Genomic DNA, 69,049 nt, shown 5'->3' on the forward strand with positions numbered 1-69,049 from the left:
TTACTCATCCCAACAATGTGATTTTAAAGATGAGAAAACTGAGGCACAGAGAGTTGGAGTAAAACTCCTGATCTCCAAGACGGGCAGCCTGACCCCTCACATTCATAGCTCGAAATCAGCCATCGTGGGACCATTTACACCATGGAAATCGGCAGATGCCACTAATCAGGGCTTTTAAATTTATTTATTTATTGTTCTGAGAACCAATTTATTAGTACATCATAAGAGTCATCCTAGAGTCTCCATGGACCTCATCTGTGTGGGGAAAGAAGAGCTGTATTAACTGAGAAACAGGCAACACCTGACATACAAAATAATGTATGTATACAAAATAACATATGTATACAAGATAAACAGCTAACGTTTTTAGGGTTTTTCTTTAAGATTTTATCTGAGCACATGTGCATGAGCAGAGGGGGAGGGGCAGAGGGAGAGGGAGAAGATGAGTCCCTGCTGAGCAGGGATCCCAGGATCATGATCTGAGCCAAAGGCAGATGCTTACCGACTGAGCCACCCAGGCTCCTCTCGCTTAATATCCTTAAGAATCCTTTGCTGTGTAGATGGTTATTTCCATTTCACAAGTAAGCAAACTGAGGCACAGAGAATTCAAGTATCTTGTGCAAGATTGGGTAACCACTGGGGGAATCCTTTATTTGTACTCGGGCAGCCCAATCCCACAGCCTGTGCTTTGTGGTTTTTAATGAGCCATTTATTCATACTCAGTCTCTAGCCGGCTTTTAATTTGTCTTTTCAAGAAATATGTCTTGAATCTATCTGCCAGGTGTCAGATAGAGTGTAGGCATGGAGAACAGGAAGGTCCATGTCAGAAGCTGTACACTTCGTGGTTTAAATAAAGCCTGAGTTGGAAGCCTGGTTCTGCCACTTACCAACTCTGTGACCTTGAACAATGACTCAGTCCCTCCAAGTCCCAATCTCTGCGTGTGTAGGAGGAGGATGATCACTGTGTTTAGTTGATAGGGTTATAGTGAGAGATGAATGATGGAGAACATGCCCAGCAGTTGGCATGGTCTCCAGCACACAGGGAGCACTCAATCCAAGGGGGCCGCGGGAATTCTAGACCCCAGGTTTGTGTACAGGTGCCCCAAGGGAATTGGGGTTACAGGCATCAATAGATCATTTCTGAACAGAGAGGTAAGAAAGCAAGAGGGAGTACCCAGTTCTTCCCAAGGGAATCAGGGACGGTTCTGCTGAAGAGGTGACATTTGAATAAGATCTGAAAAGGGTCTTCGAGAGTTTTCCAAGCTGGGAAGGGGAAAGGGGGGGCTTTTCCAGTGAAGGGAAAAGTACATTCCAAGGTATTCTAGTAGGAGTGGGCATCTAACCCAAGGGACATACCAGAATACCCTCACAAGAGGTGTGATCATACCTTCATGTTTGTGAGTGTTTTCTCCTCGTACACTAAACTCTGTACCTGGGTCTTGGGGGGCGTGTTGAGAGAGGGAGCAGAACGAGTGTTTTCAGAGTGTTGGAAAACAGGGTTGAACCAGATGACCTTTGAACTCTGAAATCCTGCTCTTCGACTGATCTTATTGGGGGCTCACCGTACAAGTAAGTAGGACTGTCCGCAGCAGATAGTGAACATGGCCTCTGTCAGTAACTGGCTGGGGTGGGAGCCGCCCTACACACTTGAAGATCCAGCGGCCTTTGCCAGGCGGGCTCCGTGGACCAAAGCCTTGGTTCCCTGCCACTCCACCACCATCCGCCTCATTAAATCCACCTTGACCTCCCCGAAGTTGGGGCTTGACCTTAAGGAAAGGCCCTTAAAAGTCATTAAGTTCGATTCCCTTGATTTTAGTTGGTGCTGCTGAGACGCAGGTTAGAGGAAACGGCCGGCCCAAAGTCACAAGGTGGCCTTGGACAAAAGTGCTGGGCTGCTGGGTCCTTGACCTGGGGAGAGCACACAAAGCTAATGGCCGTACAGCAAGGAGGTCCTTCGGGGCCCTGGGCAGGAGGACAGGCACGCTTGAGTCCGCCTTTGGCTCCTTCATCAGTTTGCCCACTGTGTGAGCCTGGCAGAATCCCTTCGCCCCCAAGCCTTAGTTTCTTCATCTGTAAAATGGGATGCAGCCTAATAGACCTAAAACGAGGATTTTTTTTTTTTAAAGAACAGATACAGCACAGCTGCTGTAGTCTGCTGATTCATTCATGCTCACTCTCTTCCTCCCTTCAGAGCACTCTTTTCAACAAAGGTGGAAAGCCAGAAGAGAAGAGGGCTTAGGAGCATGGGCGGTGAGGGGCAGATCTGTCATTACCAGCTGTGTGGCGTGGGGCAGGTCACTTCACGTCTCTGAATCTCCATCTTTTCATCTAGAAAACACAGGAAATGAAAGTATGTTCCTCCTAGGGCTATTTGAAGAATAAGGTCTGCTTCACCTTGGGAGGGAGGGGAGGGAGATGGAAAACAAGAAGGAAGAGTGTCACAAACGAGCATCTCCATCAGTGTCCCTGTCCCGCATCATGTTGCCTTTTCACCTTCCCCTCGTCACACTGAATTTTTTCCCATCTCTTGAACGTGCCCTGTTTTCTCTTAGCTTCAGGCCCGTTCACATGCCCTCCTTCTGCCTGGAACAGCCCACCCGCCCCTCTGTCATTCCGTAGCTGCTGAGCCTGGCTCCTCATTCATGGCACATCATAGATTTCCTTCCCGGGAACATTTCCTGAGGTCTCTGCCTCATTAGGGACCTCAGCGGTGCCCCCACAGCACCCTGCACTTCTCCTTCAGACTGGCAGATCGTGTCACCGTTGCCTTTTGCTGGCCTGCATTCCCCCATTAGGCCGTGAGCTAGAGTTCAGCCGTGGCCTGCACATAGGAGCTGTTTAGTAAACACCAGTTGAGCAAACGAATGTTCCAGTCCCTGGATCTGACTCACATGGAAGATGGGAAACTTTGTGTTGCCCGAAGCCCTCTGCAGGCTGGGCCTCTCCAGCATCTTTCCACCTTCCCTTCCGTTGGGTCTTGACCACACCCACACCCCAGTCTCCCACCAACAGAGCAGGATGGAGAAGTCATCATTTATCTGGGCACCTCCCAAGCAGAGAACACTCAGACCCTGTGTCTGGGATCCAGAACACTCCAAGTTTGCAGTCTGCTCAGACGTGGGGACATGGCTGGACAGTGGACAGCTGGGCAGGGAGGGTAGACAGCTTGGCAAGATGGAAATAGCTGTGAACTAAGCATTGGGAGCTTGGGGCTCAGAGCCTGTCTGTTCCCCAACTTTGCTGCACACATCAGTCTGAGTTCTCTGGTAACCAGCAACAGAAACAGACTCTGAGTCATTTAGGCAGAAAGGTATAACACAGAGTAACAGGGAATAGACCTGTGGTCTTGGGCCTTCCCTGTGGCAACAGACAAGTAGGGCACCCAGAGAAGAGAGAGTTGACTCCCAAAGGAAATTTGGATTTTGTTAACTGCCTGAAAACCGCTGTCCATGCTGTGTGACGTGAGGCAAGGCACCTGACCTCTCTTGCCTGAGTCTCCCATCTGCGTGTTCTAAAGCTGGCCTCTCTCCATTCACATCTCCAGTGTGCTTTTTGCTGAGAAGCTTCCTGCCCTGGCCCCCGATGGCGCCTTTCCCCATCCGGACACCTTGGGAATGAATTATGAGGGAGCCAGGTGAGTAGTGTGTGTGGGCTTCCCTCCCGCTCACCCCACTGAGGAGGCCAAGCCCTCTCCATGTGCATGCGCGGGGACACATGACTCATTTGCATGAGGTAGTCAGCCTCATCCTTTGTCTTCCATGAAACCAGCATGTCCTTGGCCCCTGCATGCTGAATACGCTGCTGAAAGTTGAGCCGGCATTATGGGCCTCTTTCCAGTCGTGGTCTGGCACCTTCCCTAGGTTGGGAAGCTCCTAGCTAGAGTCTGTCCTCCCAGAGACCCCCAGAGCCACTAACTCTAAGACCCTGCCACTGTCTTCCACTTGAACTCTACCGTGTATCAGCAAGCTCGGGTCCTGAACACCTGGGATGCAGAGGTGGCTGAGGGGGCGGGGATGCTCTCAAGTGACTGGAAACCTGATAGGGGAGGCAGGTGCATAAACAGCTAACTATAGCAGCAGAACAAAGTAAGAGACCGAAGTAGTGAGCCAGGAGTGTGGGGAGCCCCGGGATGGGAGAGTTTGATTCTCCCCAGGAGATCAGAGAGTGCTCCACGGAAGAGGAAATGTTGAGGATGAGTAAGATTTGGCAGGAGGGAGAAAGGAAATTTCAGGCTGAGGTAGCAGCGTGAACAAAGGCCTAGAAGTAGGAGTATATGGGTTTGATTCAGGGAATAGTGATGTCTGCTGGGATCAGAGCTCTGGGAGGGTGGTGGGCGCTCCATGGTGACAGTGAGGGGTGTCTCAGTGGCCCCAGAACCCCAGGAGCATGAAGCCCGAGGTAGAGGGCATGTCTGCCTGGGGTTGGGTCAGGAGGTTGCTGGGGCTTCAGGCTCCCACCCAGAGTAAGGCTTCAGTATTCTAGTTCCTCCTAGCCCCTCACCTACCCAGGAAGAGGGTGCAGGCTCCTCAGCCTCCCTCCCCAAAGCTGTCAGCTATTTCTCTACACTAGTCCTGGGCAAAACTGGCATTGCCTCCTAACATCACCCACCCGTCCTCCTTCCCACCCCCCAGAGAGAGGTGAGGTGCTCCCAGCCCATCCCAGACGGGCCTCTGCTAGAATGCTGATTCACCCAGCCCACAGCAGGTACCTGTCCTGTGTCTCCTCCACTCGCCATGAGTTCTGGGAAGGTGAGGCAGGCTGGTCCAGGTCTAGTGTCCAGCAGCCAGCAATGCGGGGGTCCCCATTGCCTTCACACATGTGCACGCGTGCACACACACACACACCCGTGAACAAGTGATAGTGATGCCATTCAGCCTGCCAGGGGTCTGACCATCTTATTTGATAGATGAGGCTTCAGGGGCCCAGGGTGAGAGAAGAGTACCCAGGCACCAGCAGGTTGGGAGCAGAGTTTAAAGGAGAGGTTTGGTTTGGCGCAGCACTGTTCATAATCGCCAGAAGGTGGAAGCAACCCAGATGTCCGTGGCTTGATGAATGGATAAATAAAATGTAGTATATCCACACTGCCAAATGTTGTTCAGCCATAAAAAGGAACGGAGCACTGATCTGTGCTCCAACCTGGATGAGCCTAGAAAACACTGTGCTAAGTGAAAGAAGCCAGATACAAAAGACCACATAATGTATGATTCCATTTATATGAAATAGCTATAACAGGCTAATCCATGGGGACAGGAAGCAGATTAATGATTGCCAGAGGGGAGGGGAGGGGAGAATGAGGGGAGGGGAGTTCCCTCATGGGTCCGAGGTTTCCTTTCGGGTGATGAAAGTGCTCTGGGTCCCGAGAGTGGTGGCCGTTGTACAACATGGTGAATGTGTTAAATGCCACGAGATTGTACACTCTCAAAATGGTTAAAGTAGTGAATTTTTCTCTTAGATGAATTTTACCACAATTTAGAAAAAGGAGTAGTTTGGGACCAGATCAAATGCCACTGGCCAGGTCTAATGTCCATTCCTCAGACACATGCTCCTGGCCCCCCATCCATTATAGACCTCCCCCGCCCAGGCCAAGGGTGGGGGCACCTGTGACATCTCAGTTCAAGGCCAGCCCCATGGTCAAGTGGAAGAAGACTGCCCCGCTGAAAAGCCAGGATTCCTGGCAGTGAGGCCTTGCTGATGTGCCTCTGACTGAGGCCTAGTCCCCATCGCTTCCCATCCTGCTGACCAGCCTGCCCCCTCCAGTTGGTGCCAAATACATCTCAGACGTCTACATTGCTCTTGCTGTCTGCACCGTGAAGGAGGTTCTTTCCCTTGTGACCCATCATCCGTCTAGAAACATGTTTAAGAACCAGCTCTTATCTTCCCCTTGCAGAAGATTCCCCCCCCACCCTGCCCCCTCACCACAATCTGAGCTGAGCTCCCCGAGGCATCGCGTGAAGACGTCGATTGAAGCAGGTGTGGGAGCAGTCGTGTTTGTGTGTCTTCCCGAGATGACTGGGAGCTGTGCAGGGAGGGGCCTGGTGGTTCCTCATTGTATTCCTAGGACAGCTCGTGCCTTGCTCACAGGCGGTGCTCAGCAAACGCTTGTTGAATGAGGCAGTGGCTTTGGGAAGGTTCTGTCCCCGCCCAGATATTCTCCATCAGCGAGGGAGGGACAGGCTGGGTGATCTCCAAGTCCTTTTATCTCTGGGGTTCTCTGGTTCTAAGAGCATCGGGGCGGGGGGGCGAGGGGACCAGCCCAGAAAGTTGCTGGGTTTTCTGCTCCTGTTGCCCAGCTCCTAGAAATCGAGGAGAAAGAAGGAGCCTGCAGTAACCCACTGCAAGCAGCTATTTCTGCTCTTGGCGGCGAGGAGAAGAGGGCAGGGTCCAGAGACTGGGCTTCTCCATCCAGCCTGAATGAACCATCTCTTCTCTTCGGAAATCTAATTAAAACCCTCCCCTGAACAGCCTAGCCATGCAGGTTTTGGCTCAGGTTGTCCAGAGTCCTTCAACTACAAGGCCAAGCAGCGAACTCTTGCTCCATTTTCCTCTACAGATGAGAGGTGCTACTCTTTCTGCTTTTCTGATTATGAAATTAGTCATTTTCTAGGAAGCTTATTTATAGAGTCCGCTGCACACATGCAGCGCTGAGCTATTCTGAACACGACTTAGGGCCTGGGAGGCTTAAGGTGTGAAAGCAGCTGTGAGTCACACATGGGTCCCCTTCCAGAGGTATCTGGATACCTTGGTTACCTTTCTGCACCCAGCCAGGAGCCAGCCCTCATGGGCTGCCCTCCAGCTAGGGTGCTCTTTACAGTAGAGAGGAGAAGCTCAGCATCCCAATCCCCATGGCTACCAGCTCAACAGAGTACCTGGAGCAGGTCCGACCTCCATTCTGTGCCCCTTTTTCCTCCTCTCCTAATTGAGGGGCATTCCGGATGTGTGATTCTGTGCCTGCTCTGGACAACAGCTGTGGAGGAGGGTTCCAGGTGGCTTCACAAAGACCTGCCCGTGAGGCAGCTCAGATGGTGGCCATGTTTGAGGTTCCTGATGTTTCTTTCAAGAAGGTCAGGGCAACATTCATGGATTCAACGAGTATTTACTTATTTATTTATTTATTGAATACCTACTCTGAACCAGGCACTATGCAAGGCTTTGAAGATACAATGGTGAATAAAACAGAAATGGAGCTTGTAGTCTAATGTTAATCAAACAATGGCATATACGAAAATGAAATTTCAAACTGTGTCGAGTGTGTGAGTAAAAAGTAGTAGGAAGTAGAGCTGGAGGGGCTCTCTAGGCAGAGAGAAAAGCATGTGCAGAGGCACTATGGAGAAAAGAACCTGTCCAGTGTAGCTAGAGTGTTGAGTACAAAGGGAAAGGGGTATGAAATAAGGTCGGAGGGATATACTGGGGTGAGATCATGCAAGACCTAGTAAATAAAGCATGTTAAAGCATTTCTGTCTTTGTTCTAAGTGCAGTAGGATGCCACTTAAAGTATCTTTACTTAAAGTATTTTTTTAAGAAGGTTATATGATAAATGTTGAATTTTGAAACAGTCATCTCTAGCTCAGGCTGCCCCTAAAACATTCTCCATCTGGTTCCAACACATATGGCTTCATAGGTTGTGCAGTTTATAACCTGCACAACTGGATGGGGCAGGCCTGAGTGAATGCCAGAGACCAATTAAAAGACTGCCAAAGTAATCTAGGCAAGAGAGGCTGGCGTGGACCAAGATGTAGGTGGCGGAGAGGGAGAAAAGTGGAGGGATTCAGGAGACATTTAAAGGGTCTTGAAGATAGCAGCCTTCTCTCTGCAGGAGAGCTAGGCTCCAAGATTTGGGATTCTCAGAGCCCCTGCCAGTTGGAGTGAGGAAAAGATAAAATAATGCAATGCCAGCTTAGAGCAGAAGATGTCAGAATGAAAAGGGTCACCCTTAACTCCGCCTGTCTATCCTTAACTGTTTCAGGTCTGCAGCTGGGCCTAACACGGGCCTCGGGACCAGTCTGAGAGGTAGGATGGCAGAAATAGTGGGCAGAGAGGTAGTTGACCTCTTGAAGGTCATGGAAGTATTATGCTGGCAGTGCTGTATTCAGGTTTCTTTCAGCTGCTAATTTCAGAAATCAGATTCCACTGGCTTAAGCTAAAATGTTGGAATTTATTGGAAGGATCCTGGAGCATCTCATGGTTTTGATAGACAGACTCAAGACTCAGGATGGGCAGGAATGAAGCAGACCCAAGGCCCATAGCAGCAGATGTTTTTGGACCTTCTCTCCAGGACACTGTGGCTACCATGATTTAGAGCCAGCAACCGCAGACTGCAGGCACTCCAGGATGCATTTGAAAAGTGCAGGGGAGAGGATCCGCTTGCCTCAGCCTGGTTGGTGTGTCTAGCCCTTGATCGGTCAGCTACTGCCAGGGGTCAGAACATGAAGGGCAGGCAGAGTCGCTGGAACCCATATTTGCATATCAAGCCATTTCCAGAGTAGGGGAACCCCTGTGAGCTGCACAGTTGCCCCCAGGGTGTGTCTACTCTGCTGACACTTCATGGGGTCTAGCTGATCTCCTGCAACCTTTTTCCAGCTTACAGGGTAAAGGAGAAAAGCTAGACCCCAGTACAGTCCAGGAAAGTGCCCTTACTGGCTAGAGAGGGGGTTTTCTGATGCCAGAAAGAAATAGAACATTTAGAATACACAAAAAATACATATACCTACATTTTCTAACTCTTTCTGGAGGAGAGTTTTGCATGCCACTTTCCACTGCCTGAGGCACAAGGTACTTGCAGGCCTTGAGGAGCTGGGCATAGACGGTGTGTGACCCAGACCTTTCCTTGCTCACCTGTTATTCAAACCTACAGGAACTAGGAGGCAGAACAATAAACACAACAGTGAGCCTGGAGTCCTAGACTGTAATTTCATACCCAGCTCCACCCTAATGAGCTTTGTGACCTTAGGCAAGTTACTTAACTCCTCTGAGCCTGTTGATCGATCCCTAATTGGGGGGTCACGATAAAGACTTAGTGTGATGAAGTTTGTAAGTGCTTTGCACACAGTAAGCCCTCCCTCCATGGCAGAGGGGATGGGGGTGACGACGGTTGTAGGGCATTTGCTGCTCATTATTGCACAGGGAAAACGCCTGCAGAATTCTGCTCCTGCCTCTGCAGCTTGACCCTTCTGCAGGTTGGTCCTCCTCCTTGCCCCCTCCCCCACCACGGGGTAGGGTTATTCAAAGGGACACAGTTCGAGCAAGAAGCCTTTTTATCCTTGTTCAGGGTTCTGCCTTGATCCCAGCTGCACGGCGTCATCTGGCATTTTTCATCCGCTGCAGGAGTGCGAGAGAGAAGCACGCGGCCGATGACTCCGAGGGAGGGGCCCTGGACATGTGCTGCAGTGACAGGCTGCCGGGTGAGTCTGCCCGGCACCCAGGGGCCCCAGAGTTCCCTGGGCAAGGAGAGCACCCTGGATGGCCCGCGCTGGAGTCTAGCCCGCTTAGCTGTGAACTTGCTCCGGGGTGGCTGACTCAGCTGCTCACAAGTCTTCGTTTAAATGAGGATTTGTTTTTCTAATCCCCGATGTCTCTCTGACCTGTTGTCATTTGAAGCTGCTCTGGGCTCCCACGGTTGGAAGAGCGGGCAGCTGGGGGTGTGCCGGGAGGGTGGAGAGAGGGGTGAGGAGCTGGGGAGTCCAGGGCTGCTGGGGCCCTGACCGCTGATCAGCAGTGTGTTGGGCAAGACTTCAAGAGGTAAGGCGAGGGGACATGGACAGCCCAGATGTGGCATGAGCCGAGGGTGGGTGGGCGATGGGGAGAAAGTACCTGCCAGCCCTGTTGAGAGCCTCGCCGTGAGGGTCAGTGTGTGCTGCTTGGGGCTGACTGGCCGCGCTCGCCGCCACCACAGAGACCTTACCGTGGCACTCCTGCCCGTGGCCTGTGGGGTGGCAACGTGTCCCAGCTGTAGACCAAGTACCCAGCTCACGGAAGGAATAAAGGAAAGGAGGGTAGGAGACAGTTGTAATATTCGTTTTCTTTTCATAAAACTTTTTTTTTTATAACAAATATCTACTGTAGAAATGATAGAAAATAAGACAAATGAAAAAAAAAATTGTCGTACTCCCGTAACACAATATTCGTTTTCATCTTTCTTTCCAATCCTTTTGGTTCAAAAACAGCCTTTTGAATGCTGACTTTGAAGTCCCAAACCTGTAGCTTGTCAGAAACCTCATGATTGGCAAGGAACCTTCGAGTGGCGTTTTCAGTGACACTCTTTAAGACAGACATTGAAAACAACTAGGTATGACTCTAAAGTGATGACTCCTTAAAATAAGTGGTTATTTTACTCCCACCATGAGCCAGTGCCCCAGCTACTGATGAAGCTTCTTCCTCAGGCCTGCAGGTAAGGTTTGAGCCCTTTGGTGCAGTTCACGCCATGTCCACTAGGAGGTACCATTGCTCAAAAACATTCTGGAAGGCCTGTTGAGCTGGTCTAGGGTGGGTGTCATATTTCAGGGGCCTTGTGGGGACCCGAAACAGCTAGCTTCAAGAACAGAATTCTCCAAAGGGATGTGAGAACTGTCTGTGAATATATGAAAGGCTGTCCTGTGGGGGGAGCAGCAGATTTGTTCTGTGTATCTTAAGAGGCTGGCATAAACCCGATACACAGAAATTAAAAAGAAGCCTGTTGGCACAAGGGATCCAGAACTTTCTTTCTTTTTTTTTTTTTTTTAAGATTTTACTTATTTATTTTGAGAGAGATATATATAGAGAGAGAGAAGAGCATGAATGGGGCGGGGCGGGGCAGACTCTCCGCTGAGCAGGGAGCCCGACATGGGGCTCGATCCCAGGACCCCGGGATCATGACCTGAGCCGAAGGCAGACGCTTAACTGACTGAGCCACACAGGTGCCCCCAGAACTTTCTTTCTGAATCTGAAAGTGGTCTACTCATAGAACTGGATAATTCAAGAGGAAGAAAATGAGTGTTCCATCACTGGAGGCATTCAAATATTATCTGGATAGACAGTGGAGAGAGGAAATTTCCACAATGGGTGGGAAGTCGAGATGACATCAAAAGTCCCTTTCAACTATTAAACGTTCCGTGATTCAGATATGAGTCATAGAATTCAGAGATGATTCTACGACCGGGGCTGGCCCAGTGGCCAGAAAAAACCCACGGAAAATAGGACGTGATGTATAGGGGTCCAGAGAGTAGCATGGTGTGAAGGAAAGAGGACCGGCTTTGGCATTTGGGTCTGGCTCATAGGCTCTGTGTTTATGGACAGGTCACTTACCCCTGCTGGGCCTCTGGTCCTCATCTGTAAATGGGAACAACGGCAATATGAGTATTTATTCTCACAAGGATTAAAAAAATATAATTACATAGGCATTCATTCCACAAATACTCTTTGAGCGCCTACTATGTGTCAGGTATTATGCTAGGTGCTAGGAATCTAGTGGTAGATAAAACAGACATAGCCCCTGCCCTGCTTTGAGCTGCTTCTGGAAAATGGGGTGAAACCACAGGAGAGAGACTACAGTAATAAGAATAATATATGACATTTCAACCGTCCCCGAAAGCCAGCAACCAGCTTAGAATGGAAGAGGAGTATCAGTCCTCTGCAATGGAACTGGTACGTTGCCCTTCCCTGTGCCAGGCACTGTTCTGAATACTCTCGCATGTACATCTCACGGAATCCTGTCCCCTGCCCTAAGAAGTTGGTATCGTTTCCTGTCCCCATCTTCTAGATGAGAGGACCGAGGCCCAGGGAAGTGAAGGAGTCCATCCAGGGTCACTTTGCTAGTGTTTGGTAGAGTGAGGATTCAGTTCATGCCGTCTCTTTCCAGAGCCCATGTTCCTGGTCACCTCCCCATTCTGCCTCCACTGTCACCATGGAGCCACCATCAGTTTCTGGCACTGTGTGTACTGAGGCAAGAAGAGCTAAGGTGTGTCTGTCCCCGGGGAGGAGTCTGGAGGAGATGGGCCATGTCACCATGCCTGTCCCCATCTGGGCCCTTCCCGCCAGGGGCTAGGCCAGCTATATGCCCCTCTAGACTCCCTGGATGCCATTGTCATGTGATCTTGTAATCATGTTTTGCCTGTTTCCTCCACGGGACCGTGACTTCTTTGAAGGCAAGTGCCTATTTCGTCCTCCACGTCCAGTCTTCATTCACTCATTTCTTCATTCACCGGACGACTGTTCATTGAGTGAATCCCTGGGCAGGGCACTCCTGTAAGCACTGAACCTTGTAAGATTCAGCAGTGAACCGAACTGAGAAAATGTCCACCCTCACAGGGCAGTGTTGTGCGCTGATAAAGAGCAGGGACTCTGGACCTGGGCTTGGTTCCACCATCTACCCCGGAGGTGATCATGCGCAAGCGACTTAATCTTTCTGTGCCTCCTAGTTACAAAATATAAGCACGAATACTATTTACAACCAAGTAGAGTTGTTGGAGGAGCACATGAATTAATGGAAAGCTCAGAACAGTACCTGGCACATAGGTAGTTTGATCTATAGGCATTTGCTATGTAGAGAAAGAGAGACAAGGAATAAAATAAATAAGGAAAATATTTAGGATGGTAGATAGTAGTACGTGCTGGGGAGGAAATTAAAACCAAGAAGGAGGGATGAGAAAGGATGGGGTAGGGGGGTAGCATTGTAAATAGGGCGGTCCTGGAAGCTGGTTAGGAGGACGCTTCCATAAATGCTCATCAGCCAGAACCACTGATCTGAGCAGCAACTTGGACATGAAACGGGGTATAAAGGCCGAGAGAATCGGGGAGCAGGGCCTTTAAAATGAACCCAAGAGCACTGCAAGCAATTGCATAAGGATGGTGTAAAACTATAGCCATCAAGAAATCTCTCCCCCTCCCCCCAGCTGTCTTCCCGCTGGGCGAGATGAGGTGGAGTGAGGGCTAGCCTTGCCTGAGTGACTCACACCTTCCCACAAGCACCGCGTGGCCGCGGTCACCTGGACCTGAACCAGCACCAAGCAGGTCACGTAGACCTCCCAGCTTGAGATTTCTGGGTGAAAACCTCCTCCAGCATCGCCAACGCCCCCGGGCAGCTGGGAGGCACGCTCGCTCACATCCCCGGCGCGCTGCTCTTCCGTGCTCACACGCCCGTCTCCGTCCTCACTTGTCCCAGCCCCGTGCGCATGTATGCACATGCACAGACCCACACACAGCTATCCAGGCACACGCCCCGTCTCGCTCTGCTTCATGAAGCCCCATGGGCGCACACCCACTTGAAGCTCATGCACCTGCGCACCTCCTTCCCCCTGTGCACTGGGGATCTCTTTGCTCCACGGTGCCATCATCCAGGCTGATCTGCCTGCTCTGTCGTTCCTGCTTCAGGTCTCTCTCTCTTCCGCAGCCAGGCCCCTTCTCACGTACACGTGCAGACCAGCGGGCACACTCCTTCACTCCCATTCTCTACCCTTTCTGCAGGCCCTCAGCTGCACGTAGTCTCGGTGCACCCCACTCTGTGCACACACACACATACATTTTCCTTCTCCCTCATGTACACGCTCTCTTACACGGGGTCACTCTCCTTTTCTTCTCTTTCACTCCCCAGTGCTTGCTCATTTACTTGCTCACAGTCACCCAAATACATTTATACATTCAAACTCACACCCCCCGCCTCTGTGTGTAGGTGTTCATATTTGCAAGAAACCAGGCAACCCTGCTGATGCTGGGGCCTCCGCTCCTTCCCCAGCCAGGACCACTGCAGGCCCAGCCTCGAACCCGTGGCTTCCTTTGGGGTACAGGTCAGAGGAAGGAGGTAGACAAGACCATAGGAGGTGCTGGTGATGGCATGACATCACCAAGTGTCACTCACACTGTCTCCAGCGGGCAGGCTCAGGGGCTGGCCTGCTCCTAACATTTGCAGGGACCAAGGCCAGCCTGCAAATGAGGCCCCTGGTGGCGCACCACCCTCTGCTGAGTCCTGCACTGGGAGGGCCCTTGTGTACATGCATGTGGGCACGTCAGTCTGTGGGTCCACACGTGCTCCACATCCCACCCCAATTGCTGCTCCTTGGCCACCCCTCAAATCTAAAGGTACCCAAGCAGGAGGCCACATCCACCCTCAGAAAGGCACCCATGCAGGCAGGCTCCAGGACACTTGGGCAGGGAGCTCTGGAGTCCTAGCAGCCAGAGCGTGGCCTGGAAAGGAGAGCGTAGGCACACCTCCTAGCCCTGTGGAACTCCTTGCCCTCCAGGGAGTGGCGTGGCCAGAGGAGAACGAGCTCGGTCAGGGTGTAAGGACAACTCTGGTCTTGGAAACAAGGTGCTCCCGTAGCATCCTACAGCGAGCAGCTGGCTGGAGCCATGGGAGTCACCGCCACCCTGAGATGTAAGGGTATCATGATTAGTTGGCTCTATGCAAGGTTGTGAGTAGCTCCTGAAGGCCCGAGTAGGCCATTGCCCATTCGGTAGGAGCCGCTGGTGTCCTGGTGACTCTCCTACTCACTCCCACTTATGTCCCAGTGCCTTCAAGGCTATGCTCTGCCCAGCCCTAGGTTCTAAATCATCGTGGATATCAGGCTGACCCTCTTTTCAGGGGGACATGGTCTAGGTCTCAACAAGAGACCATTGATCATCCTGGGTGGCCTTTTAAAAAGGGGATGCCATTTTTTAAAAGATTTTATTTATTTATTTGTCAGAGAGAGAGCATGCACACACAAGCAGGAGTGGCAGGCAGAGAGAGAAGCAGGCTCTCCATGGAGCAGGGAGCCCGATGCGGGGCTCGATCCCAGGACCCTGGGATCATGACCTGAGCCAAAAGCAGATGCTTAACCGACTGAGCCACCCAGGCATCCCAAGGGGATGCATTACTGAGGAAATCCTAATCCCGCGGCAACTAACCCTGGCCATGACAGAGGGTCACATCTCAGCTTTCCGGGCTGTCCCTTCTTGACACAGACAAGATCTTGGGCCAGAAGCCAGCAAGGACCAATTGCAAAGCCCTTTTATCAATTTGACAAACTTTTATTGAACATCCACTCTGTGCCCACGCCTGGGCCAGGCTGTGGTGACACAGTGAAGAGCAGACCCTGGTTCTTGCTCTCAGGGAGGCCAGAACACCATGGAAGGGTGTACCCCTAATGCAGCCTTATCTTGGGGGGGGTCAGGGAAGGCTTCCTGGAAGAAATGGCCTTTCAACTGTGACCTGAAGGATGAATAGGGCTCTGGCTCATGTCTTTAGGAACCAGCTATCAAAGCATTTTAACGAATAGGTTAACATCCTAATGGGCTTTGTCCCCCGTCTACTAACCCTCGTTCTCACAAAGACTCTGGTCAGGGTCTGGCACCTAGACTTGTCAGGGAGCAAGTGCAGGAGCCCAGAGAGACAAACAGAGAAGACAGGCCTATAGTTGTGTTGCTGAGGGGTCACTTGTCCCTGTCGACACTCAGCAGCTTAAGTTCTGTTGACTTTTCTTTCTTTGTATCATTGGAGTTCTGTTTTCATTCAAAACTTTTAATGCATTTAGGAAGGTTTATTGTGGCTAGCAGTACAGTCAATTGTCTTTGTCTTGAGTCTTCAGAGTAGAAATAAAGAAAAACAAAACACCATTTGGTTGTGTTAAGAACCCTAATTGGAGAGCATTCTGTAATGATACCATTGTATTGAGAAGTACCCACCCAGGTATCCACTGATCAGTGATGGTAGAGGTTAACTCTTCTCAGATACTAGGGCAGATATGGAGGGATGAACCCATCTAGCTGAGTCTTGGGATGCTGTGAGGAGGCAGACAGATATGGGTTCAAATCCCCCCTCTGCCACTGATCAGCAGCATGACCTCAGGTAACTTATCTGACTGCTTTGAGTTCCACATTCTTCACTCTAAAATGAGGTGGTACCATGATAAGATCTTTACAGAGATTTTGTGAGGATTAAATGAGTTGATGCATGCTCAGTGCTTCTTCTACAATGCTCTGTAAGTGCTAGCTAGTAATGAGGGTGAGGATTGTTCCAGGATGTGGACTGTGAATAGAAAATCCTTCAAATATTCCCAATTGACTGCCCACCACAGGCCTGGCACCTCACAGAACCAGCACAGACACAGGCAAGAGTGTTGTCTACGTGCTGAGTCAGGCGGGGAAGGGGGCCAGGGTTGCAGGGGAAGACAGTCACCCATTTTCCTTCACCATTGTAGAAATGGTTCTGATATTCCAGGGAGTTACCTGGAGGTGTGATATGACCAGAGAGTCTTCACGATGGGAAGAAAGGCCATCTGCCTCCACACAGGTTGATGCTAAAGGTCTTTCAGACAAATGGACATCTGTGGTATCCCTAAGATATGCAATGACAGATGCTGTCCCCTTTCACCTTGCCTGGCCCAGGGACCCTCCAAAAAAAATCTCATCTTGGGGCGCCAGGGTGGCTCAGTCGGTTAGGCATCCGACTCTTGATTTCGGCTCAGGTCATGATTTCAGGATCATGGGATCGAGCCCCACATTGAGCTCCCCGCTCAGCATGGTGTCTGCTTGATCTTCTCTCTCCTCTGCCTCTGTCCCTCTGCATCCCTGCTCTCACTTCCCTCTCTCTCTCAAAATAAATAAATGAATAGATTTTTAAAAAAGAATATTTCAGCCATTAAAAAAAAAATCTCATCTTTCCATTTGAGCTCATTTTTTCCTTTCAAGTCCCAACCACTTCTCTTGGTTAATCTATTTGCTACCTAACAAACGGTCTTAAAACTTAGTGAGTTAAAACAACAACCTTTGATTTGCTCATGATTCAGAGGGTCCTGCAGGTCTCAGCTGGGTGATTCTTCTGTTCATGTGGCTTCAACTGAGGTCACTCACTTAGCTGTATTCACCTGGTGCTGGGCTGGGATAGAGGGCCCAAGAAAGCTTTTCTTACATGGGTGACCCGTCAGTGTGAATATCAGCAGTTGGTGGGGGGCATCATTAGGGCACCTTGGAGGCTGTCTGCCATGCTGCTGAAAAGTTGAACCCTTGAAATCCAAAGAGACATATTCTAAGGATACGTCTATATACAGAATGATTTATGAGGGGAAAAAAATCCACCCACAAAGAAAGAAAAAATACCAGAAAATATGTCAAAAGGAAACCAGTGTCTTTCTCAGCGTGGTAGGATTATGGATGACTTGAGTTTCCTTTATGCTTTTATGAGGGTTTTTTCCCCTCGTATTTTCCAAAATCATTTAAAAAATGATTAGCCACCCCCAAATATTCATCAATCCTTGCCAGGCAAGAGTAGTAGTTGGGGGTAGTAGGGGCCTTGTGGGGTGAGTCACGTTCCTCCAGGTTGGGTGGCTCAGCCTGGCAGGCCCAGAATCTCAGGCTGACCCAACCCCCGGGATCTTAATGGGGGTTAGTTAACCCTGTGGGGGCATCTGTGGAGACAGTCACCAAGCCCTGGAATCCACCTCCCTCTCCCTGGAGAAAGCCAGCACAATGACTCAAATGTCATGTTGGTGAAGTTGCTCAGAAAAGAGGAGACTCGGGGGTCTCGTTGGCAGTTGGCTCTGCTTCAGCCAAGTCCATGAGCGTTTCCCCCTACAGGGGGCGCCAATTCCCAAGCAGCCAGAGCCTGCCCTGGAGAGAGCGATGTCCCTCTCTCCAGCTCTCTCAGGTGTGGGACCCAGACAAAATAACAGGCCTTCCCTTGGCTGTTGTTCTTTCGCCATCTGGAGTTGACCCAGCTTACAACTTGGTGGTTTTGTTTCCTGTTTCCTTGGGGGAGGCAGGGTAATGACCATTGTAGGTATTTGCTTGCATGGCCCCATTATCCTCAGTGGTCTACAAGAGGTCCCTCTCTGGTTCTGTTCACTTATTCATTCTCTTTTCTCTCCCACAGCCCTATCGCTCCTCCCCATAGTTAATGTGTTCTAAGGTATTTAGTGTGTGTGTTTTGTTTGTCTCTGTGTGCTCTTGCAGAAGGGGTGGTGAGATTTTGTGTGCTTGTACTTTTAATCACCCCCACTTCTCCCACCGCCGCCACAGAGAGCATAGGCTTCCATGTCCCCTTAGGGACTGTGTGAGAATTCCTTGGAGCAGAACCACTGGTTTCCAGACTTCTGCTTCCCAGGCCAGTTCCAGCAGAGGATCTGGGAGAAGCAGGAACAGAGAGAACTAGGAGTAAGGTGGTGTGCGTGGAGGCTGCGGCGATAAGCAGGGGCCAACACATGCTGGGCCTTTATTATTGACCGTGACAAGGAGCTTGGTCTTTATCCTAAGAACAAGGTGAGACCATTGAATTTAATTAAAGCGGGGGCTCAGGTTTGTTTTTTAAAGATACCTATCTTTAGCATCTTTAGCACCGGCAGGGCCCTTAGAGACCCCTGGTCACGCTCTGAATTTACAGAAGGCCTCAGAGGCCCACAGGGCAGTGAGAGGCCCAGGGCCCCATCGCCTGGGAGAGGCAGAACTAGGACTGCCATTCCAGTCTCTTGATACTTTACCAACATCTTGAGCCTCCCTGGTTGCAGAGGGCCGACCGAGGATGGCGGCCTCTGAAGGCGTGGGATCTGTGGGCGCTGCTGTCCTGGGGAGTCTCGGGTCGCTCCTGCTCCCTTCCTACCACTGGACTTGCCTATACTTCTGAGGGCACTGACCAGGGCCCACCAAAAAACCCTAAGCCAGGACCCAGGCTTCTGCTGCCCTGGGGCCTTTGGCCTCAGCCCTTCAGATGCCCGCTGGCAGCCCCTGTGAAACTTGCCATGCTGGCGTAATGAGCGAGAACTGAGTGGAGGCGTTAAAGACACATATGTCAGTCCTGGTTCTGCCTCTCACCCTTTGAACCTCAGTTTCCTCATCTGTGAAATGGGCGGGTGAACCAAATGCCTCTCAAGTCTGTCCTTTCCTCCCCATGCATTTGCGTTGGTCAAAGTCTCAGGCACTTAGGACCTCTCATACCCCGTTGCCCCAGGGCCTCTCTGTCTGTTGTTTTAGTTCTCAGCGTGGGCAGCTGGCGGCGGGGGGGGGGGGGGCGCACCCTCAGAGTTTCATTGACCCTTTGCACCCTTGTACTTCTGGGCCTCCGCTCCGGAGAGGCACGAAGAACTAAGCCATTGTTTGCAGCAACAAAGCTGTTCGCAATTTCAGATAGAACCATTTTATTATATCCCATCCAAAGATTACTTGAGTTGTGTTTTGTTTTGAACGCTTGTTAGCATTCTGGATTTAATTAACTGGCAGAGACAACGCTGCTCCCTCTCCTCCCACCACCCTCAGCCCATGCCCACTCCATCCACCGACCCCGGTTGCCAGCCTACAGCCTCACAGCCTCTGCCCACGTGGGGTCAGGGCACCCATTGTCCTCCTGGGGGGCTCACCTGGCAGATGAAAGGGAAGTCCTTACTGCTGCCTCTCCCTCACTCTCCTCTCCCCTCCCCCCCTCCTCCTCCTCTCTGAATTGTGCTACTATTTATTGAGCGTTCACCATGTGTCGGGCACCAGACTAAGCGACTTGCATGTCTTACCTTATGGTATCCTCAAAATCCAGCAGACAAGTCTTACCGTATCTGTGGTCCAGAGGAGAGAGTAAGTCACTTACCCAAGGTCACGGAAGTCAGGCCTCAAACCGAAGTTTGTGTGACTCTTAAACTTTTGCCACAAAGCCTCTACAAAAAGCTACGTCCCTGGAAACAGAGCCACTTTGGGGAATAGGAAGAACTGCTGTTACAGCACACAAGAGACAGGTCCTGGAGATATTTCCTGTTACTTCAGTCGGCCTACTGAGAGCGTTCCCTCGTGGGTCCCATTCTCGCCCCCTGCCATGCCCCCTTCCCTAGCACAGCTTCTCAGCTGTCTGCAGACAGCCTCCAGCACCCCCGGCCCACCCCACCCCCACCTCGCCCTCTCCAGACTGAGCATCGGACCCCTGAGTTCCCAGACTTCTCATCTTCATCCCGAGCCTGCTTTTCTCTGCCCACCCTGCCCTTAGCAGAGCCTCCCCACCCCCACCCTGCCCCCATGCTGGGGTGTGATAGTGCTGTGGGAGCACTGTCCCCTCCATTCGGGGTCGCCCCTGTCCCCTCTGTTCTAGAATGGACTGAAGCTCTTTCCCAAGCTGACTCCCCCTGATAGGCAGGAGGAAGAAGCAATGGAGACCCAGCCAGGGGTGGGCAGCACAGGGTCTGGTTAGGAAGACAGATGCTGGAGCCCAGCTGCCCGGGTCTGAGGCCTGGCTCTGCCTTCCACGAGCCGTGATGGCCTTGAGCAAGTCACTGAACCTCCTGAACTCCTGTTTTCCTGTCGGTGAAAGAGGACAGTCCCTTTACCTACCTCCTGTGGTGGTTGTAAGACCTGAACGCGTGGGTATTGGTAAAGCCGTCACGGGGATGCGTGGCCCTGTGCCTTGTAGGCTGGTTAAGAGAATTGGCTTGGAGGAAGCCGAGCTTGCAGAGCCCCAGCCTCACACCCACAGGCTTGCACTCTGCGTCAGTCTGAGAACCAGGGTCCCTAGCTTGAAGCAAGTCACTGAGGAAAGTTCTGGAAAATTCTGCATCAGCCAGAAGGGAGCATAGTAGAGCTGCCCCCCACCTCTTTTGTGGTACGGATTGCTCACCTTGCTTGAGGTGAGCTCCCAGAACATCATAGATCATTTATCCCACGGGGTCTACGGTGCAGGTTCCCTCCTGCTGCATTGGCCTGTGTGCTGAATGTCAGGGTTAAGGGCTTCTTTTCAGTATTCAAATTTTCCTGAGCACCTACTATGTCTGATGCATTCATTCTCTCTCAGTCTTGCGCTCTCTCCACTCTCTTCTCTCTTGCTCTCTCCACAAGGCAGCCTCAGGGCAGCTAGATGTTTTTACACGACTCCTGAAGGTTTCCAGAGCACACATCCAAAGAGAAGCAGCAGAAGCTACATGGACTTTTCTAACCTAGTCTCAAGGGTCAGACATCATCTTCTGCCACATTCCCATCTTTAAGGCAATCATCCAGCTGGGGAGGTGGGAGGGGAGCGGGACATTTGTTCTTCGACCCAGCGACGGGAGGAATGTGGAGGAATTCACAGATGCATTTGAAAACCGCTATAGGAATCTAGTTATACAGAGGTTAAGCAGCCCACTTAAGTCATGTAGCTGATAAATTGTGAGCACCCATGTCCTAGTCCAGAATCTTCTTTTGCCAAAGTCGGTTTCCTGTTCCCAAGCCATCCTGCCTGGGGAGTGCAGCAGTGAGCAGGACTGGGGCCTTACCCTCAGCCAGTTTACCATCCGAGAGTGCGGGCTCACGGCCAGCCTCGTTCTTGCCATCGCACTGCCTCATTCTGTGGGTGTGCCGGCCTTCTTGCTCGCTGATCAGCAGGACTGATGAGGTGGGGGGCTGGTAGGGAGCCAGTGCCAACTTCTAGAACCCCACACCCACCATCAGTTTGCCTTTGCCCAGCAGAGCTAGATGTGTGTGTGTGTGCACGCACGTGCGTGCACGCCAGGGCTGTTCTCACGCCAAGGAGTCCTGCCGGTCAGCATTAGGATCAAGACACAAAACATCCCCAGAGCATAGAACAGGTGCTTGATGAATGTTTGTCAAATGAAAACATTATTTTGGTGACTCTTCTCACCTCCCAACGCATCCCCTCTGACTCCTAGTTTGCCTGCTACACGCCTCCCAAAAGGTAGCAGAAAATGGAGGCCAGCGCTCTAGCCTCTCCCGGGGAGGCCAGAGTCCTGGCCCATCGAGGCCAGGCTGTCTCTTTCCCCGGGCATGGCTGAGGAGTGTGATAATTGTGGCGGCAGAAATGGCTGATTAGGCCTCTTCCTTCTAGACTCTTCCACCCCTTCTCCATTCCCTGGGGGCACCTACTTCCCTTGGTTCTACATTCAGGGCTTATCCAAGCAAAATTTCAGAATAGGCTTGATTGGCCTGCCCTGCCTTGTCCCCTGGTGGGTTTCCAGAACTTGCTGTGGAATAGCAGAAAGATCATGGACAGTGGAGGCCCACAGACCTGGGACCAAATCCTAGTTCTGCTGCTTCCTGGCTCTGTGACCCTGAGGAAGCCACTTTCCCCTCTCTGGGCCTGAGTTTCCCCCTCTCAAATTAGCAGACCAGACCAGATGCCCCTTGGGGCCTGTCAGGCTCTGACCGTCACTGGTTCTAAGGGTCTGGTCGGGACTGGGTGTGATGATCCGTGGGTTAGGGCCCCTGTGAGGATGCGGGCATGGCTGGGAGGTCACTCCTGGCCATGTCTGGGAAAGGAGAAAAAGCTGAATGGGACAGAAGCTCCTTCATCATGTAAACAGGAACAGGCTGAGCCAGCCTTCTGCTCCAGTTCCGGTGGGCTGGCAGCCCGCGCGCTCCGAGGATGAGTCACTGACAGGAGCCGCCACGGTTCCAGAGCTCGGGTGGCGCCAACCCCAGGGCACACAGTAGCTGCAGAGTTTAATGGTGGGATTCAGGCGCTAGGTGACAGGAGAGGGATCACAGTGCTTCCACATGCCCCAGGTGAAATCTGAAGGCTGTTTGCTTGCAGGCCTTACCCAGGGTCCCTAGAGCTTTGGCCCAGGATACCGAGCGCCTGCCTTCCAGGGCTTCTTCCCGCCACGCTGTGTAGCCTTTGAGGAGCCATTAACCCTGGGGATCGGGGGGGGGAGTCAGGCACAAATGCACCACCCCCACCCCCACCCCCACCCCCTGCAGCTGGGTAGTGTTCAGGATTCCCCCAGACCCAGAGACTTCCTCCCTCCCTCCCTCCCAGGCTCTCACCACCTCCCTCCTTTGCTGCAGTGAGCCCTCCTGATAAGCAATATGGCAAAATGGAAAGATCACTCTGTGTCCGGAAGCCTTGGGTTGGAATCCCAGGTCTTCGCTTACTTGGGCAAGCCATTCGACCTCTCAGCCTCCATTTGCACGCCTGGAAAATCCCCTTCACCCTGCGCAAGAGGCAAGCCCAGGAGGAGCCCTGCGTTACATGGTTGTCAGCAAGCTGCCTCTGAGTCAGGGTTTCATGCGTGGCAAAGCAGCTTCCTCGCTGTGAACTATTGAAAAGTCAGCCTTTGACACAAGCAGCCGCCTCTCACCGACAAAACGACAAAACGGGGCTGATGATGCTAATGTCTACCTCACAGGGCTGCCGAGGGAAACAAACGCAAGTGCGTGAGCAGAAGCACTTTGGGAAGTGCGCAGACCCTGCCCGGGGAGGTGGCAGGACCACTCCCACAACAAGATAGCCCGTGGCAGCGTGGGCAGGGCAAGGATGGGAGCTGACATAATCTCAAGGAGCCAGACCAGAAGCCAAAAGGACAAATGGGGCCATGATCGCGGTGGTGCCTGCAGGTGGAGACTGTTTCGTTCACTGTTGTGTCCCCAGAGCCTGGCCCAGGGCTCGGCAAAGTGTATGGTTGGTGCTCAATCAGTGTGTGTTGGACTCGTGCCTGAATGAACAGAGAGGAAAAGAGAGACCACAGGGCACCTGGCAGTCCTGAGAGCCAGATGAATCCAACTGATGGGTATTCACTGAGCACCTGGGAGATGCTTACCTTTCAGAGCAGGGTTTACTGAGCAATTGTTCTGAGCAGAACGCAGACATTTAATTCAGGAAGATATGTTTTCAAAAACACAGTATATTCTGCATGTCATGTTGGAGGGGATCCACAGACGTCAAGCTAAGCACCTGTGATCTCGGGGGTGGGGAGCAGAGGTGTGTGATAGAAAGCAGTGGAAGTAGGGGAGCTGGAGACCAGGCTTGGGAACCGTCTCTCTTTTCGTCTCTGTTCATTCAGGCACAAGTCCAACACACACTGATTGAGCACCGACTGTATACTTTGCCGAGCCCTGGGCCAGGCTGTGGGAACACAACAGTGAACAATGAAAAAAAAACCACCTCTCGTTTCCCCCTCCTCCAAAGAACTGTTAACATCTGGCTTCTGTTCTTCCCATTTACCATGTCCAACATTTATTGAGCACTTACTGTATGCCAGGAGTTGGCCATGCCGCACACTTCGCAAGCAGTATCTCACATTAACTTCTCATCTTACGATGGGCATTTACCACCTTTTTATACGCACGTTTATACTCTCCTAATTTTTAAGGCCAAGGAGATTATACTCTTTTGTCACCTTGCCTTTCTCTATACCATCGAAATTTTCCTCCATGATATTAAATATTCATTTACAGAGTCCTTTATAATAGCAGCATGATGTTTTATTGCAGGCAGGTCCCACGCTCCTCAGACTGGGGTGCGTGTACCCCTGAGGGCAAAGCCACAGGATAAATTGTAGCGCATTTTCCTGAACGAGAAATTTGACTTGAAGCTTTGGCAGGGGAAAAAGCCCATTATTTTAATATCAAAACAAGTACAGATACACCACAGCATAGAACCCAGAGCACCCATGAATTTAAAAAAAAAAAGCAAGGTCCAAAATCATGTGAGCTTGCTGTTATTCTTCTAAAGACCCACGTCCTCTCTTCTGTGAGGATGGCAGAAACATCTGAGAGGCACCAAGTTCTAGTTCAAGCCCCTCTTTTTACAGAGAAGGAAACTGAGACCCAGGGAGAAGGAGGGATTGCCCAAGGTCCACAGTGTGTGCATTGCAGAGCCAAGCCAGGTGACCTCTGGGCCCCGGACCCCTCCCACCCTTCCAAATTTGGCATCACCCTTTGACTGCTTTTTCTGAGGGCGTGGGTGGAGACCTTGCCACTTGAGCAATCAAGCCTCTGTGTCTCCATCGTGGAAACTTCTGGCTTCCTGCAGGATCCATCCTTAGCAGCAGCTTTTTCTTTTTCACCTTGCTGGCCAGGATCTGAGCTGTGTGCTCATATAGGTAACGGGGCCCTACATAGGCAAAAGTGGATAACCTTAAAAAGTGACTCCCCCAGCACTTGGATTTTCCACTGAACGCAGTGGATTATGGGCATGTATCCACTGGTCTGTCTTTCCTATGAGGCTGGGAGCCTTCTGGAGGCAGGAATTATGTGCTAACATTATTGACATTTATTGAGCACCTACTAGATGCCAGGTGCCATGTTGAGTGTTTCATTTATAGTATTTACAGTCTTTGTCACGGCTTTTCAAGGAACGTATGATCATCCCCAGTTATCTGGTAAGAAAACTGAGTGACTGGTTAACACTGGCCTACCATCATGCACTCATTTGGTGTAAATATTTATCGCAGACGTACATGTCAGGACTTTGCTAGATGCTGTGGACAGTCATGATGAACAAAACGGACTCCACTCCTGCCCTCATGGAAATTACAGACAAGTGGGAGAGGTGATATTCAAGAAATAATTTTACAAACCACAGCCAGAGCCCATCTGTCTGCCTCGGTTTGAACCCGCCTTGATGACTTCTTAGCTAACTGACCAGGGGAGAGTCTTGTGCCCTCCCTGTACCTCATCTTCCTCTTCTATAAAATGACGATAATTGTCGTACTGACTTCATAGGAGTACTGTGCAGAGGGAAGACATTCACATGTATAAAGCACTCAGAGCGGGGCCTCCCACATTCCAGATGTATGGTTGCTGCTGGTGGTGTGGAGAGGCAGGTGGTGCTAGGCGAATGTGACGGGAGGACCGACTTCAGGTGACATCTGATGTGAGTTCTATAAGGTGAAGAGGAGTTAACTTGGCAGAGTGGGGGGCGGGGGCAGGGGAGCAGGAGGTTGGAGGGTTCCAGGCAGAGGGAATAGCAGGTACAAAGCATGGGGGGCGGCGTGCAGAGCAAGTAGGTGAGCTCACCTGAGGAACTGCGAGGAGTGTGGCTGGATCACATTACGTGGGGAGCCACACCAGGTCAGCATCTAGGAGGAAGAACCTGGGATACACATAGAGCTGTCACCAGGACCTGGGCCCATTGCACCGCACTGGTGATCCAGGCCGTGGGAGATGCTCAGTAAACGTTTGTCCAGTGGGCAAGCAAGCACGTGGACAAAAACCTGTTGGCCTCACGTGGCCTTGGCTATGGGTGTTCTGTTGTCACCCAACTAGGAAAGGAGTCCATTGTCCCATTTACGCAGTGCTGTGGGGACAGCCCCATCCCGCTGTCAAGCTGTTACACGTCCATTTTGCTACCCCCCCTCTTCTTGGCAGTAGGGTCAACCATACGGGTTCTGATGGGGGACATCCAACACCGGGGACTCACCAAAGTGGATGCCGATAGAATCCCTACGGCCAGGGCCTTAGATCTAAGCCAGTGGTGTTCACACATTTTTACTCGTGGAACCCTGTGTTGACATAATCTGAGAAGGAACTCAGGGTATGGAACGGGGACAAGCAGTTTCACACCTAGGACTCAGAGCTCTTGGTAACACCCAGTGCGCCTGAGAAAGCACCAGGGCTCCGGGAAGCAGTATGGGAACCAAGAGTCGAGCTGAACTTCTGTTTCCCAGGTGTGGAAACTGAAGCCCAGAGAGGGGGTGACTCTCCCACGGTCACACAACTAGGGACAGACCCAGAACTAGATCGAGACACTTGATACCAATTCTACTACACCAAGATTTCCCTCCACACCACCCTAGCCGCCCCCACAGTGTGGCGCCTTGAGGCAGGGAAGGGGCACACGGCTGGGATCTTGTCCAGGGTCCAGCCTCTGGCCCCAGTCAAGGCACAGACCGCAAGAGACAAAAATCTGGAAGGCAGGCGTGGGAAGGCTGTTCGGGGTCACGGCCTGGTTATGCCATGTCTTTCCCCCCCCCCTCTCTTAATTGAGTTTGAGGTGGTGGTTTTTTGTTTCCTTAAGAAATGGAAAAGAATGAAACTGCGTAAACACAGCGATGTTAACTCCCTGAAAAACCTCCTGCCATTTTAACTCTGTTACTGGAGAAATAAAAGAGAAATAATTTGTCCACCCACACTTAGCTCTTTCTGACGAAGGTAGGTGAATATTGCTTTGCTAATCGAGGGTGACGGCTGGAAGTGGAGCCGCACTGACTGATCCCAGCCTGAGAAGAAGCCACAGCTACCCCAGAAGGAGCGGCCCGCCGCGGCTGCCGGGCCCGGGTCACCAGCGCGTGTCCGCCCTCCACAGGTGTCCCCCAGCCGGTAGTGATGGAGGCGCTGGACCAGGCCGAAGGGCTCGTGGACGCGCCGAGAGAGATGCCACCGCCCCCACCGCCTCCGCCGCCCTCAGAGCCTGCTCAGAAGCCGCCACCTCGCGGCGCCGGGAGCCACTCCCTCACTGTCAGGAACAGCCTGTGCCTGTTGGCTGCCTCCCAGTTCCTGGTAAGGTGATCTCAGGCCTGACCAGGGTCTGCAGAGAGGGCAGGTGGAGGGACGGCCCGCCACGCCCCCGCCAAGATGGCCACCCGGGGATCGTGGGGGATGAGGGGCCTTCCCGGTGCCCCTCGGTGCCTCGAAGCTCTCGGGCCGGTGTGCGGAGGAGGCTGGAGTTCTCAGCTACAGAGCTAAGACCCTCACAGCCTGGCCTTCCCTAACGCGAGGAGCAGGAACTTAGGCCTCCCCAGCAGCCAGGCCTGCGGGGGGCCTCTCTGAGGACTTCCCGTCTATGGAGATATCTCGGGGGAAACTTTTCCTTTTATGTATGTGCCTGGTGGGGGAGGGGAGGTCCCCCCTGGGAAGGGCTTCATCTTGGCTCCCTCCAGTCAGCTTTTCTGCAGGGACAGTCCTGAGGCCTTCATGCACACAGTACCTGGGCTCTTCCCTCAGCTGTGCAGTCTGGGGGGCTAGGCTGAGGCTGCAGGTGAGCTCTGCAGGGGGAACGGGGGCAAGGAGCCCAGGCTCCAATCTCAGTCCGCTCCCCCCTGGCTGCCCCAGCTTGCCTGCGGGGTGCTCTGGCTCAGCGGTTATGGGCCCGTCTGGTCACAGAATGCCACAGACCTCATCTCCTCCTTGCTCACACTCCTGGAACAGCCGGGACCCATGGTGAGTAAACTCCAGGGAGCTCCCAGGTAGGACAGAGCTATTGGGGGCCTCCAATGTCACCAACCCCTGGATGGGGCTTCTCTGAGTTCAGAAGATACTTCCACACCCTTGAAACCCTTCTCCCTGCTCCCCACCCACTCCTGCTCGGCGGCTTTCAGAGCCTCGGTTTTGTCACCGTAGGAATAGATGAGAACTGCGTCCCCAGCACCCCCCTGACTTGTTTGTCTCATGTTCCCCAGGCCTGGCTGGGTGTTGGGACCTGGGAAATCCCCAGTCTGCTGCTGGTCACTCTGTCTGTGATCCTCATTACCACCGTGGTAAGGTGCCTCCTGACCTGACCTCAGTGCTCCCTTCCTCTGACCCTGAGGCCCAGTCCCCACCAGCTCCCATTTGCTCTCCAAGCTAGATGTTTCAGGTAGGGGCAAGGACAGGGTGTCTATCTCCTTCCACCAGTGTGCCCAGCCTGGGATGAGGGGCACCTTCTTCTTGAAAATGGGTTTGCAGTGTTCTAGGCTGAGGGAAGGACTAAGGCCCGAGAAGACTAGGGTAGGAGCCCCACACCCCACCAAGAAGACCTCAGTCCACAAGAAACTGAGGGTTGCCAGGGGAGGGGGCAGGGGGTAAGGTGGGGGCTGGAACCTCCCATCTAGGTGAAGGATAGTGCCATGCAGACCGCTCCCAGGAGGGCAGGGCTGTTTTAGACTCACTGAGGGCAGGGGGCTCAATCTCATGGATACCCCATTACTCAGGGGCTAGCCAACATGGTCCCAGGTCCATGATACTGTATCTTCCCAACTAGGCGTGGCACCTCCTGAGGACTCCTCCAGAGCCACACACTGCAGTGCCCCCTGAGGATAGGCGCCAGTCAGTGAGCCGCCAGCCCTCCTTCACCTACTCAGAGTGGATGGAAGAGAAGGTCGAGGATGACTTCCTGGACCTAGACCCCGTCCCTGAGACTCCTGTGTTTGACTGCATGATGGACATCAAGCCTGAGGCTGACCCTGCCTCACTGACTGTCAAGTCCATGGGTCTACAGGAAAGGTGGGAAGGGGGGAGGAGGGGTGGGCTGCGTGGGCTCTTGAGCTCTCAGCTCCCCGCCAGAAGGGCAGGTGCCTGACTCTGACTCCAGTGGCCAGGACAGAGCCAGCCTCGTGGTTTAGCCAGTGTAGACACATGCTCCCCAAGTCTGATTCACATAGATCAGAACGCCCCAAGGTAAATACTGTTGCTGCACACGAGCACACGGCATACCTGTGTGCACACTCACACAAAAACTCCTGTACTCAAGTAAGTTTGGGTAGGTTCCTTTATTACAGGACTTGTCAGGGCCTTCAACATGCTTGTGTTCATTGTAAATCAACAAGGGGGTAGCATGTGGCATTCCTCAAAGTCTGTTGACCCCAGAACCCTGCTTTTATAGAGTGTCCCATAGGGTTCCCGAGAGCATACTTTGGGAGGTGTCAGCACCTTCTTTTCAGAGCCCCGTTGGGTAAGCCAGATCACACCAGGTTTGCGTTATCTACACGATGTTGTGGAAGAAGCACTAAATGAGGAGTCAGAAAACCTAGCTTTTCGTCCCAGCTCTGCCATCGCCTTACTGTGTGAGCTTGGGCAATTCTTGTCCTCTCTCTGGGACTCAGTTTCCCTTCCTATATAATGAGGGCTTTTCAACTGTCCTGTGCCTTAGACACTGAATATGGTGGAGCTTGTCTAGTGCAGACATCTTTGCAGTTGCTGTGCTGCCCGGGACTCCCTCTTCCCCTGATAGCCGAGGGACCTGGCCTCTCCTGGGTGAGATGTCCGTGACTCCTTGGCAGCCTCACCCAGGACTCGTGGGGCCAAGGCCATGATGCACAGGGTAGAGCCCTGCTTCTCTGCTGTAGGCAGGTGCCCTGTCTCATGACTTCCTGGGGCCACAGGGCTGGGAACTGCCTCCAGCAGTGGCAGAGGAGAGTCCAGGGAGGGCTGTGTTGAGATTGCCTTGGATGGAACCTCTGGAACTGGAGCCCCAAGCCTCCCGCAGTTAGCGACTCCGCGGCAGGAGACAGGGAGTCAGGCCTCAGCCTTGGGGCTGAGCCTCGTGCTCCTCATGCAGGGGTGCTGTCCCCCCTCCCACTCCTCTCCTGGGTGCCACCCTGCTCCCACCCTGGATCTCTCCTGCCTCATCTTCCCACCTCTGAGACGCGTTCCCTTTCCCGGTCCTTCCAGGAGGGGCTCCAACGTCTCCCTGACCCTGGACATGTGCACGCCAGGCTGCAGTGAGGAGGGCTTTGGCTATCTCATGTCCCCACGTGAGGAGTCAGCCCGTGAGTACCTGCTCAGCGCCTCCCAGGTCCTGCAGGCCGAGGAGCTTCACGAGAAGGCCCTGGACCCCTTCCTGCTGCAGGCAGAATTCTTTGTGAGTCCCCCTGAGTCAGCCGTCCACAGCGGGCAGACCTTTCGGCTCACATCAGTCACGCACCCAGCCAGGCAGTGGTGCGGGGTGTCCAGAACCCGGCACCTCATAGACTGATGTCATTTCCTTATCCGCTCTCCTGCCGTCTTGGGCAAGCTGCTTCCCCTCTGAGCCTCAGTTTCCTCATCTGGAAGGTGGGGATAAAAATCATTGGGGTGTTGCAAGGACTAAGGAGATGGCTGACGTGTGCAGAGCACTCAGCGCAGTGACTGGTGTCCAGTGGCATCCCCAAGTCCTTACTGCCCAGTACTGTGCTTTGAAAGTGATGGAAAGCCTTCCTTCTGACTCTCCTGCCTTCCTCCCCTCCTCCTGCCCCACATCTCTGAGCATTATTCATCCTCTGACAATTCTCCAGTCACTTCCCCACCCCAGACCCCTGCAAGAGCCTCCAGCTGCCTCCTGTTGGACTGTGAGGAACCCAATAAGTGACCTCTCTGCTTTGCCTGCCTGAGCACTCAGCCAGTCGTTAGCTAAGATGTAGGAGGTGACAATATCACCTTTATTTTTGATGATGAAAGCTAAGCTTGAAATGAGGCTTAGGTGTGTAGCAATAGCGAGCTTCCTGATAACCAGGAATTAAGTTTTCTACCCACCCCAGGAGGTGCACCCCTATATTTCTTTCTCTGCAGGAGGGTCCCCAAAAGAGGAGGAAGGAAGGGGCTTGGGCCCAAAAGTGTGTTCCTCACTCGAACTCACCCATCTGGTAACTCGCCCACCAGTGTGGGCAGGAATGGGCAAGAGGCCATGAGTATTTGGGGAGAGTCTCTCCTGGGAGAAGCCAGGGGGATGGGGCAGCCATGTGCTTCCCTCAACTTCCCTTGCCCAGGCCACCTTGCCTCCTACCTGGACCTGATGGCTATTTCTTCTAAGAAAACCTCTGCCACCCTCCGACCCACTGCTCCACATTCTCCAGGGCTGGGCATGGCCTGTCCTAACCCGAGTTGGGCCAGCCTCCCACCCCTACAGGAACTGTCCACTTCAAACTGGACCACCACCCCAGGCCTTCCTCTTCCCGTTCCTCCACTCACATCATCCCCCCACTGGATGCTTTCAGAAAGCCTTCCTCTACCACCCCAGCCTCAGCTTTGCTGTGTGCTCCCATCACCCTCACCTCCCCTTGAAGAAAGGGCTTGCATCCTATTTGGTGTTTCCTGTTCAGTAGATCATTGTTGATTTTGCCCAGAGACAGAGGAACACAGCCTTTACCCTCACTCCATGGGCACTTTTGTACATCTCGGTTTTGCGGGGGGGAGGTTTTGGATTCTCATAATAACCCTAGAAATTGAGTGTAGTGATTCTTGAAGCCCATACTTACTATGTCCTGAAACCGTGGACACCATGAACCTGTCTGTAGTCAGGCACTGAGCAGTGTGGACAGGTGGAGGGGGGAGCGAAGAAGCCAGAGGCACTGGGGAGTCACCCCAAGAACAGTGGGGAGGGGGTAAGGGGGAATCTTAAAGGCCGGGAACTGTTTGGACAGATGGAGAAGGGTGGGACCAGTGCTCCCGACCCACAGAAGGTCAGAAGGAATGCTGGGAGCTCAGACTTGGAGGCAGGAGGGCGAGGGGCACATTCACAGCAGGGAAGAGACTGGCCTGTAATTGGAGAGCGGGTCCCCGAGAACAGCCCTGGGGAAAACAAAGACCAGATCCCAGGCCACCTCGCATGCCAGGCAGAGGACTTTGGACCTGGGGCTTTTGACACAGAGCTTGACTGGGAGGCACAAACACATCCCTGGGGACTCAGAAGGAGGCTTCTTTCCTGCTGGAGCATTGGGGAAGGCTTCTTGGAGGAGGTGGCATTTAAGGTGGAGGGCAGAGGAACGGGGTGGATGTTCCCACAAAGTGAGCAGCACAAGCCGAGCTCCTGGAGGTGGGAATGCCCAGGGCAGGAACTCGGATCAGCAAAGCCACTCAGGTTGGCCGCGGCACCCGGAGTGTGATAGAAGGCAGTGATGGGCCGGGTCACTTTTTCTCTTGTTCCTCGTTCACCAACCATTTACTGAGCATCTGCTATGTGCCAGGCTGGCCCCGGATCAACAATAGTAATAATAACAGTTATTATACACTCACTATGTGCCAGGCACTGTCCTAAGTGTTTTTTGTGTGCACTGACTCGTTTACTAGTAAACGTTCACTGAAGGAATGTATGCACCCCAGCAAACATGGACGGGACTAGAAGTTCGGGGCCCACCAGTGCCAGAGTCAAACGTCTGTGAGAGGCAGCCCACATCTGCTAACACCCCCATGTCCTCCTCTTGCAGGAAATCCCCATGAACTTTGTGGATCCGAAGGAGTATGACATCCCTGGGCTGGTGCGGAAGAACCGGTACAAAACCATCCTTCCCAGTGAGTACTCACTGCCCCAGGGGGTGGGGACACGCTCACCCTCGCCTCGGTGCTCCTTGCCCTGAGGAAGACCTCAACCCCAGAGCTAGGCCTCCAGGGTCATGAGGAGAAGAGAAAGAGGGCTGTGGGTACCCGGTGAAGGGAAAGGACCCCCCCCCCCCCCGCCTTGTGAGGGCAGGGGTGAGTTCATTCCTTCACCCTTGCCCTGGCTATGCTTGGCTCTGGAAACTCCAAGAGAAAGAATGAGGGTAATAGCAGCTGCTAGACAGGAGTTTAAAGGCCTCTTTATCTCTTCGGAGATAGAGATAAGAGGGGGAGATTTTAAAGAGGGGGGAAATAAGGCTCAGAGAGGTTAAGTGGCTCATCCACAATCACACAGCTAGGAAGCGCAGAACTGAGTTTCAGTCTGGGCCTCTTTGACCCCGGAATCGGGCTGTTTTGTCTACCTTGAGTCGAGTTTGGTCAGACTGAGTCCTCTTAACAGGAAGAACCACCCGCACAAGGAAATGAGCTCCCCGTCAGATGGTGAGCTCCCCGTCACTCGGGGTGTTCAAGTGAAGCTGCACGATCAATCCCCTGGCAGATCTGAGAGGGATTTTCCTCCTTCGAGGGCAGTTAGACCAGGTGCCCTAATGTTCCTCTTTCAGTCCTGGGGTGTCATTTTCAGATAGCTTTCATCAAGCCCCTGTCTGCCTATCACCCCTGCCAAGTTCTGGCCCCAGGCTGGCTTAGGGGGTGACTTGTTGAAAGTGAATCCCCACCAACCTACTCCACTCAGTTTGTGGAGTAACGAGGCTTTGAAAAAGCAGTTGTGCCCTCAGCATCTCCAACAACATGTAAGATGTCAGGACTTATTTTTAACTTTTAAAATATCGACTTGTGGTTGCTATGGTTACACCATCTCTAGGTAGTTCCGGTTAAACAAAGCACCATTTAAGGCCAGGATGCATTATTCAGGGCTGCTCACCTCTTTCCTCATCTTGTCACCCTCCAACCAACCAGCCCCCTGTAGCGGGAGGGGCTCAGGTCCCCCAGAACCTAGGGCTTTGCTGCTTGCTCAGAATGGTCCCTGGGGGAGGGTGGGAGCCAGGCCACCACTCCTCCTGGTCCCCACTGGATTGCTGAGAGGTCTTGAGCCACTTCAACCATGCTCTGAGCCTCCAGGCCCTGGAGCCCCACAGAGCATCCTCCGTGGCCCCAAGAATTGACCCTGTGCCTCAGAGACTGGGACCAGCACGGGGGTGTGTGGGACAGAGGGCGTGTCAGATGTGACAGAGGCCTGCCAGATCCAGGACACCCTGAAGCTTGTTCTCTCATTCATTTGGCGCACATCGGCTGAACCTCCGCCCCAGGGACTGGGGATTGAGGCATGAATGAGAGACAGGGAGTTCACAGTCTAATGGAAGAATCAGACCCGTGGGCAGTTACAGGACAGAATGACCAGTAACCCAGCTGGCAGCACTGAAGACAAGATATGGGGGAGCAATTTCTGTCCCATTTGCCACTGTGCCCCAAGTACCAAAATAGGGCCTGGCACATAGTAGACATTCTGCTCCTATTTGAATGAGGGAGGGAGGGAGGGAATGAAGGAAGGAAGGAAGGAAGGAATGTCTCTCAGATCAGCTCTCCCTCTCCATCCTCACTGCCATATGACTTTTGGGGGGTCAGGGCATCTATATTGCCCAGTTCCAGGAGCACAGTGGCATAGACTGCATTGACATAAGGCCCCTGGAGTTGTGCCAGGCAGTAATCTCCTGACGGGTCTCCTGAGTCCTGTACTCTCCCCTCCTATCCTTCATCTACCATTATCACAGAAATGGTGCAAAACAGAAATCCATTTGTGTCCTTCTCCTCCTTAAACACTGTCATTGTCACCCTTTAATCCTCGGGTTTCGATAAGCATGGTTTATAAGACCCTCTGACAGTTGGTTCCTCTGCAGCTCATGGCTCCATCCCCCACCCTGCCCTGTGCCCTGGAATCGGACAGAATGGTGTTCCCTACTCCTGTTCCTACTGGGCCTTCACACCCAGCCCGGTTGCTGTCAGACCACCCACTGCTTGCCTGCCTGCAGTACTTGGGGGCAGGGACCCATCTTATTTGTTGGGGAGTCCCTACGCTCAAGCACAGCACCAGGCACAGAGGCAGTACTCAGGGGGGTCACCGTGCCCACAGTGGTTCTTTAATACCAAAGGCCCTGGTGTCTGGCCCGAGGGTGCTGTGCCCACTTCTGGCCCCTAATCTGGGCAGGCACCGGCAAGAAGCGAGCCGGCCCCTCAGCACTCCCTGCTCCTTTCTTCTGCCGGCCACCCAGTGTCCCCTGCCCTTCCCCTCCCTTCTCTGCTGCCTGGCCCCCAGATCAGCCGCCAGGACCTCAGGCCTTGGGGCTGGGCATGAAAGGGCTGGAGAGCAGAGGCTTGTGAGTGTCACCTGCTTTTCCTCCCCGGTTTGGGATCCTCTCTACCTGGGGACTTTCTAGGGAAGCTGGTAATAATGGCAGTCGTAACAGCTCTGTGCTACATGGTGTGTGCTGGGCTCAGTTACCGATCTCGAGTTACCATTCGCTCCTTTCACCTTTACAAGACGAGCAGGGCTAGGATGGAAGGGATGTCCCCAGGTCGTAGACGCGGCACGGGGAAACTAAGCTGACACTGCCAGCAAGTCACAGCAAGTCACAGCGTCAGGACTCGAACCCAGCTCTCGGCTCCCCTGTCCTGCCTTGGAGAGCCCCAGCCTGGGTGCTGGAAGCGTCTTCCGTTCGGCCCTCCCTATTCGGGAGAGAAAGGGATAGGACAGGGAGCTGGTGACAGAGCCAGAGCAGGAGCCAGGGCCCGGGCCCCCAGCCACCTCCCTGCCCACCGCGCGCAGCCTCGCCGTCTCCGTCCCAGCCTCTGCCCTGACACAAGAGTCCATTCAGGGAGGCTCTAGCTGGAACGAAACAGATTCTACTCCAGGGAGAGGAGCAGGAGGCTGTTGAGACTCTAACTGCGGGACTGGACATGTGAATAGATTGGAAAAAAAGATAAAAAGCCGGCGTGCCCACTCCCTCTGCTGCTGGATCACAGGCGTGGAAGGCTCCACGCCCCCCATCCCTGTGCTCTCCCTCAGCTTTCTACCCCCAAATCCCAACAGCCCTTTGTATTTATACTTTACGGTTTACATCACACCTTCCCAGCTGTTTTTTTATTTATCTTCCCAACAACCTAGGAAGTAGGCAGCTTTAGCCCCGGGTTACAGATAGGAAAATTGAGGCTTAGGAGGGCCGTGTGCTTTTCAAGCGGACCCAGCACGTCAGTGACCGTGTGCGTCCAAACGCTTGCTGCCCCTGCTGCCCGGGATGCGTGCCCTACGTCGTTCTTTTCTTGACTTAGCTCTGTCCTCTCCAGAACATGAGGCACGGGGAGCCCAGGGAAGCCTACGGGACGCAGGCAGGGGGCAGACACTGATGCTACGGAGGTGGAGAGCCAGGGCCACGGAGATGGGCCAGTGTTTTGCTAGTGGGCAGGGGAAGGAGGAACTTCAAGAATCCCAGAAGAAATGCGGGTGGCCTGCAGTGGGCCAGAGAAGATGGGCCCTGCCCTAGAGGGGTTGTCGCACCTGTCAAAATACCAGCCTCACCTGTCTCCCCCCACCCCAGACCCCCACAGCAGAGTGTGTCTGACCTCACCAGACCCTGACGACCCTCTGAGTTCCTACATCAATGCCAACTACATCCGGGTACGTAGCCCCATCCAAGTGACCTCTCCCTGAGAGGGAGGCCCGAGCCCACAGGATCCGTCCTCCCGCTTGTCCCTAAGCCAGCGTGGCTCCCGCCAGCACCCCCGGGAAGGGCCTGAGTGTGGGGACTGGGCCCAGGGAACACGGTGTCCGACCCTGACAGCCTGGGCTTGGCTGGCCGCAGGGCTATGGTGGGGAGGAGAAGGTGTACATCGCCACTCAGGGACCCATCGTCAGCACAGTCGGTGACTTCTGGCGCATGGTGTGGCAAGAGCACACGCCCATCATCGTCATGATCACCAACATCGAGGAGATGAACGAGGTAGGCACCCCTGTGCTGTTCCCAGGTGTCTGCCGCTTTGTGCCCTTTGCTGAGCATCTGTTTCCATATTAGTCCTGACAACAGTCTTGGGAGGTTAGGAGCCTGCGGCCAAGGAGGGGAAATGGGAGGCTAAGCAGGGTTAGGTCATCTGCTCAGGGCCACAGAGATGGGTCGACCTCCGGAAACACGCTGCTCTGCCCCCACCCCCAGCCAGGGCTAGCTCTGGTGGCTCTTGTGCTCATGCCAGGCCAGCCCAGTTAATCGAATCCCCAGAAGAGTCCTTCGAAGTAGGTATTACTTCCATTTTCCAGATGAGGGACCTGAGGCTCAAAAGGGGCATTTGAACCCAGTGCTCTCTGACTGCAAACCTGTTGCCCTTTTGTATCTTGCCCCGCTGGCCCTGGTAGGGCACTAGGGAGACAGGGTGTGGGGGGGGCACTGGGAGTGTATGCAGCCTGCTCTGGGCCCCTGCAGAAATGCACTGAGTACTGGCCGGAGAAGCAGGTGATGTACGACGGTGTGGAGATCATCGTGCAGAAAGTCATTCATACTGAGGATTACCGGCTGCGACTCATCTCCCTCAGGGTGAGGCCAGGGGCTGGGCTGGGCTGGGAGGATGAGGGACAGGGTCATGACTGGGGACGCCACAGATCACAGGGTCCAAGAGTTCACTGTAGCTGAAATCCAGGCCCGTGCCTTCTCAGGATGTACCGATAAGCAGGGATGAGGGAGGGGTGAAAAGACTTGAGGGCCAGAGGCAGGATGAAACCTCAGTTGCATTTAATGCTCTTAGATTCTCTGTCTACACTGTCATTCTGAATGCCTTCCAACTCTGCTTAAGATACACTCAAGTCCAGGACTGCCTGGATAAGGGATCTCCAACAGCCTCCAGCACTGTCCTTAAAACGGAAGGTCCCTTGGTAACGTTGAGGTCCTGTAGTATGCAATCCGTCCACCAGAGGGCAGGCACTCCTTGCTGCATTTGGGTTTCACAGGGAAGTGATGCTTAACAAAACATCCCAGAAGAAGGGGGGAAGGTACCCTCCCACCCTGAAGTTGTGCTTCTTCCAGGCTCAGCATAATAGAGGAGATTGTTCCTTTGGAGTCAGGAGGATTAATGGGTTCTGTTTTTGAGAAATAAGACCCATGTTACGGGAAGGTAGAGCCCAGTGTAATAACCCCACAGGTTGGAAGAGGTGAGCCAGGCACCAGGAAGCTGTGCTCTATCCAGAAACAGTCAGAAGTCTACTGACACTGGCAGCTTCAGGGTCAAACTCAAGGCCTGAAACTTGTCCCCTCTGAGCTGCCCTCTCCCACTGGAGAAGGTAGAAGGTGGGGTGTCAAAGCACTCAGCCCCAGAAGGGCAGTGGCCACATGAGCAGCTCTGAGATCTAGGCCTTGCTGGGGGCATGAGAGGGCCAGGGGGTGGGGGCAGAGGCTCTGGTAGCCGTCACAGCCAGATAACCTAGGTGCTCAAGGAACCAGCTTCCTGCTTCCCTGGAAGGAGGCTGAAGTGAGGTGAGGGCTGCCTCATTGTCTCAGTGCCATGGGACAACTTGTCCCTGAGTCTTTACAAGCGCCTGCCCTAAGCCTCATTCTGGGTTGGGTACTGGGAACACAGAGCTGTCCAAAGCCTGGACTCTCTCCTAAAGGAGCACCCATAGATGGTAAGTACCAAGCTAGAGATAGGCAAGAAGACAGAAGACGGACACTCTGTTAGGGTGCTCAAGGAGGGCTTCCTGGAAGTGGTGGTGCTGACTGGGGTTTTGCGGGATGAGTAAGAGTTGACTGGGGGGCAAACAAGTGGGAAGAACATTCCAGGCAGAGGAAAAAAAGAAAGAAAGGCATGGAAGATAGAATAGCCATGAGAGTGTGGGGGAGGAGGGCAGAGGTTTTATCTACAGACCATTTGGAATGCAGGAGCATTGAATACGAGTATACAGGGGTAGGAGAAGGGCCTGGAGGGCTAGACTCTGGACAATGGGTCTTATTTGCCAGACTGAAGACTGAGAAGGATGGGTTTTATTTGGAAAGAAGCAGGAGCCCTGAGAGGGTTCTGAGCAGGAGAGTGGCATGTCCAGACTGGTGCTGCAGACAAAGCCCGCTTGACCTCGGTGGGGAGGGAGCAGTCAGGGAGGAGTGAGAGATGGCGGAGATGGTAAAGGCCAAAGTGGAGGTGGTACTGGAGGAGAGGAGAGAAAACTGACAAGACTTGCTGGGAGTGGGCAGGCGGAGCAGGGCGGTCATGGGAGAGGGAGAGTCCTGGTGCTCCGTGTCATGGGACTAACAGGTGACTGGGCAGTTTGTTAAGATAAAGAACCAGAGGACAGGAGTGGATTGGAGAGGGACTCTCTGCCTCTCTTGGCTGATCCTGGAGTTGTTGGGGCAGAACTGACCAGTGAAGACCATTGCCTGTGTTACTGACCAGCTTCCACCACCAAGCTGGATTTGGGTCTCTGATGCCACTGAGCCATATACGCTGTAGACGGCAGAGGCCATCGGTCCCACTCCCTGGGTCCTCCTCGCTGTGTTCTTGCCGCTCCCATCCCATCTCTGGGCTGGTTTGTGGGTTCTAAGCGTTCACATGTACCTGGGGTGGGTCTCTGTCTCCTGGACAGAGCGGGACCGAAGAGCGAGGCCTGAAGCATTACTGGTTCACATCCTGGCCTGACCAGAAGACCCCCGACCGGGCGCCCCCACTCCTGCACCTGGTGCAGGAGGTGGAGGAGGCAGCCCAGCAGGAGGGGCCCCGCTGTGCCCCCATCATCGTCCACTGCAGGTGGGTCCTCGCAGCCGGCCCCCTGGGCAGGGCGGCCTCCCTACTCCCGAAGCCGCCCCGTTCCTTACCCCGGCGTCCCTTCTGCTCTCAGTGCGGGGATCGGCAGGACGGGCTGCTTCATCGCCACCAGCATCTGCTGCCAGCAGCTGCGCCAGGAGGGCGTGGTGGACATCCTTAAGACCACGTGCCAGCTCCGTCAGGACAGGTCAGCCCGGGCGCACGGGGCGCACAGGGCGCCGGAGTCCGGGGCGGCAGGGCTGACGGGCCGGGCACACAGCCTGGCAGATAGGGCGTGGAGGGGACGGATGGGGAGAGCTGGATCCGGACAGCTGGGGGCCTGACGGGGAGGGAGAAGCAGCACTGCTGGTGAGCAGAGGGGAGGGGGGCGGCTAGGGGTGGAGGGGCCTGTCATCCCTGGCCCTGCTCTCCTATCCCGGCAGAGCTGGGAGGGGCAGGAAGGAGCAGAGGGGCGTGGCTGGCAGGGAGGGCAAGACAGGCCCCTCGCGAATGACTGGTAGTCATGGGTTTGGGGGCGCCCCCCCCAGCCCATCCGTCCACAGCCCCATGTCCACCGTGTGTCTCTGCCCCCAGGGGCGGCATGATCCAGACATGCGAGCAATACCAGTTTGTGCACCATGTCATGAGCCTCTACGAGAAGCAGCTGTCCCGCCAGTCCCCAGAGTGACCGCACTCCTGCCCTGAGGTCCTCTGGGCACCACCCAACCTGAGTCTGGGCCCCCACCCTGGCCACATGCAGAGCCCTGCCTCGGTCCTGGCCTGCCCCCCCACCCCTCCTGCTTCCTTCTCTTCAGTCTGCTCCCTCCCTGCCTCCTTCCCTCCTCTGCCAGCCTTGGCCTGGCCTCTGCCCCCGCAACATAGCTCTTCCTACTGTACATACTGGGGCAGGGGGCGGGGTGGGGGAGGGATGTGCCAGGCCAGGCCTGGGGCCCCGGGGCCTGACCCATGCCATGCAGACCTGGGGCCTCAGTTTTTAACGATGGTTCCATTGCTACCTGATCCAAAACGTTTCTGTGCCACACTCCAGGCGTCCTGCCGCAGCGTTTCTGTCTGTCCATCCATCTCTGCTATCTGTACCGGACACTGTGTCTCCTCAGCCCGGGAAAGGGGTAATGAGCTCCAGCCCCAAAGCAGCCCAGGCAGAGGTGCCTGCCTCGGGCCCCCACCCCCACTTCGCACGCAGCAGATTGCATTTTGCCCCAGTTCTGGGGACCGGGATGGGGAGCTCCTGAGGAGTTGGCGGAGAGATCTCAGCTGGGGGCAGAGGTCTCTGGGTTGGGGTGGGGGGGGAGGAGTGTCACAACAAGGGTGACCTCGTGGTGTCAGATGCCCTCAGGAGGCAGTGACCAGCCTGTGAGGCATGGGGGGGGGCGGGAAGAGGACAGAGGGGGGCTGTGAACCCAGAGGACCTGGGCCCCAGTGGGGGTGGGAGAAGGGGGAGCTCTGAGGGTGGGGTGGGGTTTGGGCCCCAGATCTGTGTGAAACGTTTCTCTGTGTCCCTGTGGGAAAGCCTTCCCAGCAGTCTCGCTGCGTGTCGCCCTGCGTGTTCCTGTGTCCATGCGTGTGTTGAGAGCCCGGCAGCAGGGCATGCATGACTCTTGGCAACATGTGTTATCTTGGAGCCACGTGTTTTTATTGCTGACTTTAAATATTTATTCCACGGCAGACAGAGACATTTGGTGTCTTTTTATAATTTGCTCGTGGTCATTGAATAGAGCAATAAACGGAGCATTTTGAGCAAAACTAGCCCCCTGGGTCTGTGTGATTGCCTCTCCCCTCCCTGCCTCCCTATAACCTGGTCTTTGTGTACCCTCTACACACACACACACACACACACACACACACACACACACACACATACTCTCTCTCTCTCTCTCTCTCTCTCTCTCTCTCAAGCTCCCTGGTGCCCCCCGTGCAGATTGGAAATACAGACCAAATCCATTTGATTTTGGCAGGATTCTCCTGCACCATCCCCCTCCCCCCAACCCATCTGGGAGCCCTGGACCATGAGGAGCCTCAAGGACAGGCGTGGGAGGCTTCCACAGAAGGCCAAGTGTCTAGCAGGCCACGAGCTCTGACAGATGGGCCAGAGAGGCCAAAGCTAGGGCAGGGAGACTTTCAGGTCACACCCAGGCCCCTCCCTGTTGGCCCACCCACTTATCCCCGTGAGCCTTACAGGTCCCAACAGCAGCTGCAACCTGGAAATTTCCCTTGTAAGGCCCGGGGTTGTGAGTAGCCTCTCCCTAGGGGCCCAGAGACTCTGCCCCAGGGCTCAGATCCTGAGCCATCCCGGACACTCCTGCTCTATTATTACCCCTGCCCTCAGGGAGGCAGCAAAAGTAGCTGTGATGCTGTTGCTGGCAGGTGGGGTCACTCCAGGGCATGGGAGGGTCCAGGGCACGGCTGCTGACCAACCAGTGGGTCCTTAAGAGGTACCAGCATTTTGTGTGGGTTGGTTGAGGGTCCACACACACAGCTCTGCTATAGACAATGAGGAAACAACAGGGAGAGGCTTGAACAGCTGGGATGCAGGTCCCGGGGCGGTGGGGCGGTGGGGCGGTGGTGGGTGGCGGGGGGATACTCTCCAGCCATGGAGGGTGGGCCTCCTACCCTCTACGCAGATGAGGATTGAGCTGTAGGAGTGGGAAGGAGGAGGGGAGCTAACAGTTCTATCTCCTCCCCCAGGGTGGCCCTGGGAGGCCACTCAAGCTGTGCGGGCACCAGACACAGAGTACGATGAGAATGGTGCCCCTGGATTTCTGCAAAATGGCCGACTCCCTTGACCCCCCGCCCCACTGGCCTGTGGGCACGTGTACATATGTGTGTGTATGTGCGTGCGCGCACAAACACACACACACACACACACACACACACACTGCCGAGCCCCTCGGCACCAGCAGTGAGAACCAAAACCTCTGCCAAGAGGGAACAGGAAAAGTAACCTGGACCACCGCCCTCAGACTCCTGCCCACATGCCTGGTCCCCAGCATTTCCTCCAGCCTTGGCTCCAGCCTCCCTTCCCCCACTCTCCTCCCCCCCCAAAGCAATGTGCCAGTCTAGCTGGGGCAGCTGTGGAGCCTCAGTAAGGGATCGCTCCCAGGGGGCCGGACATTTAAGGAACCCGTGACTCCTGGTGGCTCCACTGTTGGGGCAAAAGAAGAAGGAGACCGGCCTGCCGATAGCCCGGGCATAGCTGCACCCCCAAAGCCGTGGACACAGCATTAAAGGGTTAGGAGGAACTGGTCGCACAAAGGTAAGGCTCCCCTCTTTCCTTAAGAAGGGGGCAGAGCCTGCTACCTTCGGAGCCCAGAGCAGGATGGCCAGAGTAACCCAACTAATGTGAGTATGCTCCCGGGTGAGTCACAGGTAGAAACTACACCAGGTGAGTTGTCGCACGAAGGAAATTTGATTTGCAGCAAACAAGGAGATCATGGAGAGTAACTTCCAAAGCTTTGACTCCCCGAGCAAGGGCGAGTGGGTTTCTTTTACTGAGGGCTAGGATGAATATTTAGATAGGGGAGCCTTGTCGTCCTGTGTCGGGGCGGGCGTAAGGTCCTTACGGAAACATGCTCATACGTACATTGTATGTCATGTAAAGCAGGCTCGTGCTCCGTCTTGGGTGGAGATTTTAGTGTTCTATTGGGGTAAGGGTACCCGGCGGCCCCCCCGCGGCCCATCGGGGGGGGGGGGGGGGGGGGGGGGGGGGTGGGGGGCGGTGAGCTCAGACGGGTCTGGGCCGCCTGAGCTGACAGAGCCCCGGTCCAGGCAATGGTTACTGCTTGAGGGGTAGTTTCGGTTTCTGTCACGGGATGTTAGGCCCCTCGGGTCTTTTGCCTGAGTGAAGAGATAAGCTGGAAAGAAGAGCTTAAGGAAAAATGTGGGACAGAGTTTGGGTATAAGCAGGTGAGGAGTAAAGATCAGCTCTTGGGGTCTAGCTGGTGACAGTTTCAGAGCTCAGAGGTGGAAGCAGGCCAGGCAGAGATCTGTCATAGCGGGGAGGTGAAGCTTAGCCGCGAACTGGCTTAGAGCCAGGCTTTTGGGTCCCTAGGGAGGGCAGTGGACTGGGAATCAAGAGGCCAGGATTCTAGTCTGAGTGACCTCGAACAGGTGATTTCTCTCAGACATCGGTTTCTTTCATATGGAAAAACTGCCATGCTGGTTAAATAAAAATGCAACATCCATCCGTTGAAACACTGTGTAGCTGTTAGCAAGAATGAGGACAGTCGGGCGCCTGGGTGGCTCAGTTGGTTAAGCGACTGCCTTCGGCTCAGGTCATGATCCTGGAGTCCCTGGATCGAGTCCCGCATCGGGCTCCCTGCTCAGCAGGGAGTCTGCTTCTCCCTCTGACCCTCCCCCCTCTCATGTGCTCTCTCTCATTCTCTCTCTCTCAAATATAAATAAATAAAATCTTTAAAAAAAAAAAAAAAAAAAGAATGAGGACAGTCTTTGTGAACGGGTTTGGAGAGATCTCCAAGATGTATTAAATGAAAAAGAAAGGGCTGAAGAGTGTATAAAGGAGGGCTCCCTGAAGTGCAAAAAAGGGATGAGGGTAAAAACATACTCGTATTTGCATGAAGGCGCTCCAGAAGGAGCTGAGAGACCACAGTGGTTACATGTTGGGGGAGGATTAGGAGTTGGGGGCTCAGGAGTGGGAGGGAGCCTCTTCATATAGATGTTTATATGTTTTATTAACTATGAGATTGAATTACCGATTTTTTTAAAGAAGTATAGGACATGAAAACTCAATCTCTGTCTTTACCCAGTCACAAATGAAAGCAGAGCTGTGACACATGCCATCATCTGTCTTAGCATTCCACCAATGCCAGGGGTCCCCAGGGCTCAGGAGGAAAATCCCCGGCTTCCTTTTAAGGCCCACTGAAGTATGGCTTAGTCAGGAAGTTCCTTCTTAGGTCTGACTTCATTCCCTCCTGCTGAAATATCCCGCACCACCTCCCTTGTTCCATGTAGCTATCAATATGTATCCTCAGCTCCCCCTGGGCCTAACTTGGTTCCCTGGGTAAATCTAAGCCCTACATTCTCTCCCCCCTGAGACTTGGAATGGTTTGGGATTACTTGGTGGGGATGACAGGCCCACGGGTCCTTGTAACCATCCTGGGAAGGTGAGACACGAAGGGAAGAAAAGAAAGGCCAGAAAGAAGAGGCTTGCTGTCCTACTTCCCCTCACCCTCCCCTGTGCACAGTCATCTCCCCTTGTGTCCACCTGCCCTGTCCCTTCACACACACACACACACACACACACACGTGAGCAGAATAACCTCTCTGAATCTCTCTCCTATTCCCTTCCTTGTCCTTCATGGCCTCATCCTCTCCCTGGTCCTCCCAGGTGAGTGCCCACGCCTGCTGTCACCATGACAACCATTCACCACCAGCAGATGCTGCAGGAGCACGTGTCCATGGAGTTCTCCAGCTCCACCACCCACATGCAGACCTTCTCCCAGACAACCAAGATTGTGGGAGGCAAGTAGAGTGGGTGGGAGGGCTGATCGGGAAAGGGCAGCCTTTCTTCTTCCACATCCACTCCCTGGGTGGCCTCAGGCTTTGTGAGTGCCGGGACCCCTCAGGAGCCCGAGATACAAAGAGCAACCCTCTCCTAATCTGTGCTTTGATAAAGCTTCAGCCAGTGGGATGTTTACCCACAGATCAGATCTTCTGGAAAACAGCTTAGGAAAAGTCAACCCCGTGAATGTGTATGAGTGATTGATGAGCTTAATTGCTTGAGGAAACAGGGTCACAGGCAGATGGATGTATCTCTGATGGCAGAATTGCAGGCACAGAGGAAGTTAGGGATGTAGCTACCGTCCTAGATCTGAGTAATGCTGACCCTGCTCCACTTCAGAAATAGGAGATTTGGAGCCATCAGTGGAGAGAGGATGAACACATAAACAAGTGACCTAAGCTTCCAGGCTCTCAATCCTTGGGGACCAAACTTGGGGGACAGCAGATCCAAGGGAAAGCTGAGAAATGGTCTCAGAGCAGAACAGATTGTTTTAGTCATGTCTCTAGTGGAAAGTGATTAAAAGATGGCCAGGGGCCAGGATATCCAATATCTCCTCCCAGTCACTGCCCCTCCCTCAAAGTCCTGGAGGGATAGAGTCCTTCCAACTCCTCTGTGCACAGAGGTCAGGGCCAGATGAAAGCTCTATACCAACTCCTGCTGGTCAGTTGAGGCAACGCAAGGAGAACGGCTGGGACGTGAGACCAGAAGTTGCAAACTTCAGTGATTATAGCAGTGCCTCTCAGCCCTGGCTGCACATTGGAATTATCTTAGTGTAGCAGGCAGAGAGGAAGGGGAATGAAAAAGGAGCAATACAGAAGTCTGACTCAACTGCTAAATCAGGTGTGTTTTTGTTTGTTTGTTTGTTTTTCAAGCTCTCCAGAGAGTCTGGCATGCAGCTAGAGTTTAAAACCACTGGCCAACAGGGTCCAGGCAGGGAATGTAAATGCCAGAAAAAAGACAGAGGAGAATGGCAGAGGACATGCCCGACCTAGAGGGGCCCCCTCTAGTCACCGCCCACTGACCGTTGCCATACAGGAGTATGAGCTCAGGGCTGAGAATCCAGAAATCTGAATTTTTATGTGAAATCTCTCAATTTTTAGATCTAGGGCTCCTTTTTGTTTAACCATTGACGAGGTCAAATACCACACATCTGCAGGTCAGGTTCAGCCAGCACACTCTAAACGCAGAGTTTCTTAAGACATTTTTCGCATCTCAGTCCTTCAGATTAGCGGGGATAATGAAGGCACCTACTTCACTGGGGTATTGTGAGGATGAGATAAAATAATCTCTGAAATGTGTTTAGCACAGTTCCTGACCCAAGGAAAGTGCTCTGTGAATCAGAGCAATTGTTTTTAACTGTCAGCTCACCAGCCAACAAGATTTTCTGTAGTTTATGCTGAAAATACAACTTTTCATTTTCCAAATATAGAGTTACCCTACCACATTGAATATGCTCTCTCAGATAAGGAGATGCCCACATATAGCCCCCCTGGAGGGGGAATGTTTCCTGTCCCTCACTCAAAAATCACTACTACTCCCATAGCAATGAATGCTGAACCACAGAAGGACAGGCGGAAGGCCTACAGCAGAGCTCAACTAAGCTACCAGGCCTCCCAAGCAGAAAGCCCTGGCCCCTCTTAAGGCAACTGCGGGACCAGAACTTCCAGGAGAGAAGTCCAGGAGATCAAGAAAACCCCCAAAATAAGTCTCCTTTAAAAAAAAAAAAAATTAGCTCCCAATATTGTGGTCCAATGAAGGTAAGAGGAGTTGGCTCCCCCTGGTGTTTGAAATTTGCCATAACACAACGACCCACTGACTCTTAAGTCCTCTTTTCCTGGCCAAAGTCCCCGCGCTGGCCTAAAATGCTCCATTGTCCCGTAAAGAAAAGATCAGGCCCTCCAATTCCGGGCTGAGCTCTGCCTGGAGCCCATTCTGACCTCTCACCTGCCACCACAGAGGAAGTCGTGACAAGGAAGTCCTCCAGCACCGTAAAGTTCTTCAGCTTGGTCACTCGAAGTTCTGACATCCCTCCCGGCGAGAGCGTCCCAGAGTTCGTGGAGAAACCTCATCCGGTCACCGCATCTGAGGGTGCGTTGCTCCCCGTGTCTCCTCCCCACGCCTCTAACTGCTTCACATTCTTCTCCCAGTGCCCCAACCCGCACCACCACCCCACTGACCCCCAGTTCACGAACATCAGCTGTGCCAGGCTGAGGGTCCCTCCCTGCCCAGGGCGGACGTGAGATCCCTGGCAGGAGGCAGGGTGCAGGCAGAAGGTCCGGCCTGGAGGCTAGGAGGTGAACGTGCGTCCTGTGCCCACTGCAGGGGATAAAGCCGTGTTCCGAGCCCGGGTGCGGGGGAACCCGAAACCCAACATCTCCTGGAAGAGAGAGAGCGGCATCCCTATCAAGGAGTCGGCCAAGATGTTCTACGACAGCGTTAACAAGGAGCATGTGCTGAAGGTGTGGGGACCCGAGCCAGAGATCCAGTTATGGATGAAGCCAGAGGCAGGGACCCCAGGGCATGCTGCAGCCCCCCTCGTGGACAAGAGAGCCACAACAGCGACCCAAGAACTGGGCCATGGGAAAAGAGGCTGTCATTGCCCTAGAGGAGGGGCAGGATAAGAGAAGCTGAATGAGGAGCTGAGGCCTTGCTAGAGTGAGCAGGGGACCAAACTCAGGGGCGAAGTGAAGCAGAACTAGGGCAAAGCCAAGGAGGGGCAGGCCCCACCGGAAGAGACCCAGCTGTTCCAGAGGAGAGAGAGCCAAAAGGGAAGAGAGGCCAAATATGTGGGCGTGGCTAGAAGGGGCGGGGCCGTAGTGGGTGGAGTCAGGCTAAATAGGGGCAGATAGGAACAGAGGGAGGAACCAAGCCTAGTGTCCGGGTGAAGGTCGGGGTTCCTGGGCTCTTCAGGGAGCCTTCCAACAGACTCTCACCAAGGGCTGATCATCTTTAGATCTAACCAGCTTCTGCATCTTTTAGCTCTAGACCCTTGAGGAAAAGGAGGGATGGGTCGTGCGGAGACCTGTCCCAATTGGTCCTGCCAGGACTTACCACTGTGAAGGGCAAAGAGCCTCCCCTCTCCCCCACAGACAGAATTCGGTTCCTTCTCCTCTCATGGTCCCATTACTGACCCTCAGCCCCACATAGCACACACAAGCTGCCCCAGGGTCCCCCTACGGGCCACCCCTTACACAAATTGATTCATTCAGCAAGCACCTTCTGAGGCCCCACTGGGCTGTCCATGCTGCAGGCACCAAGGCAGCCTAATTCACCAGTTTCCTCGGGCTCAGCCCAGTGCCTGGTACAGAGGAGTAAATATGTGTTAAAGGAAGGAATACCATCCCACTGATAGAAACTGCACATAGTTATAACTCAGAGGAAGTCCCTGTCTTCCAGCTCACAGCCAAAAAGAAGAATCCCATGCAGAATCAGGCTACAAACACACACACTCACACTGACTACTACCTGGAACCTCCAAATCATAGAGGCTGCTCAGTCCTCCACACATATGCCCAACGCTCAGCTCCTCTCCCTTCTCACAGAGAGTCTCCCTGGGGTCCCCCCCCCCCTCACTAATGGCCTGTCTCTGATACAGCTGGAGCCACTGACCTCCGATGACTCTGACAACTACAAGTGCATCGCAAGCAATGACCATGCAGATGCCATGTACACCGTGTCCTTGCTGGTGACAGAATGTGAGTCAGCACCCTCCTCCTGGCCTTTCCTCTTAGGGACCAGACTCCCCCTGTCTGACCCTGTCCATCTCTCTGGTCCTCAGGTCAAGAGAAAATGGATTTCAAAAAGATGTTGAAGAAGAGGTGAGGCTGGGAGGCCCCTCTGCCTGGGGTGCTGTCCCTCTACCCTCCAGGCTAGGGCTTCTTGAAGGCCTTTCAGCAGGGCCCTGAGTTAATGACCCAGGCTCCTAGAACCCATGAAGTAGGGAGGGGAATCTCAAGGTTGGGAGAGGCTCCCTCTGTCTTCAGAGGGAGGTGCTGAGTCCAAGCTTGGTACCCACCTCCTCGCAGGGCACCCCCTGCTCCCAAGAAGAAGCAGAAGAAGGGGATAGGTGAGAAAGAGATGTTGGAGATTCTGTCCAAGGTGCCCAAGAAGGACTTTGAGAAGGTCTGCATGGAGTATGGTTTCACTGACTTCCGGGGGCTGCTCAAGAAGCTCAAAGAGATGAAGAAAGTGGAGGTGGAGGTCAGTGCCCATAGTGGGGCAGGGGTCTGCAGGTAGGGGTCTGGGTCTCTCCAGAAGTGCTAGTGCCTGTGTGTCCCCCAGTGGCAAGGCCTCTCCAGCCTGCACACACATGCTCAAGGGTGAGAGCAGGAAAGGAACTTGCCTTCCTTTTACTTCTTCTCTCTCCTCTACCCCCTAATGTGCTTGCATGGACTTTGGAGTCAGACCGCCCTGGGTTCAAATCCCAGTTCTACTGCCTTATTAACTATGTGAACATGGGCATCCCTCTGAACCTCAATTTCTCATTTGCAAAATGAAAATTCTACTTTCCTCTTTCATTTGTTTTTGCGTTGTCATCATTCATTCACTCAACCAACTCTCAATTATTAAGCATCTACAGTAGAATTAGAAGACTTATGTAATGGGCCCAGGGACATAGTGACTGTTCTGCAAATGGTGGTTCATTTCTCATCGTCTACCCCTAAGTGCTAGAGGCTTTCAGTGGCAGGAAGTGGGGGGGAATCATGGCTATCCAATCAGCCTAGTCATTTCTGCCCAGACCTTTAGGGGGTTCCTCCAGCATTGGGTTAACACACTGGTCAGGCTCCAGATGTCCCTGACGCCTGCCATTTTATTATCACAATCTCACAGACCATCCGGATTCTGAAGCCCCTGGAAGACATAGAGACCAAGATTGACACCACTGTGGTCTTTGACTGCATCATGGAGCTGAAGGACCCCAATGTCAAGATGATATGGATGAAGGTGGCCGGGGGGGGGGGGGGGGGGCACCTAGACAGGGCCTGCCTTGGCAATATCATTTCCTCTCTGTACCCCCTCCCTTCACAGACCCCCCTCATTATCCATCAACCAGGTCCTCTCTTCCATCCCAGCAAGAGGATGCCTCCTGGTATGACTGAAACTGACTGGGAGCTGGGCTCTAGTCTTAGCCATTCCATCACTTTGCTTTTTGATTTGAGACAGTTACCTTCCTCTCTCTGTGCCTCAGTCTAGCCATCTGAAAAGGCTGGGTTAGGTAGTCCTGAAGGTCACATTAAGAGCTCAGGTCTCACAGGAAGCAGGGATCCTGGGTCCCACTGAGCCAGAAGATAAGGCTAAAGAGATCTTAGGGATCTCTGGTGTGTCTGAGGCTCTTAGAGAGGTAGACATGGCACCCTCCAGCTTAGGCTGGCCTTGGGGAATGAGGACCTCTGGAATTCTCCTCTTAAAGTCCTTCATCAGCTTTTCTACCTTTTTCATGAGGCAGGGTAATGAACCACTGAGGATCCAGTACTCCCTAGGCAAGTATGATGTGAAGCAGATGGGCACCAAGTACATGCTGGTTATTACCAACGTGAACATGAACGATGCAGACACCTACAGCCTGTCCGTGGGTGACAAGCGGATGAGAGCAGAACTCACAGTGCTGGGTATGAATGTGTGGGCATCTGGGGGACAAAGAGGACAGTCAGGGTCAAGGGAGGAATAGCCAGGGATGGGGTCCATGGGGATATGGGAGAGAGGACTGTGGGGCTGTGCAGTTGAGGACTGTATGGGGATGGACATTAATGGAGGAGGGAAACATGGGGAGAGGACTATGAGATAGTAAGTGCCATGGGGCAGTGTGGCATTGTGGTTAAGTGCACAGTCTCCAGAGTGAGACTAGTGGGGCTCGAGTCCTAGCTTCACTATGAGCTTGTGAGCTTGTGATTTGGGACAAGTTATTTAACTTCTATTTGCCTCAGTTTCCCCATCTGTAAAATGGGGAATAATAGTAAAATCTACCTATATGGGAATTGGATGCATTAATATGTGCAAATTGGCTAGAAGAGTGCCTGGCACTTATCGAAAACTACATAAGTGCTTTGTAAAATTGCTGTGTTAACATAACTGGGGAGGAGACCATATGAACATCATGGGAAGGGGTCACGAGCAGAATGAAAGGAAGGATGCTTTCCCCAATTGTGGGCTACAGGAGGCCAGTGACCCCTGAATCTCCATGCCGCCTTCATCGCCCCACCCCTCAGGAGAGACCAGGGCTGCAGCCCAGTGACTGCCCCTCCTACTCTTCCACAGATGAGCCCCTAAAGTTCTTGGGAGAGATGAAGCCAATAAAAGTGACAGAGCGCCAGACAGCTGTATTCGAGATCCGCCTCTCCAAGAAAGTGCCTAACTTTGTATGGAAGTTCAACGGGAAGGAGCTGAAGAGGGACGAAAAGTATGAAATCACAGTGTCCGAGGATGGTCTGACCCACACACTTAAGATTAAGGACGCCAGACTCTGTGATGCGGGCGAGTTCTCTGCTGAGGTGGGGGACCTGGTACAGAAGGCCCAGCTCACAATTGACCGTGAGTGGTTGGGCCAGAGCTTGAGGGGTGGGCCTCATGCCACAGCCACCTCCATGTGGGCAGTCATCCATCCATCCACCCATCCATCCATCCATCCATCTCTCTTTGCAAAGCCCTGTGATGGGTACTAGAAAGACAGAGGGTTCTCTTCACTAACTCCTAGTATAGTCGGGGAGGCAGGTGTGAATTAGAACATAAGTTCTCAAGCAAGGAGTCAAGACATGCTAGGGTCTTATTATCAGCTGGGAGGTAATGGGTCAAGAGATTATTAGCCCTTCTGTCTCTAATCTCATATATTCTAGCATATCCCTCTTAACCACTTGCGTTCTTATATGAGAGCCAGTTTGGAGAGTTACACATGATGGTGGGTACACCCAGAAGCATGACACACATGTGAACCGCACTTGACACATGTGACATGGAATCATCATGGCTGTGACAGAGAGAGGCACAGAGGTTGTGGGAACCCAAAGAAGGGGCACCACTAGGTGATGTCAGAAAGGATGTGATGAGGTGATGGCCAAGCTGCTTCTTTCCCAGAAGAACAAAAAAGGAGTTCAGCTTTCAGCAAATGGGGAAGAAGAGAGGAAATTCTCAGCAGAGAGAACAGCATGTATCAAGGCCCAGACACCAGAAAGACAGTGCAATTATGGCTGGAGTTCCAAAGGGGCATTAGAGATATTGACTGCCATGCTGTGAGGAGGTAAAAGTTGTTATCCCATTTTACGTATGAGGAAACTGAGGCTCAGGGAGTGAATGCATTGCAGAGAGAGTCAGCTAGGAAGTAAGGGATAGAGCTGGGACTCTCCCTGCCAGTTACCTCTATGGGTCACATGTTGCACACAAACACATTCCATGTCACAGGTCCCTGTGTTTCTGGGACCAAAAAGAGGAGCAAGGTGGCAGGTAGCTGCAGAAAAGGGATGTCGGGGTTGGGTGCAGATCCAGATCTATCTGTCCACAGGCATCCCCATCAAGTTTGTGAGAACCCTAAAGAACGTACGTGTGAAAGAGAGGAGCCGTGCATGCCTTGAGTGTGAGCTGACGTCCAAGGATGTGACACTGCACTGGAAGAAGGACGGGCATCCTCTGGAGCGCAGCAGCAAGTACAGCATGAGCCATGAGGGCAAGCGAGCAGAGCTGGTCATTGAGGATGCACTGCTCAGTGACAGTGGCGAGTACACGGTGGTGGCCATGCAGGATGGAGACCCCACTGAATACTACAGTACTGCCATGGTCACCGTGGAGGGTACACACCCACCCTGTCAGTCCCCACTGACCAATCCCCCCCAATCCTGACAGCTCCCTACCATGGACACTGATCAGCCCCCTACTGACTCCAACCCTCCTCAGACCATGATCAGTTTCTACTTCCCCACTCTGACCACCCCCATCTCCCAAATTCTGACCAGCTTCGACCTCCCAGGCCCTGAACATCTCTACCTCCTAGACCCTGATCATACCCCATCTCTTGAACTCTATCTGAAATCCCTTGACTTTATCCATCCTTCACTTTCAGACTCTGACCATCCCTAGCAAGCCTGATCATTCTATACTCCTTGACCCTGCCCAGCCCCTACTCACTAACCTTGACCATTCCCCACTGTCCCTGACCACCCTCAACTCCTAAAAACAGTCTAGCATATCTAGCTCCGCTAACCACCTGCATCCACACCATCTACTCCCCTTCTCCAGCTGAGCATCCCAAGTCCCCACTGACCGTCCTCCGATGATATGCCCCCCATTGGCCATTTCCCAATGCAACTAACTTTTCCCCAACCTCCCACCTACTTGCTCCAGTTCCCCCCACTGACCATTCTCCAATCACCCATTGACCATTTCCAAACTTCCTGCTAATCGTAAATTATTTTGATAGACATGGCACCCCTGCTCCTTCCCTTGGCCATGGCCACCAGCAATCTTCCCGTGAGTCCTTTCTGCCCCCAGCACCCTAAGCTAGCCCCTGCTCCCTTTCTCCCCAGAGCGTCTGGCCACAGTGAAGAGCGGGCTGTCTGACGTGCACGCGGCTACTGGGAGCCTGGCTGAGCTGTGCGTCGTGCTAAACGACGAGAAGGTGGAGGGCGTGTGGCTGAAGGATGGCAAGGAGGTCTGAGGCAAGGGAAAGAGAAGGGGTCCAAGGAGGGAAGGGGTCGACTGGGCATACATTCACACGCCCGCCCCTCGCCCCCGCCCCCCGCCCACCTCCCAGATCACGGACTTGCCCGGCGTGCAGATCGTGAAGCAGGGTGCAGTGCACAAGCTCATCTTCCCCAGTATGGGCCCGGAGCACGAGGGCAAGTACACATTCCGGGCCAAGGGCGCAGAGAGCGAAGCCTCGGTATTCATTGCAGGTAAGGTCACCACCCCCTGGAGGCAAAACTCAACCAGGCCTGGCCTGCCACGTGCTCAGAGCTCTTCCCCCACCCGATGGGGTCCTCCTCCACCCCTTGTCGCCCCGCCCCCCATTCCTGCTGGGCGACCCTGCCCTGCCGCCCCACAGATCCTCCTGCCATCGACCCGTCCGTGCTGGAGGCACTGGGGGCGCACCCTGTGACTGTGAAGGTGGGCCACACTGCGAACATCAAGGTTCCCTTCCGGGCTAAACCGCTGCCCAAAGTGACATGGTACAGGGACGGCGTGGAGGTGACGGAGGAGGACCGTGTGTCCGTGGAGCGCGGGGAGGACCAGGCGCTGCTCACCATTTCCAACTGCGTGCGCGAGGACAGTGGCATTATTCTGCTCAGGCTCAAGAATGACCACGGCACGGCCACAGCCAGTCTGCACCTCAGTGTGCTGGGTGAGGGCAGGACCCTGCTGGGCTGGGCTGAGCGTACCTGCTGCTCAGCGCTGAGGGTGGGCATAGCGCTGGAGCTGGGGCTTGAGAGAGGGATCGCAGCCAGAAGCCCACTTTCTAACTTCCTAATTCTGTGGCCTTGGGCAAGTCAATGAACCATCTGAAGCCTCAGTTTCTTACCCGCAACGGGATGACTTGGTCTTTTGTTAGTTTGCTTTTTGTATCTCTTTCAAGTGAATCTAAGGCACATAGCGGAGTGCACGACCACATAATAGACCTTCCAATGTCGTGTTGTCACTGACTTGAAGATGAGGACATGGTTGGAAGGTAGAAATGAAGTGAAAGAGGTGGGATTTAGGGATAGAAGTGAGGTTGGTGGGGAAGTTTTGGGGGTTGAAGTGAAATGAAGTCAGGGGAGGTGAGATACGGTTGAGGATAAAATGAGGTTGGAAAAATGGGAGTGGGTAGGAATGGGATTTGGGATGAGTCTAAACATAAGGCTAAGGAGGGACGCCTGGGTGGCTCAGTCGGTTAAGCGTCTGCCTTCGGCTCAGGTCATGATCCCAGGGTCCTGGGATCAAGTCCCGCATCAGGCTCTCTGCTCCGCGTGGAGCCTGCTTCTCGCTCTGCCTCTGTCTCTCTCTCTGTCTCTCATGAATAAATAAATAAAATCTTTAAAAAAAAAAAACATAAGGCTAAGGAAAGAGATGAGCTGGCCTTAGTGAGCTCATAGTCAACACACACACACACACACACACCCCACGCCATCAAGCTATGGAGTGAGAAGGTTTGGGTTTCAATTCAATTCAGCAGCATGACTGAGCTCTTCTGTGTTCTCAGTGCTGAGGACAGAGATGGAAGTATCCCAGCAGTCTCTCAACCCAAAAGGGATGAAAACTAGCAGACATGTAATTATAACATAAGATAAACTATTAATACCAGAAAGCACTGGAGTTCTGGAAGCTGAGAGGAGGGGCAGATCTTGTCTGGAAGGAGACAAGGAGGGAATACCCTGAGGCAGGGGACCCTCAGGTGCCCAGTCCCCCCATTGCTAGGCAAGTGAGAGTCTCAGGGGGCCAAGGATCCAACTCTTTGGACAAGTCTTACAAGGAGGGGCAGTGAACACAGAGAAGGGCAAGGCACAAAGCTCAGACTCTAACTATCCCCCAGTCTGGCTGGACCTCCAGCAGGTGGGATAAAGCCTTTCTCATCCCTGGCTCCCATTCTGACGCTCTCTTCTGTCCTCAGACCGTCCCAAGCCTCCCCAGGGCCGGGTGGAGTTCCTGGAACTCTCGGGGAACTGTGTGCACATGAAGTGGAAGGCTCCGAAGGACAATGGCGGGCGGCCAGTGACACAGTTCATAGTGGAACGGAGGATGGTCGGCAAGAAGGCCTGGATTAAGATAGGCGAGGTGGACAGCAAATTCACGAAATTCTCCACCAACAAGGTAGAAGAGGGGAAAGCCTACCAGTTTCGTATCCTGGCGGTTAATTCAGAAGGAGTGAGCGACCCGCTGGAAACAGATGAAGTGTTTGCAGGAAATCCCATTGGTCAGTGAGATAGCCCCATGCTCAGTGGGAAACTCAGGGGTCAGACAGTGAGGAATGCTAGTCTGTGGGGGAATTCCCTGGGGTCACCTCTGTAGCTATCCTATGAGACAGACAGAATCCAGAGTGAGAGCCGAACATCATCTTGGGTGGGAATTCTCGACTTTTCCCAGTCAGATCTCATGCACAACACACTCCTGTGTGTATACCCAGAAGTGCATTCAATTCCAGGGAAATGATTCCACTTGTTTCTCCATTCCAGAAGTCATCCCAAATCCCAGTGGGAGTGATGTTACTTTAGAGATAACCTTGAATCTGTTCTAACTTTCCCCCAAAGAAAACCCTTGACAACATTGGCATTTTAATTATGAATGCTAATTAACTGCTTGCTGCACTCCTCCCAGTTGGTCTCCATGTCTCCCTGTGTCCAGAACATTAAGAACTGTGGCATTGAGAATGACACAGGTTGGTAGATTCGAGTTGGTGATTCTCAGTCTTGGCCACACAGTAGAATCACCTAAGGTCTTGGAAAACATGCTGATGACTGGCCGCCACCCGAGGCCAATTAAATTAAACTATCTGGAGGTAAAACCCAGACAGTGTCTTTTGGCGAGGGTATTTTTTTTAACTCTGCACTTGATCTTAATGTGCAACCACAGTTAAGAATCATCAGGGTTGGGGCGCCTGGGTGGCTCAGATGGTTAAGCGTCTGCCTTCGGCTCAGTGCATGATCCCAGGGTCCTGGGATCGAGCCCCGCATCGGGCTCCCTGCTCTGCGGGAGGCCTGCTTCTCCCTCTCCTTCTACTGCTCCCCCTGCTTGTGTTCTCTCGCTCTCTCTGTCAAATAAATAAATAAAATCTTTAAAAAAAAAAAAAAAAAAAAAGAATCATCAGGGTTTTCTTAAAGGAGGGAGCCAGAGATCAGCATAGGGTGGGCAACCATCTACATGCTCCCCCCCCCCAACCTCTGCCCTCTGTCTCCCACAGAGCCCCCTGGTCTTGCCTCCCAGCCTCAAGTGACTGATGTGACCAAAGAGGCCATGACCATCACATGGAATGCCCCTACCCAGGATGGGGGAGCCCCAGTGCTTGGCTACATTGTGGAGCGGAGGAAGAAAGGCAGTAACCTATGGGTGCCAGTCAACAAGGACCCCATCCAAGGTGAGGTCCTAGGGAGAGAGGCCCAGGAGGACCAAGGGAGGCTTTGCTGAGTGGACCTATGCACCCCTGCTGCCCTGAACATATTCTGTTCCCCAACTCCTTTGGGGGTTTTAATAGCATCCCATAACCCCCCCCTTCCATGTCCCCTCACTCTATGGTCTCCCATCTCATGGACCCCCTGCCTCATGACCCCTCAAATTCCCATTTCAGACACCAAGTGCACTGTGGATGGTCTCCTGGAGGACACAGAATATGAATTCCGAGTTATAGCTGTGAATAAGGCAGGCCCTGGACAGCCCAGTATGGCATCCAGTTCAGTGGTAGCCAAGGACCCTGTCAGTGAGTAGGGGGCTGCCAAGCCCCAACACATAGTGGAATTAGCCCATTCAAGGTAGACAGTGGATTTCTTCTCTGGGAAGGTCTGACAGGGTGACCCTACCACACAGTCTCCACTTTCTGGGGTCTGCCAGCCTAAGAGAGGGACAGGATTCACACCCAAAAGAAAGCCAGCAAATAAAGATTGAAAGTCAGGGACAGCGAGGAGGCAGGGTGGGAAAAAAAAGTTATCAAACTCTGAGTATTTCTGGTTAGGTAAGGTGTTGGATGCATATTTGAGGATTGGATAGGGCTGTAGGGTAGATGGTTGGGAGGGTCCTGATTTAGGAGGTGAGGTGGGGGTACTGCACATGAATGGATGTGGTAGAGACAGTTGGGCTAAAGGCTGGAGTTTAGAATATAGGGGGATTGAGGGTGTAGGGTACGTTGAATTTGGAGGATATTGACTTCAAGGGTGAAAGGGTTGATCCAGTGAGGGAATTGAATTTGGAGGTTGTTGAGTGTGCAGGGTTGGTGTGGAAAGTGTTAACTAGGAGTTGGAGGCAGAGGTGGTGGAAGTTAGGTTTCAGGGGTAATGAATGTGGGAACTGGGCATGGGATTGAGTGCAGAGGAGTCAGAAGGCTGACTGGATGTCTGTGCCACCCAGAACCCCCAGGCCTGGTGCAGGGTCTGCACGTGTCTGATTCCTCCAACTCCAGCATCTCCCTGGCCTGGCGGGAGCCTGCAGAGGGAGACCCACCCTCCGGTTACATCCTTGAGATGCGGGCTGAAGACACTAAGGAGTGGTCCAAGTGCACAAAGATCCCCATCTCAGGCACCTGCTACGTGGTGGGAGGCCTCACCGAGAGGCAGAAATACTTCTTCCGAATCCGAGCTGTGAACGAGGCTGGAGTTGGGGAGCCTGTGGAGCTGGATGAGGGGGTCCGTGCCATGCCACCACCAGGTGAGGATGCAGAGAGAGCTGGGGTTTAGGCCCTAACATCCTGGCCCCATACTTTCCTCTCTGGGACCTCATCCCACAGGGAAAAACTGGGTGATGCTATGATTAAGAAGTCATCCATACTTGTGCCTAGACAGAGCTAGGGGTGACCTGTCCCCCCCCAAAAAAAACACCACTCACTGTATGCCAAATAGTACCTACTGTGTGCCAAGTGAGGTGTTAGAAATATAGAAACAAATAAGACACAGGACCTGGCCTGGAGTCTTACATACTAACAGGGGAAGACAAAGGAGGAACAACTAAATGCTTCACAGTGTTGGGGCTGCCCGCTGTAGGTATGACCTGTTGTGAGAGCATGGACGAGAGGTTGGGAAAGGCTCTGGGGGGAGGTTTAAAGCTGAGTCCATGGCCCCACCTCTGTCTCCTCCGTCTCCCTCAGCTGCCCCCAAGTTTGACCTCAGTGCCCGGCTGAAGAGTCACATGGTGGTTCGCGCTGGGACAGCCCTCTGCATCCATGCTGCCTTCTCTGTGAGTCGCTCCAGACCCTGGCCCCCCGGTGCCCCCCACTTAACGAAGATGGCTGCTCTAGCTATCATAATCTCTGTCTCTGCCCCTCGCCAGACGCCTGGCACTAGAGCCTGGCAGGAGACCCCTCGACAGTGGATTGGGAGAGGGCCTGCCCTCAAATATCACCTGGGTGACCCCACTGCCAATCTCCTGTCACCACGCAGGGCTCACCCGCACCGAACGTGATCTGGCAGAAAGATGGCATCCCCACCAAGGGCCGGGAAACCATCACCAAGGGCAAAAACCACTCCCAGTTCCTCATCAACAGCACCAGGCGCTCCGACTCAGGGGTGTACCGCATCTTGCTCCAGAACGAGTTTGGAGAGGCATACTATGACATCCACGTGTGGGTGGCAGGTACGACAGCGGGCGGAGGCCTCGGGGAGGCACCCTTGCACACACCCCAAAACCGAGCTCCCCACTGCTGCTCGAGTTCCTGCCACCCTCAAGTCATGCCGGAAGGTAGTGAAGGCTGCTCTGGTGCCACAGGGCAAGACATTATCGGCCTTTGCCTTGATGCGGAGGTTTGTTTCCACTTTTTCCCAATGTCCAGAAGCCTTAGAGGCATTGAACTAGGACCAAACCCTTGTTTCGGTTTCTGCACTCGTATCTGGTGAGCTTCAGGGGCATATGCAAGGTATGGTTGGCAGAGGGAGAGCAGAAAATGAGTGGGAGGCGGGAGGGACAGGAGGAGATGAGTCCATTCAGAACTGGAGTGACCTCATAGTGAGGGCTAGAAGCTTTATAATCAAGCCTTAAGCCCTCAAGGGATGAAGGGATAAACTTTTATTGAATAGTTACTATGTGCCAGGCACTTTACTCAACATTTCTGTGGGAGTTACTGTTAGCCCTATTTTGCAAATGAGGAGATGGGTCTCAGAGTTTACAGGGCTGGTAAATGGCAGAGCTGCACCTCAGAAAGTTCTTTCTGACTCCAAAACACCAGCGGCCTGAGACTCAAAGAAGAGACGCTCCCCATTCCATCTTCCACAGGGCTTGGCAGGTGGCTGGGGTAGGGCACAAGTCTTCAGGCCCCCAAGGGTGGCTGACGGACCTTGTGGCCGTTCCAGATTTTCCGCGGCCACCCACAAACCTACAGCTGTTTGAGGAGGTCCCCAACACAGTGACTCTGACCTGGAACCACAGCCCTGACGTGCAGGAGGACAGCGAGGCCCACTACGTCATCCTGAAGCGGGATGCCAGTACCGCGGCCTGGTTCACGGCAGCCGACCATGTCTTCAGCAACAAGTACACGGTGACAGGCTTACTCCCCGGCAGGAAGTACTACTTCCGAGTGGTGGCCCGCAACGAAATCGGTGACAGCGACCCGCTCGACTCCAAGGATACCTGGCTCATCAACAAGGACAAAAGTGAGTGTTGGGGGACTCGGGGGTTCGGGTTATATCCCCGATGGCAGGGAGGACATAGGCGTTGCCAGGGGTATCCAAGATTTGAGGTAAAATCTGAGAACAGCTGAGGTGGAAAGGTTAACGTCAGGGATGCTGGGAAGAGAAGTAGCGACCCTGAAGCCCAGAGGAGATACTTTCTGGGTACTCTGAGGGGTGGGACCAACATGGGGGTGGGGAGGTGCCCTTGCGGGCAGGGATGACAGGGGAAGGCGGGCGATGTGTAGCTGAGCCGGGGGTCCACGGGGGTGAGGACTGGGGAGGGTCCCCGAGGGTGACGTCCAGGAAGGGAAGGGGTTAAGGGTGGGGATAGGGTCGGGGAAACTTGAAATGAGCTAAGTGGAGGCGAGGGGAGACCGTGGAGGCTGAGATGACGCAGGGGAAAGCCTGGGTGGGCAGTTAACAGCCGGGGAACAGCTGGGGCCGGAAGCTGGCAAGAACTTAGGACTCCCGCGTCTGGAAAAGGGTAAAAACCCGCGCATCTGGCTTTGATCGTGGAACCGTGGAGTGACAAGGGGTGGGAGGGTGGCGGAAGGAGAACCTCGGGCACGCCAGTGTCAAGTCGGGGCCCCAGAGTTGCTAGCGCGTAGGAATGTAGCCCAGGCCACCGGGGCTCGGGGAGCTGGGTCTCCGGGGCGCCTTCGGAGCTCTCAGGGGGCGGGCGGCGGCTGGGGTCCCGGGCGCGCTCACTGCCGGCCGTGTCCCGCCCCGCGCAGTCGAGGACCTGAGCGCCAAGCTGAAGCCATACCAGCAGAAGGACTGGCGCCACGCGCCGCGCTTCCTGACCCCGCTCAAGCCACACACGGTGCTGCGCGGCCAGGACTGCACCATGACTTGCGCCTTCCTTGGGAACCCGCGGCCCACGGTGACCCTCTACAAGGGTGACGTCAACATCACGGCCAACTCCAAGTTCTGGTACAACTCCACCAGCGGCGTCTGCACGCTCGTCATCCCCACCTGCACGCTCAAGGACAGCGGCGAGTACAGCGTGCTGGTGGAGAACGAGCTGGGCAAGGACCGCAGCAGCTGCACACTCACGGTCTACGGTGAGGGCACCGGGCAGGGCCGGCTGGGGGCGGGGAGGCGTCCCTGCGGCCCACCGGGTCCAGAGGCACGAGATGGCCGTCTCTTGGCGCCGTTTTTTATTTCCTCTGCCATCCGGTGGTGTAAACATTCACCAAATGGCCATACTTGGTTCCTCTCTCCCATCCTCTGGGTGTCATTTGTTATGTGCCTGGCCCCTGCAGACTTGGGAGTTCAATAGACTGTACTTTGCAGCCCTTGGTGGGCCTAGACTTGCCTTTGAAAAAGATACTGGTGATAAGGCCTAAACCAGACTCACCAGTCACCATCTCTGTGGCAGGGTTCTGGAAGGAATTTTTATGTTTACAAGATTTGACAAGGGATTCTGATATACAACCAAGACCGAAAACTACTGGTCTAGGATAAGGATAGACGGGAAGTACAAATGGGGGGAAAGGACCGAAGGGAACCTAGTGGAGACCCTTCCTCTGCATAGGTGTGCCACACCTCCGCTCAGGTGCGTCCATGTAGGGGAACTATCTTGTTTCTTCCTACACACTCTACTATCTTCACAACTACACAGCAAAGAGCATGAACTCTCGAGACGCAAAGCTGACCTGCCCCGCTCCCTTCTTGCTTTAACTCCCTAACTTTTCCATGATCCTTTTGAGAAAACCCCAGCCAGCAAGGCTCCTCCTCACATCTACTTCTCCAGCTTCATCCTCTGCCACTCCCTGAACTCTCCATGGCAGTCCCTTGGCGTCCTGTTGTAGGTGCCTTTCTTTGGGGCAGGTGCCACGCCCTGTCGCTGTCTCTCTCAAGTACTCGGCTAGACGTCTGGCCCTGAGATGGTGCCTCCACAGTGGCGGCCGAACTGTGTGACAGAAGTAGGCCAGGGAAGGCCCGGTGGGAGACATCCAGCTTTCATTCCACAGCTAGAGAAATCCCTGACAACTTAATTGGGGTTGTAAGCACGTGGGCCAAGAGCCCTGGCTCCACTGCTGTCCAGCCGTGTGACCTTGGCAAACCACGCTGAGCCTGCTCTCTCATCTGTCCCTTAGGGCTGTTCTGAGGCTTAAATGAGATAGTGCGTAGAAGTGCCTGGCGCAATGCTTGGCAAATATTAAGTGCTGAATAACTGGCAGCTCTTGGCCCCATACAGTCAACTGATCTTGGGAGACTGGGGCCTTAACTATAAGTCCAGCAATTTGGAGTTTGCCTTCCTCCTAGCAACATTAACACTGACAAATACTTGTTTTGTTCTTTCAGACAAAGATGACAAGTCCATTCTAGCATCAGTCACTGAAAGTCTGCAGAAGAAGTCAAAGTACCTTATGTGAGCTCCGGCCCAGCCCAAGCATCAGGAATATGTTGGGATATGTGGTTTCGGGGCCTATCCTGTGTGTGGCCCCAGTGAGGGCAGCCCCGTTAGTTCTCTGGTGCTTGTCAATGCAAACAGTCCACGAAGGCATGGGACAATAAATTGACTAAGCTCACCCCTGCCTGTTCCTGAGGGTGATGTGCAGTAGGGACCAAGGACATGGACTTGGGAGTGGATGGGGACACACGGAGCATGGAGTCCAAGAGTTTAGTCCAAATCCACGCGCACTGGGAGTGAGCAGCCCCTTCTAGACTGGGCCTTGACATGCCTCCCCCGCCCCCTGCAGCCACACTGCACCCTCCTCTCCCCTCAGGGCAAGGGACAGCAAGTCCTGATAGGCTTCATCCTTCTCCAGGTCCCCCCCTCCCATTTCTTCACCAGGTAGGTCTGTCGTCAGAGTTTTGGGGTTTGAGGGGATCAGGGCCTTGCCTCTTTAGTGCCCAGGGTTCCCACTATTTCAGAATTAGTGCATCTCAGAGCTAGAAGGAATTGGTCATCCAGCTCACTAGGTTTCAAACTTAGGTTTTACAGCAGAATTCTCCCTTTAAAAAAAAAAAAAAATCATAAGAAACTACTGGACATCACACAAGGATAGGGGGATCTCTGAGCCTCCTTCCTCAAATTATTCTTTCACTGTCCCCCACCAGGGGGACAAATCTGTAAAAAATCCTAGTTTGGAAATCACTAATTCACCCATCACCCACATGGGACTGAGCCTCTTCCTCTACAACTCTACAACCTCTCTACTAAGGGCATATTCACCACCACCCAAGGCTTCCTTTTCTGCTTCTGGGTCGGGGCACTGCCCATTAAGATGCAAATGCCCCTGGAGTGGAGTGACTCCACTCCATTGTTTCGCCAGGGCTTCCCATCTAAAGTACAAATCAACCAATCTAATCTCCCTCCTCCCTGCTGTTTAACTGAGCCCACAGGCCAAGGAGAGAGGAGAGGCTTGATGGGAATCTGGATCATTTTGGAGCAGGCAGCAGGTCCGGGAGGAGGTGGGCAGCAGCAGAGGACACTGGGTAACTAAGACTTACCAAAGGTGGCCAGGCACCCGTGCGCAGGGGAATGTATCAAGGAGAAACTTGGATGGTGGTAAATACTACCCATCCCCCTTCCTCCTGAACTACATCCTCGCCCATACACGTGACCGGGGAAGTGAGACCCACTCCAACCAGCACCGTGTCACCAGAGCCAGGGAGCCAGCCTGGCGCCAAGATGCACTGGCCAGGACTGTGACCCAGGCTGTAAGGACATCCAGGGCCCCTGGCACCATGTCCCGCCCCCTCCTCTCCAGGACAGCCACATGCCCCACAGGCAGACAAGCAAGACAGTCAATGGTCCTTGGTTTTTATTTTTTTTTCACATGAGCAGCAAAGGATGGAGTTGTCCCATCCTTGCTCCTTTTGCATTGAATATGCCTTAGGTCTTATGACCCTAGAATGTCATTGGAGCCCCCTCCTCTGGCTCCCAGTGCAGAAGGGGCAGAGAGGAAAGCACTGATGGAGGCAGGGTGGGGTCCCAGCTCTCTAAGCCAGGCTCAGCACCCCCTCAGCAACTCCCTGAGGCCCTCTCCCTATAAGACTTAGACAGCAGGACAGAGACAGATGGCAGAGTCAGACATAGACTGGGAGACAGACCACACACACACACGGATTCACATGCACAGACACACATACAGGCTGGCCCCTTCCTTTGGCATGGTTCACCCTAGCCCTGGGGATAGGGTCTAAGGGTGGTGGTGGTGGGCCTGCACTCTGGGCTAGCCTCTGAGAGAGATGGGACCAACCTGAATCCTTGGTAACGCAAGCTCCCAGGCCAATGAAGTCCCCAGTCTCACCTACCCGGACAGACACCCCTTCACCTTCCCACCAACACTTAGAAATTGAGATTGTTCAAGTAACAAGGATAGATGAAGGAAAGGGAGACTCCATTCTCATCCAATCTTCCCAACTAGGGGCCTGCAAAAGGGGCTTCAAGCCCTGGGCTTGGGTCATCTCAGCTCAGATTTCTCCTCTCTTCCCTCAGCTCTGTGCAGATCAGAAAGAGTGGGAGTGGGTGAGTCAGACTTTTCTATCTAGAAGAAGTGGGCGGGGGTGACAAGACTCTGAGCACCATCACCCTCCAGAGGGGTTTTGACAGTCCCGATGGGGTAAGAGGTGGGGAGATGTCTAATTTCAGCTCCAGCAAGGAGAATCAGGCTGGCTCTTTTTAGCTCTCAGAATTGTTCCGGACCACTAGCTTTGCTAGAGAGATCCCTTTCCTGCTCACCCCCTCAAACTTGTACATTTCCTGGGTGGTATCTGCTGCCCCAGGTTAGGCCTACAGCCATCCTGACCCAGTCCTTGCAGGTCCTGGACCCCTGCCCCGGGAGGAGAGAGGGGTAACTAGCCTCTGGCCTCTCAGTTAGCCTTGCTCAGTCTGTAGTCTTCCAGTGGCTCCCGGCTCTCAACAGCTGATAGGGCGACAAGCATCTGGGCAGCATAGTAGGTGGACATGATGAGTGCCCGTGAGTAGGGCACGGGGAAGCAGAACTTGTTGAGGGCGATGGTCAGGTCTGAGATGATAAAGAGCAGCGCGCCGCTGCCTGCCGCCAGCTCAGTCCAGCGCCAGGCTGCCTCGACCAGCCGTAGTCCTGCCATAGCCCGCCAGCCCATGAAGCCGATGAGGGCCACGTAGACCCCCACCAGACAAGTGAAGACACCTGAGAGGCACGGGTAGAGAAGAGCGTAACACAGGCCCGACAGCACGGCCATCACCAGACCTGTCCGCAGAGCCAATGGCCGCATGCCAAAGGCCGAGGCGTAGAGCATGTGGGTCACAGCAAACATCAGCAGACCTAGGAGTGAGAGGGGATGAGGGGATGCTGAGGGCAGGTTCGGGGACTAATGAGTAACAGGGTTGGGGTAGGAGGGGAGTGCTTCGGAAAACCCAGGAGCTTTGTCTGGGGAGTATCAGGAGTGGGAAGAAATCCACAGAGGTAAAGATACACCCTCCCTTCCCCTGAGAAACTCTAGAACTGATCACCAGATCATCTGCAAGGTAATCCTCCAACAAGGGCCCCACAGTCTTTGGCCTCAGAAACCCTCAGATTCCCCATATTCTTGTTCAAAAGCTCCCTCTCCCAAATCCTTGGCCACCTAAGACCCTCTGGCACCCAGCCCCAGGATTCCGCCCAGATAGCTACTGGGGCAACTGACCGTGCACAAAGTAACCCTGGTCCTGCCAGATGAGGAAGGCATCACCTAGAGCGGAGAAGACGAGCCCCGCCAAGATGCGGGTGGCACTGGGATGGGCCAGCAGGAATCCTAGGCCATGGGCCAGAAGGAAGAGCCAGAGGCAGAAGATGGGCAGGCACTTTATGAGGGCGCTGACCCACGATGGGCTGGACAAGGGCAGCCAGAGCACAAAATACACGCAGGTGGCCTTGAAGAAGGGCACCAGCTTGGGTCCCTCACTCTTCACCTGGAGGACACAGGACAAGGGAAGCACTCAGCACTTGGAGCTCAGAAGCACACAGAGGTGTTCCGAGCCAGCACCCTCAACCCAGACATATACCACCCCAGAGCCAGACCCACCTCCCAAGTAGGGAGAACTGACACACAGAAAGCCAGTCTGGCCTGCCGCAACCAGCCAGCAGAGTATGAACATTCCCATCATCACCCTGAGGCTTAACTGATTAGGCAGGGGAAGGGCTCCACTGTTCCTGCTGCCCGTGGGCATTCTTGGCCCAAAGCAGGACCGGAATAGTCACTCGCTGGGCAGAAAACAGATCTTGGGATAAAGTCCCCTCCTGCAGGCAATATTTCTCCCTTTCTGGCTCCTCCCTGTCCCTCCCCAAAACCCCTTTAACCCCTCTCTGCCAGCATCAACCACCAGCTGTCTGGAATGAAGCGGAGTCAGCAGGAAACCACAGAGACGCCACAACTGGCCAACTCGTGATCCTCCACAGTGGGGCCAGGGCACAGGCTTAGGGCCCTGGCAACACCCGGTGAGTGCCAGGAATGTGTGAGGGTGGGCCCTCAGCCCCCACAGGCTCTCTCCTTGGCCAGTCTGCTCTTCAGCCTTTGTTCCAGCTGCCCTGAAAGGTACCAGCCTCAAGGTACCGTCAAGAGCAAGGAGAGGAGATAGGGATGCTGGCTAGAGAACCATTTCAGGGATTGGGGAGTTGAAGGGGCGGGGTGTCTCTTGGTCAGTCTCATTTCCCAGAGAACAAGAGCAATTCAAAAGCTCATCAAAAAGAGAGGAAGGAAGCAGGGGAGGGGTTCTCTTTCCAGCTTTTGATCTGAAGCCAGCAGACTGGCTGGGAGGAGATGTGGAACTGAGAGGGGGAAGTTAGAGCAGCTGACTCAGCCTCAGCCAGATTAGGAGGGAGGGCAGCTAAAGCAAGGTGTGTCCAAGGCCACTTCAGGTACTCTCCAAGCCGAGGGAGGGGGCTACTGCAGATATTCTGAATCTGTGATCCCCTGAAGCTCCTTTTTTTGGGCTTCAAGGTACAGGGTCTCTGTGGGTGATCCAGAACTGCTGAGGTTCCCTGTATACACACACTCTGCCCAAAATGATTGTGACTCTGGCTGGGTGAGCTGTCCAGCACAAGGCTCTGGGAACACACGGATTCCCAGACTGCCGGTTACCTGAGGACTGATCAGACTGTGATGAAGGAGGTTGGGAAGAGGCAGATGGGTAGGTCCAGGGTCCAAGCCTGCCCTTGCTCTGCCAGGGGTGAGAGCAGGGAGAAAAGATGACTAAGTCCCTTCTTATGGAGATCTGCCCCATCCAGGCTCGTCAGGGTAGGGGCATGGGTAGAGGAGGAGACTGGAGGAGATGAACAACCCCACAGTCCCCAGTTCTACCCAGCAACCACCTGCCAGTCCTTGGAAGCATCAACCTCTGCTCCATACCCCTCCCCCAGCCCCATATTTCCTATAAGGAGAAACAGGCCGTAGTAGTAGTAGCTGGTGAGACTTTGACAGTCATAGAGAATCCAACACTAGAAGAGGAAGGGTGGGGAAGAGACAAAGGTTCGAGCTGAGAAAGTCTGAATAGGGAGAGATGTCAAGAGAGAATGACCCCTCTTCTTCCAGCGCATTACCAACGCTGCTTGGACTTAGGGGCGTCCCCTCCCGCACCCCAGGCTTGTTTATAGGATGAGGGACGCCAGGAAACAAGTTTGGGCCAGGATTCCCAGGAGGTCCCAGTCACCTTGCTGCCCTTCTCCGCCCTCTCCCACGCCTCCCTGTGGTCTGCCTACGCAGAACCTGGCGGCCAGCTGCTGTCCCCTCTCTCTCCCCGGCAGCCACCCCGCCGACCCCCGTCAGACACACAGACATCAACAAAGTCACGCTTCCGAGTCACGTGCCCACTGTCTTCCTCCCTCCCGCGGGCGGGCAGGGGCCGCGTGGAGGAGGGGCGCCACGGGTCCGTCCTGCGGGGGCACTTGACAGCGCCCGCCTCCCGCCCGGGGACGCCGACCGCCGCGGGATCCCTGCCCTTCCTCGGCCCCCGACGGCCTGGCCTGCCGCAGCCCAGTCCCCAGGCCGGTGGGCTCCGGCCGCGCCGGACACTGGCTCGCTCGCTCGCTCACTCACCACAGTGACCGGGGACACCATGGCGGCAGCGGCGGCGGCAGCGGCTGACACTCCGCTCTGGGCTGCAGCGGCCAGGACGTGCCCGCGGCCAGGTGAGCAGGCGAAGACAAAGCCTAGGGTGACGGACAATACCTCCCGCTCGCCGGGCGCTCCGATTCCTGTCTGCGATCCCCGCCACGTCACAGCACACAGCGCCAATGAGAGGGCTGGAGGCGGGGAGGCGGGGCGTTCGAGGCCCCGCCCCTCCGGGAACCCGGGCCAGCGCACCCCGGACGGAACGTGACTGTGACCCCGGAGTGAGGACCGAGCTTGGGCTGAGAGTCAAACACATTCCTGTCGTGGGCACACGGCTACACACATCTCATAACCCGGGGATAAAAAGCTGATTCCCTTCAGCCTTTAAACACGCAGTTCACACGGACACAGTTACGGTTAGACTCACAACCTTCATTGTGCACAAACACACATCCAAATGGACACACAATGGTCAGCGTACATACCACCTTCAACATGAAAAGAGACACATCAATAGGTCCACAGCAGCCCGTAGACTCATCGTCCCCACGTATATACAAACATATACAGAATCACAGTTACCCTCAGGCATCACACAAGTACGGAGACCCAAAACCAGCAGCCGCAGGTCGACACACATCCTTCGACATAAAAAGAGACACGGAGACAAGCCCGCAGCAGCTTACAGACCACAAATACTTCATTGCTCTTAGGCACATGCCTCTCATAGCTCAGAGACAACTAACTGTAGCATAAGAACACATCAGGAATGACAGGCAGACCTGAGCATACTTAAGGACCCACACAAGGGGGAACTAAC

At 53.8% G+C, this 69,049-nt stretch overlaps 3 protein-coding genes across 4 annotated transcripts; 2 read left to right on the top strand and 1 right to left on the bottom strand.

Moving 5' to 3' along the window:
* The first annotated feature begins 3,614 nt into the window (after positions 1-3,614).
* Positions 3,615-40,087, top strand: PTPN5 (protein tyrosine phosphatase non-receptor type 5). Of its 2 annotated transcripts, XM_021685842.2 has the most exons (14): positions 3,615-3,634; positions 9,322-9,398; positions 26,930-27,123; positions 27,676-27,783; positions 28,023-28,100; positions 28,583-28,824; positions 29,992-30,181; positions 32,502-32,586; positions 36,222-36,301; positions 36,486-36,623; positions 37,098-37,208; positions 39,242-39,402; positions 39,494-39,607; positions 39,994-40,087. In XM_021685842.2, the coding sequence occupies exons 1-14, from the start codon at positions 3,615-3,617 to the stop codon at positions 40,085-40,087; spliced, it is 1,692 nt and encodes a 563-aa protein (XP_021541517.1). The 2 variants fall into 2 exon arrangements, with proteins under 2 accessions (XP_021541517.1, XP_021541518.1); XM_021685843.2 differs by lacking the exon at positions 27,676-27,783 and having other exon boundaries at positions 26,930-27,128; positions 27,989-28,100.
* Positions 40,088-44,789: 4,702 nt separating this feature from the next.
* IGSF22 (immunoglobulin superfamily member 22) lies at positions 44,790-62,738 on the top strand. Its single transcript, XM_021685841.1, has 22 exons — positions 44,790-44,898; positions 46,895-47,026; positions 47,261-47,397; positions 48,534-48,633; positions 48,717-48,756; positions 48,964-49,138; positions 49,769-49,882; positions 50,385-50,547; positions 51,194-51,466; positions 52,431-52,715; positions 53,449-53,573; positions 53,676-53,817; positions 53,967-54,263; positions 55,509-55,811; positions 56,796-56,969; positions 57,180-57,308; positions 57,953-58,249; positions 58,686-58,774; positions 58,978-59,170; positions 59,884-60,183; positions 60,936-61,265; positions 62,512-62,738. Exons 1-22 carry the CDS (start codon positions 44,790-44,792, stop codon positions 62,580-62,582), a joined length of 3,978 nt encoding a protein of 1,325 aa, XP_021541516.1. The 3' UTR covers positions 62,583-62,738.
* Positions 62,739-63,952: 1,214 nt separating this feature from the next.
* Positions 63,953-68,325, bottom strand: TMEM86A (transmembrane protein 86A). The gene is made up of 3 exons (XM_021685840.2): positions 68,215-68,325; positions 65,827-66,091; positions 63,953-65,465 (listed from the first exon to the last, which is right to left on the bottom strand). Exons 1-3 carry the CDS (start codon positions 68,233-68,235, stop codon positions 65,029-65,031), a joined length of 723 nt encoding a protein of 240 aa, XP_021541515.1. The 5' UTR covers positions 68,236-68,325; the 3' UTR covers positions 63,953-65,028.
* Between the last annotated feature and the right edge of the window lie 724 nt (positions 68,326-69,049).

The sequence above is a fragment of the Neomonachus schauinslandi genome, chromosome 11, assembly GCF_002201575.2.
Source record: "Neomonachus schauinslandi chromosome 11, ASM220157v2, whole genome shotgun sequence".
Classification (NCBI taxonomy): Eukaryota; Metazoa; Chordata; class Mammalia; order Carnivora; family Phocidae; genus Neomonachus; species Neomonachus schauinslandi.

Bases quoted from the DNA above. Each gene is read 5' to 3' on its own strand.
- PTPN5 (XM_021685842.2), top strand. From the start codon at position 3,615: ATGAATTATGAGGGAGCCAG. The intron at 32,587-36,221 runs GTGAGTACTCAC...CCCCCACCCCAG, and splicing joins GTACAAAACCATCCTTCCCA to ACCCCCACAGCAGAGTGTGT. The intron at 39,608-39,993 runs GTCAGCCCGGGC...CTCTGCCCCCAG, and splicing joins TGCCAGCTCCGTCAGGACAG to GGGCGGCATGATCCAGACAT.
- IGSF22 (XM_021685841.1), top strand. From the start codon at position 44,790: ATGACAACCATTCACCACCAGCAGATGCTGCAGGAGCACGTGTCCATG. The intron at 44,899-46,894 runs GCAAGTAGAGTG...CTGCCACCACAG, and splicing joins GACAACCAAGATTGTGGGAG to AGGAAGTCGTGACAAGGAAG. The intron at 47,398-48,533 runs GTGTGGGGACCC...TCTCTGATACAG, and splicing joins ACAAGGAGCATGTGCTGAAG to CTGGAGCCACTGACCTCCGA.
- TMEM86A (XM_021685840.2), bottom strand. From the start codon at position 68,235: ATGGTGTCCCCGGTCACTGTG. The intron at 66,092-68,214 runs GTGAGTGAGCGA...TGTGTCCTCCAG, and splicing joins TGGTGTCCCCGGTCACTGTG to GTGAAGAGTGAGGGACCCAA. The intron at 65,466-65,826 runs GTCAGTTGCCCC...TCTCACTCCTAG, and splicing joins CCAGGGTTACTTTGTGCACG to GTCTGCTGATGTTTGCTGTG.